Here is a 72,089-nt window from a genome sequence, read left to right as displayed (position 1 = left end):
ACCACATTCTCTTAGATTGCTCTCTACACAGTAGACCTCGCCAACTGATGCTGAGCAAAATGTTCGACCTCTGGCCTATAACTCCAAGAAGAAGTCAAATAAGGTTTCTCCTGGCAGATCACTGCTTTAGTAGCTTCCTTTTTAGCCACAATTTTACCCGAAAGGGTTCCCAACGAACCATCCTTTTGGGGAACAGACAGGGCAAAGCAGAATATCTAAGTGCACACAATCACAGCGTGACCTTACTACCCTCAACAGCTTCACCCTTGTCCTTTTAATTATCCCAGGGACTTGAAATGTTAATTTATACTGTGATGCCAATAAAGGTATTTGATTTGATTTGAAAACTGCATCTCTGATGAAATGGTTATGTTGTTTTTAAGAGATGGTTTTTATTGTTTTAGAGTTTGCAGAATTGCTTTTACTCAACTTGGAGCTTGTGTTTATTCTGTTTCATCTTGTACACCCTCTTCTATGGATTTCTGCTGTCATGCGGTTTGTAAATCTGTATACTACTACTCTACTACTACTAATAATAATCATAAAAATAAATTTAAAAAGAACTTCCTTTATTGCCATTACTTAATAATCCAAAAGTGTAGTAGCAGGTCATTACACCATGCTACAAACAAAGTAAACAATCAATAAATAACAGGAAAAAGAAATGGAGAAGCACTGGTGTAAATCAAGGCACCCATATTTCTTGAGCTGGTGTGAATGGTGAATGTTGAGCATCAAAGACTGAAGCAGTGGAAATAAAGTCCCACCAGGATCTGGGTCCTCCAATCTTCTGGAAACACACAGTTTGTGTTTGGAACTTTGGCTATTGTCTTTTTCCTAAAGTTACAATACCACAAAGATGATGATGATGATGATGATGATAGATGCATTATTATACAAATTATTATCATCAATCTTTATTATGGTCCAGAGACCCACGAATCATTACAAAGCAATACACAATTCACACAGCCTACCTCCAGGTTAGGGACGCGGGTGGCGCTGTGGGTAAAACCTCAGCGCCTAGGACTTGCCGATCGCATGGTCGGTGGTTCGAATCCCTGCGGCGGGGTGCGCTCCCGTCATTCGGTCCCAGCGTCTGCCAACCTAGCAGTTCGAAAGCACCCCCGGGTGCAAGTAGATAAATAGGGACCGCTTACCAGCGGGAAGGTAAAAACGGCGTTCCGTGTGCTGCGCTGGCTTGCCAGATGCAGCTTGTCACGCTGGCCACGTGACCCGGAAGTGTCTGCGGACAGCGCTGGCTCCCGGCCTATAGAGTGAGATGAGTGCACAACCCTAGAGTCTGGCAAGACTGGCCCGTACGGGCAGGGGTACCTTTACCTTTTACCTTTACCTCCAGGTTAAACAAGCATTTTGTTCAGAATATAGGGATCATTGGTTCTTGCAACCACCGATAAAAACTTTGCCACTGCTAATGTTCTAGCCTATGTCCGGTCTTCCAATAGGAACCTGACATAGTGAGCCTCTGATTTTCCTGGGTAAGGTACTAGCAAGGGTAGTATCAGTTCAGCCCTGGCTTGCTCATATTTTGCACAGTGCAACAAAATATGTTTTACGGAATCGATGTCTTGAGCACACGAGCAAAGTCTGTCCTGGTAGGGAACTCCTCTCAACCTGCCATCCAACACTGCAGAAGGAAAGACGTTTAGTCTGGCTTTGGTGAAAAGCCTTCGATAGTTTGGTACTGTCAGGTTTTTAATGTAAGATGTTAACTTAAAGACATGCCCATATTGTACTCCTACTGCCAGCGGACTACAGACTGTGTGTGATCGAAATTGCAAGTCAAAAGGCTTCTCGGCCTTTGGGCTAAGATCAAGTCAAGTGTAATTATTATACATATAACATCATATGCATACCATATAATGTAGATTTCCTAAAGTAGCCCACACATGTCTGCATACAAATGCTTAGGTAGACCAATCTTGATCAACCTCAAGCTGCGTGCATGAGCCCATTTTCAACTCTGGTCTCCTCCCTCCTTACTCTTCATTCTGCTTATGAGCTTCTACTGGCCTGCAGGAGACATTTCTTGGCACGTTTGTGTGCACCAGCCCAGAGTCTGAGACACCAGATGTTCCTCACGCATGCCAGAGCTTCCTACTCAATGATGTCAAAGTCACTTAAGTCACATTTACAAACATATGGAAGCTTTGAGCCATCTTTGGGGACTGTTTCATTGTAAATCAAGGCCTGTGGTGCATATCAATCTTTCATACTGTGGTGATCAATACACTGAGGAGAAGAACTAACCTTCTCGGCAAAGCCATGGGACAGCCCTTCAGATCACCTCTCAGACTTCTCTTCTCTCTGCTAAACACCTCCGACTCCCTAAACCAGGCTTCCTCAAACTCGGTCCTCCAGATGTTTTTGGCCTATAACTCCCATGATCCCTAGCTAGCAGGACCAGTGGTCAGGGATGATGGGAACTGTAGTCTCAAAACATCTGGAGGGCCAAGTTTGAGGAAGCGTAACCGAAACCATTTCTCTTAAGGCTTGGTTTCAACTTTCTGGTCACAGAACTCCAGGTGGGGTCTGACCAAGGCAGAACAGAGTAGAACAACTGTTGATGCAGCCTGGAATTGCATGGAGAGGTGTTTTGTTTGTTTTTTGCTGATACATCACCCTGTGATAATCCATCTGTTAATAATCTATTCGGAGAGAAGGCTGTTGCATTGGGGGGGGTTCTAGATTGTGGTGACGCTGTGGGTTAAACCACAGAGCCTAGGACTTGCCAATCAGAAGGTCGGCGGTTTGAATCCCCGCGATGGGGTGAGCTCCCATTGCTCTGCCCCAGCTCCTGCCAACCTAGCAGTTTGAAAGCACGTCAAAGTGCAAGTAGATAAATAGGTACTGCTCCGGCGGGAAGGTAAACAGCGTTTCCGTGCATTGCTCTGGTTCACCAGAAGCGGCTTAGTCATGCTGGCCACATGACCCGGAAGCTGTACGCCGGCTCCCTCAGCCAATAAAGCGAGATGAGTGCTGCAACCCCAGAGTCGGCCATGACTGGACCTAACGGTCAGGGGTCCCTTTACCTTTTATGCAAAGGTGAGATGTGACGAGGAGGAAGAAGGAGCCATTTGCAAACTCTACAACAGATCCGCCCTATTCCCCCCTGGCCTCACCAAATGAGATGTGCTGGATACGCAGCAGAGCAAATGCAGGCAGCACCAGCATTAGAATATTTGCAACACGGTGCCATCAGCACTTGAAATAATGTGTTTAGGCACTGGATGAATTTGTTCCAAGCAAAGGTCCATCATTCATGTCAAAGGCAGTTAGCGCATTGCACAGCCGGAATATCTATTTCCCATTAGTTTCTCAACCCCAAACTAAACACGTGTCACTGTTTTGCCATCTTTTTTGGGGGGGAAATCTACTCTGACAGCTTGGTTAACCTTCTCACTCGAGATTCTCAAAATCCCAGCTGTGAGCAGCTGCAGAGAAGGAGGCAATGCACACAACCCCCTCTGATTAAACCGAGGGCTTGGGTTGAAACAGCAGGGCTGATAAGGACTGTGGAATGGTCCATGTCTAGCGGGAGGGGAGGGCGGGATGGGGAGGGACAGGTCCTAAATCAGAGCATCCTTCTTTCCCACCCTGCCTTGATCTACTTCTCAGCAGACCCTTGAAAAGGGGCTCTGTCCTCTTCCTCCATTGCCATACCAATAGCAGCACACAGCAGAGTAAGCCAGCGGAGAGATTCCAGCCTCCAAATTGGGCAGCAGCAATGTGGTTCTGTTTGGCAAACAATTTGTGGCACGATTTGCAAAGGATTAGCGTGTTCCTGCTGCTTTTGCACCATAAGGTGTGAACTTTCTCTGCCCCCCCACCAGATGTGCACTGGAGAAACAAACTGTTGTTGGTTAGCATAGTTTTAAGCATGATAGATGCACATCTGTACTCAAAATTGTGGGATGTAAACACAGGAGCAGTCAATGACAACATTCCTAGAGTATACATGTTAAAACATGGGGGGGGGGGTGTCTGTCCAGCAAGCAGGTAAACTTCCTGGGGACGGACTTCCTCCGCATGTGACCAGAGGTGGGTGTGGCCTCACCTGTGCAGGTAATGACAAAAGCACAGGGCAGGCAGACACTCTCTCTCTCTCTGCCATCTTCCTTCGATGAGGAAACATCTAAGGATGCTCTCTTGGCTCCCAGCCAAGAGAGGAGATAAGGCCTATCTTGCTATAAGATAGATTCTAAATGTATGTAACCTTTTTAAGCTGTGCCTTCTGGGATCACATTGTGAACAGAACGTGAGTAAACTCTTTTATACTTTTATAAAGACTGTGTCGTGTCTTGTATTTTAAGAGGGAACAAAAGGGGAAATTACCAGGGTAATTATTATAGGGGTTCTAGCGAACCTGTGCAAGCGTTACCGTTGCGCACTTTATAAACTCTGCTGATATTTTGGGAACTTGTTAGCACAAGTTGGATAAGGATATAATTAGTAAATATATCCTCTCCTGCACCCCAGAACATTCCCACAAAAATGGCATAAACTGTGCTGGACGGATGAAATTATTTTCTCCCCTGTGGTGATCCTGAGAGAGATATTTGCTCTGGAGGGAACATTTCCATTGGCACCGGTTGTGTGGAACTGGCAATCATTCCACCAAGAGCAGCCACCTGGGCTCCCTGGGATTACGACAGCCCCTTTGCATTCTGTCATACAGGAACCCAAACTTTGGCATTGGAGGGTGAGACACGCCACCACAATCTCCAAGGAGTGAGGGAATCCAGGGGTTCCAGGTCTTTATCCAGGTTTGGTTTCCTTGCAATGAAGGTCAGCAGAGACTCTGGTGTCCTTAGGATATATGGTTTTATTTACACACCTATAGAACAGTACTGGAGAAGACTCTTGAGAGTCCCATGGACTGCAAGAAGATCAAACGCATCCATTCTTAAGGAAATCAGCCCTGAGTGCTCACTGGAAGGACAGATCGTGAAGCTGAGGCTCCAGTACTTTGGCCACCTCATGAGAAGAGAAGACTCCCTGGAGAAGACACTGATGCTGGGAAAGATGGAGGGCACAAGGAGAAGGGGGCGACAGAGGACGAGATGGTTGGATAGTGTTTTCGAGGTTACCAGCATGAGTTTGACCAAACTGCAGGAGGTAGTGGAAGATAGGAGTGCCTGGCGTGCTCTGGTCCATGGGGTCACGAAGAGTCGGACACGACTAAACGACTAAACAACAACAACAACAAAGAACAGTACAGCCCAGCCCACAACCCTCTGGCTTTCTTTCTCCTACCAAGCAGCTAGGTGAGCGAGGCAGGGAAGACCCATCCATTCATTCAATGAAACAGAGCAGCTCCTTTGGTTATGCTCATCATGGCACTTGACTACTGAGCCAAAGCCATTGCCTAGACAAAGGAGCTCGTTTGGCACACTTGCTCTCATACCTTCTGCCCCCACAGAAACAGGAACCCAAGAATTTGAAGGGACTCAGGGTGTCATCCAGACTGACTCCCCTAAAACACACAGCAATATTCTTTCATTATTCAGCAGCCAGTGGTGAAAAGTTTGGAAGTACTGTTCCAATGATGCAACCTTAAAGAACACACAGAGTCCAAATATGCAGGCTGCTGTGTCAAGGTACTATCATTACTGTTAGGCACACCCCAACCTCTGAGCCTGGCCCAGCACAGGCAAAAGTGCTGCCTCTATGCTTCTCCCATATCCCTGCACCACTGCCTGCAGCAGGATCTGATCCAAACTTCCATTTCAGATTGTGGCTAAGCAGATGGGAATGGCACAAGTATGGCACAAGCCGGTTCTGGGATGGTGAGGGAGAAAGCTTCTATCTACTTTCTCTACACCATGCATAACTTTGTACTCCTCTGTCATGTCCTCTCCTACACACGTCTTTCCTCCACTGTTTTGTTGTTGTTGTTTTTTGCAACCTATTGATTCTGGATTTCACCCCAAATCCCTTCATGTCTTGGGGAGTCCATGATTCTGAGGCCAGGAGATCAGCAGCAATTCATCCCAAAATACAGTATTTTTCACTCAATAAGACACACTTTTCCCCCTCCAAAAATTAAGGGGAAATGTGTGTGCGTCTTATGGAGTGAATGCAGTCTCCATGGCCTCAGCGAAAGCAACGCGAAGCCTCTGGAGCGCAAAGGGGGCACTCCCGCTGCGCTCCAGAGGCTTCGGGCGGCTATCCCTGAAGCCAGGAGAGCGAGAGGGGTTGGTGTGCACCAATCCCTCTTGCTCTCCTGGCTTCGCTTCACTGGAGAGGCGCTGCGCAGCTTTCCCCCTCTGTGCGAAACGGGAGGAGAAATGGAAGGGGCTCCGTTTCTCCTGCCGCTTCGCTGAAGGGGTGCTGCGCAGAGAGGGAGAGAATTTTTTTTCTTGTTCTCCCCCTCTAAAACTAGGTGCGTCTTATGGTTGGGTGTGTCCTATAGAGCGAAAAATATGGTAATAAACTCTGGAACAGTTGGTGGGAATTTTTGGGGAGACTCCCCTATTCCACTCTTCATTTCAGGGACGAAGTTGCATTGAGGGCAGCTCCTCTCCTCTCCACTGTCTGGGGCACTTTATATCCAGTGACCAGCCTCCTGCCCTCATCAAAACCCCTTGGATGCCTCCTAGTGCTTGACTCTGGGCTCAAGGCTGGGTTTTGTCAAGCCTCTTCCTCTCCTGCCTTCTCCCTTTTCTCCTGGACACAGAGAAGCTATTTACACAGGCAGCTTTAAAAAAGAAACAGCCTTTTGAGTTCTGCAGCAACCTCTCTTCTCAGATTAATCACACTGCATGGCATTCCATCTCCCCAATTTCCAGGGTTTCAGCGCTGACCCCTTGGTCAAAGGCAGCCCCAAAGGCAGAACCTTGCCGTGCCTGGTGCTTGTTCTGGCACCATTCAGCCCAGCATGTGTTCAACTCTTCCAGCCAAATGACCTCCTAAGGGTTTGTGTGTTGTGTTCCCAGGAACTTTTGCCATCAGCGTGAACTTAAACTGCCCTCTCTGGGATACTTTTTGTGCAAAATGAGCTCATTCTTCAGTTCAAGGAGAGGCAAGGCAGATCCCACTTGCCTCATGACACTTGTCTGGCAAACCTTCCCTTGTTATGAGGGGTTTTTTTTGGGGGGGGCAGTCTTGATGATGCCCTGAGTGACTTCCAATTCTTGGGGTCCTGCGTCTCTGGGGGTAGAAGGTATGAGAGCAAGCTTGCCAAACCAGTCCCTTTCTCCAGACAATTGCTTTGGCTGACTAGTCAAGCACCATAGGAGTTGCTCTATGTCATGGAATGAATGGGTAGGTCTCCCATCCCGACCTAACTGCTAGGTAGGAGAACAATTGCCAGAGAGGTATGTGAGAGCTGAGCTGGAGCAGGCTGGGAGCTGAATACACACAGACCTGCTTGCTCTGTGCTGGATCCAAAGCTGTGACTGATGGAGAAGCGAAATCTGCTGGGGTGTTAATGCCGTGAGCCCCACCATCCTATGTTCATGTTCTATAGGTGTGTAAATAAAACCATATATCCTAAAGACACCAGAGTCTCTGTTGACCTTCATTGCAAGGAAACCAAACCCTAAGTCATGGGTAGGCAAGCTAAGGGCCGGGGGCCAGATCTGGCCCAGTCGCCTTCTAAAGCTGGCCCATGGACAGCCCGGGAATCAGTGTGTTTTTACATGAGTAGAATGTGTCCTTTTATTTAAAATACATCTCTGGGTTATTTGTAGGGCAGAATTCGTTCTCCCCTCCCCTTCAAAATAAAGTCTGGCCCCCCACAAGGTCCAAGGGACAGTGGACCGGCCCCCTGCTGAAAAAGTTTGCTGACCCCTGATCTATTGTCTACACCAGGGGTCAGCAAACTTTTTCAGCAGGGGGCCGGTCCACTGTCCCTCAGACCTTGTGGGGGGGCCGGACTATATTTTGAAGGGGGTGAGACACATGGACTTGCCCCCCACAAGGTCTGAGGGACAGTGGACTGGCCCCCTGCTGAAAAAGTTTGCTGACCCCTGCCCTAAGTAAACACCTGGAATCCTGAGGTCTCTCATCACTCTGAGATTGTGGCCACGTGCCACAATATTGCGGCACATGAAACATTCTTTTTGCTGCAATAGACTCATATGGCTACCCCAGTGGGAATCCTATTGGCTCCTATTTGCAGAGGTCATCAAAAGCTTGCTCAGGAAGACTCTTTTGACTCCTAGACCTGCTGCTGCAGCAGCTCCCCTCCTCCCCATCTGCCTCTGTCAAGCCCTTGTTGGACAAATAGGATGTTTTGGGGCTTAGTTCATGCCTGCAAAAGAGAGCTCTTGTGTGTGGCATTCCTAATGACCAGAGTGACTCTCAAATGCCTGGTTTTAGCAGACAGCTGCTAGAACAAGGGCTGTGTTTCAAAGCCAAGCCTGCAAACCTGCAGCTGCCTCATACTCACTAAGCCTCTCAAAGAAGCTCCTTTTTATTTTATTTTTAAAAAAGTAGTCAATTGATATTTATTTAGTGCATCAAAACAGCTTTGTTGAATTGGAGTTCCATTCAACAAGCATTTAGAGACGGGGAATTTAGCATGCATGAGTCAGTGGGGGAGGGAATTAGGAGAAGCCTCACACAATCAAGGGTAATTACATTTCTCCTTCTTTGGAGAGTGACCTCTCCGTGAGTGAGTGAGTAATGCAAAAAAGAGAGGAAGAAGTCTGAGGCTTTGAACTGCTACAATCTGTATCTCAGATAGGTGGGTTTTGCCTCTGGAGGGTCTGCATGGCTCTTATAGGAAACTCAAAAGAGAGGCAGATCAGAGAACCCATCAGCTGGCAGTGACTGAATTAAGGTGGCTCACCTCTGGCTTAACTGGTTGATTTTGGTTTGATTTTATATTTGTACAGTACGTTCACATCTTATGTGCAATTTAATTGCATGGTATCAACCATAAGCAGCTGAAAGCCAACTAATAATAATAATAATTAGTTGTTATTAATAATATTAATAATAATTTATAATAATAAATTAATAATTTATAATAATAAATTAATAATAATAATAATAATAATAATAATAATAATAATAATAATTTATTTATACTCTGCCCATCTGGCTGGGTTTCCCCAGCCACTCTGGGTGGCTCCCAGCAGAATTAAAAGCACAATAAAACATCAGACATTAAAAACTTCCCTAAACAGGGCTGCCTTCAGATGTCTTCTAAATGTCAGGTAGTTGTTTATCTCTTTGACATCTGATGGGAGGGTGTTCCACAGGGCGGGCACCACTACCAAGAAGGCCCTCCGCCTGGTTCCCTGTAACTTGGCTTCTTGCAGGGAGGGAACCGCCTGAAGGCCCTTGGCGCTGGACCTCAGTGTCCAGGCAGAATGATGGGGATGGAGATGCTCTTTCAGGTATACAGGACCAAAGCCATTTAGGGCTTTAAAGGTCAGCACCAACACTCTGAAATGTGATCGGAAATGTACTGGGAGCTAATGTAGGTCTTTCAAGACCAGTGTTATGTGGTCTTGGTGGCCGCTCCCAGTCACCAGTCTAGCTGCCGCGTTCTGGATTAGTTGTAGTCTCAGGGTCACTTTCAAAGGTAACCACACGTAGAGCGCATTGCAGTAGTCCAAGCAAGAGATAACCAGAGCATGCACCACTCTACCACTCTGGTGAGACAGTCTGTGGGCAGGTAGGGTCTCAGCCTGTGTACCAGATGGAGCTGGTAGACAGCTGCCCTGGACACAGAATTAACCTGTGCCTCCATGGACAGCTGTGAGTCCAAAATGACTCCCAGGCTGCGCAACTGGTTCTTCAGGGGCACACTTACCCGATTCAGGACCAGGGAGTCCCCCACACCCACCCGCCCCCTGTCCCCCCAAAACAGTACAGTGGTACCTCGGGTTACGTACTTAATTCATTCTGGAGGTCCGTTCTTAACCTGAAACTGTTCTTAACCTGAGGTACCACTTTAGCTAATGGAGTCTCACACTGCCGCCGCACGATTTCTGTTCTCATCCTGAAGCAAAGTTCTTAACCCGAGGTACTATTTCTGGGTTAGTGGAGTCTGTAACCTGAAGTGTCTGTAACCTGAAGCGTAGGTAACCTGAGGTACCACTGTACTTCTGTCTTTTCAGAATTCAGCCTCAATCTGTTAGCCACCCTCCAAAGAGAGGTAGAGTTCAAATTGTACAAATTACCTGCAGGAAACATGTTCCAAAAAGAGCTTTTGAGTCCTCCACCTTGCTTTACTGGGCAAGTCTCACTCAGTATGCTGGCTCTGGCATGCTCTCATGGGAACTTGGCCAGCCCTGAGAGAGCATCCCGGAGCCCACACACTGAGTGGGGCTTGCCCAGTAAGCAGCCTGGAGGTGGTGATACCAGCTTAGTTGTGACCAAAGAAGTTATGTGGATGAGGCCGATGAGGTCACATGAGTGGGACCATGGGCAGGACTTTAGTTAGGGAGTGCAGAACCAAGCTACTTGTGACTTGATTGGTCAGTTGGTTAAATATTTTTATTTATTCACTTGATTTTGGGTGGCAGCTGTTCCCCCCTGGCTAGCCCCATGAGTGGGACCAAGGAAGTCATGTGGCAAGCAGGATTCAAGCACAAGAGCCCTGTCCCTTCCTGCAACTGGGATTAAGAAGCACTGCTGTCCCCAGCTGCAGACGCGGAGCAAGATGGCTCGTGGCCATTGATAGATCTCCATGAATTTGTGTATGAAGTTGTTACATTTTAATAAATATACAGTGGTACCTCGGGTTAAGAACTTAATTCGTTCTGGAGGTCCGTTCTTAACCTGAAACTGTTCTTAACCTGAGGTACCGCTTTAGCTAATGGGGCCTCCCGCTGCCGCTGCACGATTTCTGTTCTCATCCTGAAGCAAAGTTCTTAACCCGAGGTACTATTTCTGGGTTAGCAGAGTCTGTAACCTGAAGCGTCTGTAACCCAAGGTACCACTGTAACCTGTTCCGCCCTATTTTTGTGTCTTGGGCGGGGTGCTGGACCTCTTCCATTTCCCCCCTTCCTTTTATGAGTCAGCTTCCAGGGTTCAGGTCTTTGGGCTTTTGCACATTCCTTCTCCCCTTGCATATTGGTGATGCCTGCTTGTTTGGACTAATCGCTCACTCCAAAAAGGACCCTCCCCCCTTTCCATCCTTCACTCACAGCTCCATATTAACAGTACTAATAGCACTGAATCTCCATGCACTACCCATGAAAGGTGATTTGTCTTGTTTTAAATTTTTAGGAGGGTTCCTAATGAGCTGGTGTGTGCTGTGTCTATATGAAACTTCATTCCTTCTGCATTGTCAGCCCTGTGAAAGATTCAGGGCAGATGAAAGAAAGTCCTTTTTTAACCCAGTGCATAGTTAAACTTTGGAACTCGCTCCCATGGGAGGCAATGATCACCACCAACCTAAATAGCTTTGAAAGAGGGTGAGACAAATTCACAGAGGGCTGTTGATGGCTACTAGCCAGGATGGCTATGCTCAACCCTCCACAGTTAGAGCCAGTTAAGATACCAGTTCCTGGTAACCACAGGAGGAGAGAGGGCTCTTGGGCTCAGATCCTGATTGCTGTTTTCCCTTTGGGACATCCAGGGCTGTAAAGACTGCGGAGAGAATAATTGGGTGCACTCTTCCCACCTTGGATCAAATCTCTTGGGGGCCCCCCAAAAATCCAAAACAATGATGTAAGTAATGGGCCATGCAGAATGCAGGCACCCTATACAGTGGAACCTCGGGTTGCGAACGTGATCCGTGCGGAAGGCATGTTCGCAACCTGCAGCGCCACATCTGCACACGCGCATGATGCGATTTGGCACTTCTGCGCATGTGCAAAGCGTGATTTAGTGCTTCTGCACATGCACGAGCTCCGAAACCCAGAAGTAACCCCTTTGCGGTACTTCTGGGTTTCGCTGCATCCGTAACCTGAAAACGCGTAACCTGAAGCGTCTGTAACCCGAGGTACCACTGTATATAGAAATGAGCAAACCAGTGGTATGTGAGGGAGCAGGCTAGCAGGTGGGGCCCATTGCTTACATCATAGGAGCCTACACAACACAAAACACTGTTGCTGTATGTAGGTTTTATTTGATTTGTTTTTGATCTTATATTTTGGAAATGTACATCCAGGGTTTTTTCCTTTAAATTTTTTTTGGGGGGGGGCCCAAGAGAGTGGGGCCCTAAGCTATAGCTTGCTTAGCTTATAGGTAAATCCGGCACTGGATTTCAAGCAGTCGACTACCTGATCTTATTCTCTTCTTTGTGATGTGTACAGTAGGTCCTGTTGAAGGAGAGCTTTGCAGCACTCCCAGAATCAGAGAGCGGCAGCAATCTTCCTGAAGTCTGCTGTTGACTCAGTTGTGATTCATGACTCCCCATGTCTTACCTTGAATCACCCTTCCTGAGACCTGCAGCTGAATGATTGAAGGGATGGAGCAATTTCCCTTCCAGGGAAGGTTATACAACATTCCAGACTTTTCAACTTAGAAAAAAAAGGTCCCTGAGACCTGGGGAGAAGTGGGGCTTGATTGATCTGAGTCTACTATTTTGAGAATATTTTGAGAATCTGAGTGAAAACGGAGCTTCTTTCCTTTTGCCCCAAGATTCAACTCAAATCATTTCTCTCTTTCCATTAGTACCACTCTTGGAAAACTCTTGATGGTTTGAAAGCAAAGCCTGAGAGCAACTCCATTGAAGAGAGTAATTGTCACATAAGAAGTTCTAGAAATAAATAGATCTGAAGGACCATTTCTCTCCTGCCTTCAGGAACCTCTTGCTTGTGCAATTCCACTTCATTATTGGTTCCTTCAAGTTGTTTAGGAAAAGGCCTCTGTATTTTCTTATGTGATGGAGCAGAGGAGCTGGTATCTTAGTAGGAACAGATTTGGATTCTTCACCATTGACTACAGAAGATGTGAAACTTGGGCAGATCCAGTATTATCTGAAGTTGTGATAGAGACAGGGATTGGTACCTACGCGCCTACAATTTTATATTGAGGAAACATCCGGAACTTGCCAATCGGCATACAAGCAAGCAACTCACAGTCTCTTCTCCTTCTCTGTGAGAGGCAGGAATGACTCAATTTCCATCTGAGGTCAGTTTGATCAAGAGGTTGGAGCAGCTTCCCTACTAGGAAAGGTATTGGGGACTTTAGTTTAGAGAAAAGTCAAGTTGAAAGACGACACAACAGAAGTTTATAAAATGCCATGCATATGCGTGGGGGGAAATGGACTGATAAAAGTATTCCTCCCTCTCTCATAACACTCAAAGTCATGGATATCCAATGAAGCTGAATGTTGGAAGACTGGACGTGTACTAAGGTGAAAGCTTACCGGGACATAATCTATAATGAATTCAAAAAGGTGTTTAGAAATGGAAGCAGCAGGAACTTCCAACATTGGAAGAATGGCTGAGTAAGATGGTGGAATACGCAGAGTTAGCAAAGCTGACGGGCAAGATCCGGAATCAGCACGACGAACTGTTTCAAAAGGACTGGAGCACAAAAACCAGAAGCTTTTCTTCTGGGAATGATCGGTGAGGAGATTAGGAAAGAAGACCAAACCATGTTCCAGTATGCAACGGCAGCAGCCAGAATATTACTGGCACAGAACTGGAGATCATCTAAAACCCCAACTATTAGTGAGTGGCAAAGCAAGCTATTTGATTACTCAGAGTTAGCAATAATGACACAGAAGATCAGGCATCAGAGTAATAAAACTTTTATTAACGATTGGAATAAACTTGTATCATACATGGAAAAAAACTTAGGTAACATTAAAATAACAGTAGGTGAACTATAGAATCTGTGAAGTAAAGATAAAGGTTGAAAGAAGGAACTGCAAGATGGTTACTAAGGTGATATAGCTCACATCGCGGTGGAGGGAAGTCAGAGCGACGAAACGATAACCAATACTTTTGGAGAAATGTATTTATGTTTTGACCTCTTACTGTCTATATTTGTCTATTTTTCTGTGTGTTTCTTTTTTATTCTTTGGTGAATATGTGATTTTAAAAGAGTATATATTGGAAATAAAATTTAATTTTAAAAATTAAAAAAAAAAAAGGACTGGAGCACATTTATATTATATGTGAAACCCAGCCAGATAAGCAGGGTATAAATAAATTATTATTATTATTATTATTATTATTATTATTATTATTATTAAGCAATCCAATCTGGCTTCATTCAGATTGGAGTATATTCCTGGTAAGACCCCCTTTTATCCCTCCTAAAAAGGAATAAAAACATAACAGTCTTCTTCATAAGTAACAAAAAGAAGTTTACTCGTGATCAGAGCACAGTGTGGTCCCTGAAGGAAGGCTTTAGGCTTGAAGTTGCAAATAAGTAGGAGTGGATTCACCCCATATGGGTATACCCCAGCAGTCCAGGAGGCAAAAGAGTCAAAAAGAGGGAGATGGCTGCGTGGCTGGACCTTTTGTGGGGTCTGGAAGGGTCATGCCCACCTACCTGGTCACATGCAAAAGGAAAGATGCTCCAGACCAGGTGTAACAGGAAGTTCACATAGCTGTCAACTTTCCCTTATTTGGCAGGAAACTCCTTTATTCCAGCGCTGTTTCCCACTGCTATCCCGGATTGTTGATTTCCCAGATTTCAAAGGAAGCAGCTCCTCTCCTTCCCTGCTGGCCAGGGAGGCTCCTCAACTGTGTTGCTCACCAATAAGGAGTCTGAGAACGACTGGGGGATGGAGCTTGCCTGCCTTGTGTCGATCAAATCAGCTGCATTGCCTGGGGACTCGCCTTTGCTCAGAGCTTCCCAGCGGAGAGGTGATGGTGTGGTTTTCCTTGCTGCTGTATCCCTTTGCTGGGTTGCTGCGCTGTGGGAACCACCGCTTGAGGCTTCGTTTGGCTGCTGGCTGGGTTTGCTGCTCTTGGGCCTTTGGCTTGGAGGGGCTCTACTCTGTGTGTTTGTGTGTGTGTGTGTGTGTGTGTGTGTGTGTGAGAGAGAGAGAGAGAGAGAGAGAGAGAGAGAGAGAGAGAGAGAGAATGTGTCACTTAAGCTGATAGTAGGAATGCTGTAGCTTCACACACTTACCTTCACACAATGTGTAATTAACTTGAGGAATTTTTTTACCGCAGGATGTGGTGAGGTCAGTACTTTAGATTTACAAGGGAATCTGAGAGATGAATGGGAGATACGGTTTGTCAGTATTAATGGACAGCTAAATAGAAACTTAACCCCAAATCTTAGGACCAAGATTCAAATCCTGACTGGGTAACTTTGCTCAATAGCAACATTGAACCATGAGGACGAGATGGTTGGACAGTGTCCTCGAAGCTACCAGCATGAGTTTGACCAAGCTGTGGGAGGCAGTGGAAGACAGGAGTGCCTGGGACAGGTGAGGCCGCTGGTCCCTTATTTTGGCTGCTGATCCCTTATTTTCAAATCTGAAAGTTGACAGCTATGGAAGTTCAACTGGCTGAACCAACATTCCCCTGCATGTTCACCCTAGGCAAACAGGAAATGTTGTACTTGACTGCTCCAGAGGATTACATCCCACAAGCCCAAATGCTCAAAGTGTCTCGAAGTGAAAAGCCCTGATGCAAATGCCTGAAATCAGGTAGCATTTTTGCCATGCCCTTTTCAGCCACTGCTGTTGGTCCAGCCGTGTTTTGAGAGAAAGACGTCTCGCTATCATACACCTCTAAACAAAGCAGAGGACACTTGATCAAAACTCCTCCCCGCTTCCAACAAAAATTACAGTCATCAAAGAATGACAAACATCAAAAGGAACATATTTCAAAACCTGCCCTGTGAAAGAGAGAGAATCAGTGAAATGGGAGCCTGTCAGTTTCAAGGCACAAGGCTTGGATGGGAGGTGTCTGGGTTTTTTATATAAAAAAGTCCAGAATCGTTAGAAGCTGTCAAGAATAGGAAATAAAGGTGTGTATGTTGCCTTTAAACTGCATTGAAGAGATATGTATAGAGGAAACAAACGGTTCAAAGGGAATAGGATTGTTCTAACTGCTTGTAGTGGAGGGGCTGCTGCAGATGTTTTTGAAAACATAGCTTAAACCTCGCCTTCCTAAAGCTGTGAAGGTTGAAGGGAGAATAAAGTCGCTGTTGAAGAAAGGGAATAATAAGCACCCACTCCTGGAAATACAGGTGGCAAAAAAATGTCCATTTCCTTTGACATACAAAGTGCATAATGCGATCTTTCTTTAGATCACACTTAATGTAAAAATACTCAGATCATAGTATCGGTCTGCATTTTCGCAGAAGGTTAAAAGTTCCGCTTTGAATGGTGCCCTTTTGAGTTAATTCCCTATAGACAATAATTTTTTTAAAGGAGCAGTTTCTTCACAGCCTGCAGAGTTAGCGGTCATTTTCTTTGCTGAAAATTAAATTCCAGATCTCCCAGAAGCAGGAGCTAGTCCTTGTGGCCAGTCGCTTGCATTGCTGAGCAGTTCCCGCTGAACCTGGTTCCCCAGCCTCCCAGATACCGTATTTTTCGCTCCAGAAGATGCACTTGACCATAAGACGCACCTAGTTTTTTAGAGGAGGAAAACAAGAAAAAAAAATCTGAACGAAACAGTGGATGTATGATTTTGGGGGTTCATGCTGTGGCCACAGACATGTGATTTGACGGTGAGTTTGGGGTAGTCCAATGCAAAAATCCTGAGAATCCATGTGGATCCGTGTTTTATAACCACATTTTTGCACAATTGCAGCCCCACGAAACAGTGGGTGCATGGTTTTTTTGGTGCAGGCTGTAGCCATGGACATGCTATGTGATCTGATGGTGAATTTGGGGTGACCCAATGCAAAAATCCTGAGGATCCATATGCTTTTACCTCCCCCCTCCCAAGCAGCCTCCTTTATCTCTAGCGTCCCTTATCTCCCTCCCCGATTGCTTGCAGATTAGCGGCTTTGTTTCAACACCCACTTCCATCTTTAAAAAAAAAAAGCATGATCTGCTTTTTGCCCCTGGGCAATTTGGCTCCAGGGACCACACACTCGCTCCGTAGGATGCACAGACATTTCCCCTTACTTTTTAGGAAGAAAAAGTGAGTCTTATGGAGTGAAAAATACGGCAGTTAACTTATGGAACTTACTCCTCTAGAATGTATTGATGGCCACCAACTTGTTGTTGTTGTTTAGTCGTTTAGTCATGTTCCAACTCTTCGTGACCCCATGGACCAGAGCACGCCTGGCACTCCTGTCTTTCACTGCCTCCCGCAGTTTGGTCAAACTCATGCTGGTAGCTTTGAGAACACTACCCAACCATCTCGTCCTCTGTCGTCCGCTTCTCCTTGTGCCCTCCATCTTTCCCAACATCAGGGTCTTTTCCAGGGAGTCTTCTCTTCTCATGAGGTGGCCAAAGTCCTGGAGCCTCAGCCTCATGATCTGTCCTTCCAGTGAGCACTCAGGGCTGATTTCCTTCAGAATGGAGAGGTTTGATCTTCTTGCAGTCCATGGGACTCTCAAGAGTCTCCTCCAGCACCAGAATTCAAAAGCATCAATTCTTCAGCGATCAGCCTTCTTTATGGTCCAGCTCTCACCAGGATTAGACAAATTCATAGGTGAGAGGGCTGTCAATGGCTCCTAGCCATGATGGCTGTGCTCTACCTCCATAGTCAGAGGCAGAAATGCTTCTGAATATCAGTTCCTGGAAACCGCAGGAGGGGAGAGAGCTCTTAGGCTTGGATCATGCTTGCAGATGTCCCATTGGGGCACCTGGTCAGCCACTGTAAGAACAGGATGCTAGACTGGATGAGCAATTGGCTTGATCCAGCAGACTCCTCTTATTTTCTTATGCTCTTCACACCACCATCAGAGATGGGATGCAAGCTATCAGAGATACCATTGTTGACAGGCTCCAGCACACCTTGCTATTAAATTCTGCCACTTTGTAGTCCACGGTTACTTCAGCCTTGGGGAGAACATGTTGTCTTCATATCAGTGGCACTGCCATGGTCACTTGCCTGGCTCCACAGTTAAACAAACATTTAATGGTTGACACAGAACAAGTCTTCTCCACTCCAGCCTCCAAAAATCTCTTCTCTACCCAGTGCTATTTTTCTAGAAAAAGAGGTGCCAGAACTCACCATGAACACCTCCATCGTTCTCTTAGAATGGCAATGGCACCCAACAGTGTCAGGAGTCCAGGTTGCCAGCTTGATAACACAGTAAGTGTAGGTAATTAAAAAGGAGGATCATTATTCAAGATGACCCTTCTGAAGACTCTTTCCAGCATCAACAGAAGATATTGAACTTATGACTCCTACATCTCTTGTTTTGCTTCCTGTCTAGCAACCCTCCCATTCACCAGCTCTTTGGACTTAGTGGATCAGCTCCAACCTCTTCCTGGTCTGAGAGGCTGTCTCTGAATCTATTCTCTCCTATTTGTGCTTCTTGCGAGCTTTGGTTCTGTTCTAGCCTGCTTTCAGCTACTGCCTTATCAGCCGAACGGTCAAGCTCAGGAAGAGCCGAAGAGCTGAAGTCTACAGCTGCTGGCTCTCCCCTGCCTGACTAACATCTAAGCCTTTCTGTTCCTGGCTGCTTTCTGCAGTTGGCTGCAAACCTTCGCTTGGAGCTGGCTCATTCCTGACAAACGGAGAGGTGCTAGAACTGAGTTCCAGCACGTTCTGGCTGAAAAAAAGTCCTGTCTCTACCTGAGATACATGGACAACATCTTCATAATCTGGACTCATGATCAGGATGCACTTGTACAGCTTCACCAGGACTTCCAGGCGAACAAACTTTCACTCCATCATCAGCCTGAGCCTAGACCAGTCCACAGAAGAGGTTTCCTTTCTGGACGGACCTGGCAGCTACATAAGGGCACCGCCTTACACAGGAGATCCACTGACTTCTGCTCAGATTTATATACTTCCAGCTTCCACCCAGAGCAAGATCCACAACCAAGCTCAAAGATACAACCACTTTTCTTGAGACCCATCATGCAGAGACTCTGCGTTTTAAGAATTTACATCAAGCATTCCTCAAACTGCAATACCCATCCAACAAAATGAAAAGGTGGAGGGGGAAACAGCTCAACAAGGCCAGACTGGTACCTAGGAATGATCTATCATAAAGGCAGAGCTGGAAAAGAAAGTGCTGTTGATAGTTCCCAGCTGAAACCACTCAAATGTGTCAGTAATGATCAACAGCCCAATCTTGGACAATGACAGACCTTCCTCCCGCTGACCTTGGTTGGCAGCTCTGTGCTTTCTTAAAGACAGCAACAGAAAATTGTGGACCAGACCCTATAAGAAAAAAGCAGAGGTCAAATCTGTCCCCATATTCTACTTGGGCAACACCATTATAGGTCCCAATAACATCCCCCACAACATCAAGGGATAAAGGGATTTCTTTTATTTTTAAAAAATGCTGCTCTTCAGCCAAAAAAAAGGGCTCCCAGCTCAGCTTTCAAATCACTCAAAAGAAAAGGAAAAGTTAAAAAGACAAAACAGTCCTCTAGCCTACAATCTAGAAAGGAAAATGGGGAAGAAGAGAGGAGAAATTCATTCACCTGCTTCTTCCAGTGGCATCACCTACCACCATCTGCGAACAATGCCCTTCTGCATTCTGCAAAGGGCAAACAAGCCAGTCCTCAGGGAGAAGAAAAAAACGAACACAAATCTGACATCAGAAATGACAATATATCTAAAAACCAATGGAGGTTTCAAACCTTTCAACCTCCCAGGGCATCCTAGAAGTGACTACAGTGGTACCTCAGGTTACATACGCTTCAGGTTACATACACTTCAGGTTACAGACTCCGCTAACCCAGAAATATTACCTCGGGTTAAGAACTTTGCTTCAGGATGAGAACAGAAATCGTGCTCTGGCAGCGCTGCAGCAGCGGCAGGCCCCATTAGCTAAAGTGGTGCTTCAGGTTAAGAACAGTTTCAGGTTAAGTACGGACCTCCGGAACGAATTAAGTACTTAACCTGAGGTACCACTGTATTGGCTGACCATCCTGAAACCAAGGGAGACCGCAGTGGGAAATGACTGCATTGCAATGCATCAAGAGGTTCAGAATTGTCGGCTGAACGGAGACCAAGGATTCTTAGCGCATTGTTTGTTTTTATTGGCTTACTAGGGCCAGGATATCTGTTTCGTCTAATACTGCTTTCTGTGAATGTTCACTGTTAATAATGCAAATATCTGTAATCGCTTCTGACTTCAACCCTACTCCCCACCCCACCCTAAACTATGGCACGCCCTCTTAGTGTCCTGATTTTCCAGGGACAATCCATTTAAACAATAATTAAAGAATCTTGTATTGTTTTTTCCATGTATACATTCTCTAACAATATTTCTCTAACCATTTCCCATATTTCCCCCCTCCTCCCTTGGACTTCCTTCATATTCCCATTTTGTTTTATTTCCATATTACTCACCCTGCGTGTTGTTTCCCAAAAATTTTCCCAATACATATAATCTTACTTTTTGTTATATACAACTGTGTTTGTTTATTCAAACCCTGCCAGTGAGTTCAATTCTTTATGTTGTTTCTTCATATATGTTGTAAATGGTTCCCATTCTCTTTTAAAGTCTTTGTTATCCTTTTCATGTAATTTATCTGTTAATTTTGCCAGTTCTGCATATTCCATAAGTTTCCCTTGCCATTGTCCTTTTGTTGGTATTTCTTCTGTCTTTCAAGCTTGTACCAATATAATTCTTTCCGCTGTTGTTGCATACATAAATAATTTCCAATTTTCTTTTTTTAAATATTGATCTAAAATTCCTAGGAGAAATGCTTCTGGTTTCTTAACAAAAGTCTTTTTAAACATTTTTTTTCAATTCATTATATATCGTTTCCCAATCATTTCTAACCCTTTTGCATTCCCACCACATATGATAAAATGTACCATCTTTTTCTTTACATTTCCAACAGGTTTTATATCCCTTTTTATACATTTTTGCCGCTTTCTCTGGCGTAATATATCATCTATACATCATTTTCATATAATTCTCTTTCAATAAGATACAATCTGTAAATTTTAAATTCACCTTCCACAACTTTTCCCAATCTTCCATTTCTATATTATGACCTAAATCCTGAGCCCACTTTATTTGTGCTGACATTACCATTTCATCCAGCGTTTCCCCATATAACAGGATATTACAGTGGTACCTCGGGTTACATACGCTTCAGGTTACATAAGCTTCAGGTTACAGACTCCGCTAGCCCAGAAATAGTGCTTCAGGTTAAGAACTTTGCTTCAGGATGAGAACAGAAATCGTGCTCCGGCGGTGTGGCAGCAGCAGGAGGCCCCATTAGCTAAAGTGGTGCTTCAGGTTAAGAACAGTTTCAGGTTAAGAACGGACCTCCGGAACAAATTAAGTTCTTAACCCGAGGTACCACTGTATACATTTTTAAAAAGTAATTTCGTATCACTCTCAATTACTTCTTTTTGAAAGTTTGACACTGTGTAGCTGAAACTTTTCTTCTTGTCTTCCTTAAACAGTTCATTCAATTGTCTATGATATAACCAACTTTGCAATGTAGTCTCTAGTTCCTTCCAGGGACAATCCTGGAATTACAAAAGCCATCCCGGCTTCTGATCATAGCTGTCAACTTACAGATTTGAAAATAAGGGACCAGCAGCCAAAATAAGGGACCTGCAGTCTCACCTGTTCCAGGCACTCCAGTCTTCCTGTCCTCCTGCAGTCTAGTCAAACTCATGCTGGTAGCTTCGAGAACACTGTCCAACCAACTTTGTAACCAGAGGTTCATCTGAATAGAATCTGAATCACATGCACCACAAGGCCTATGCAGCCTCAACTTAAGATGGCTCCCCGGCCTGGCTTTGCACTGCAAAGTTTGCAGCAGCACGTGCAACAAAATGGCGTCCAGCATTCAAAAAAACCCTCAGCTTGCATTAACTAGCCACATACAAGGCATGCAAGCGACGCCCCCCAGTCGTTCTTAGACTTCTTATTGGGTGAGCAACACAGCCAAGCAACACAGTTGGAGCCTCCCTCCTCCCTGACCAGCAGGGAAGGAGGGAGAATAGCTGCTTCCTTTGAAATTTAAGGGACATCTTTTAAGGGACATTTAAGGGACATCTATCAATAAGGGACAGCAGCGGGACATGGTGCTGGAATAAGGGACTGTCCCTTCAAATAAGGGGCACTTGACAGCTATGCTTCTGATTTGATCCCAGAATGTCCCTATTTCCTCCGCCAGTAGAGAATGCGCCAGTGTTTCTCACAGATGTTGGGGGCTGTGGCAAGAGAGCATTTCATTGCCTCTCCATGGCCAGGGCCAGATTTAGGTTTGATGAGGCCCTAAGCTACTGAAGATAATGGGGCCCTACTAAATATGCTAAATATAGGCCTACTAAATAATAAAGATGACACAACCTTGATGGCAGAAAGTGAGGAGGAATTAAAGAACCTTTTAATGAGTGTGAAAGAGGAGAGCGCAAAATATGGTCTGAAGCTCAACATCAAAAAACCGAAGATCATGGCCACTGGTCCCATCACCTCCTGGCAAATAGAAGGGGAAGAAATGGAGGCAGTGAGAGATTTCACTTTCTTGGGCTCCATGATCACTGCAGATGGTGACAGCAGCCACGAAATTAAAAGATGCCTGCTTCTTGGGAGAAAAGCAATGACAGGCCTAGACAGCACCTTGAGAAGTAGAGACGTCACCTTGCCAACAAAGGTCCGTATAGTTAAAGCCATGGTTTTCCCAGTAGTGATGTATGGAAGTGAGAGCTGGACCATAAAGAAGGCTGATCGCCGAAGAGTTGATGCTTTTGAATTATGGTGCTGGAGAAGACTCTTGAGAGTCCCATGGACTGCAAGAAGATCAAACGCATCCATTCTTAAGGAAATCAGCCCTGAGTGCTCACTGGAAGGACAGATCGTGAAGCTGAGGCTCCAGAACTTTGGCCACCTCATGAGAAGAGAAGACTCCCTGGAGAAGACACTGATGCTGGGAAAGATGGAGGGCACAAGGAGAAGGGGGCGACAGAGGACGAGATGGTTGGATAGTGTTTTCGAGGTTACCAGCATGAGTTTGACCAAACTGCGGGAGGTAGTGGAGGACAGAGGTGCCTGGCGTGCTCTGGTCCATGGGGTCACGAAGAGTCGGACACGACTAAACGACTAAACAACAACAACAACAACAACAACAAATAATAAAGATGGATATTTTTCTAAAGTAATTTTATAATGGGATCAAAATAAATAAATTACGTATTACATGAAATCAATCAGTAGGCATAAGACTCATACCCTTAGCCCATGCTGCCTGATCAGCAGTCTACAAGCACTCTCTAATATTACACAACAGGTACAACAGCTTGAGCTACATTCAACTGCGCTGCGCTGCAGACTGAAGCTGCCTGCTACCTGTTGCCATGCAGCCAGTCCATGCAGAATGTAGGCACCCTATACAGTGGAACCTCGGGTTGCAAACGTGATCCGTGCAGGAGGCATGTTTGCAACCCGCAGCGCTGCGTCTGTGCATGTGCATGACGCGTTTTGTCACTTCTGCACATGCGCAAAGCACAATTTAGTGTTACTGCGCACGCGCGAGCGGCGAAACCTGGAAGTAACCCGTTCTGGTACTTCCGGATTTTGGTGCATCCATTAGATCAAAACGTGTAACCTGAAGCGTCTGTAACCCGAGGTACCACTGTATATAGAAATGAGCAAACCAGTGATATTTGAGGGAGCAGGCTAGCAGGCGGGGCCCATTACTTACATCATAGGAGCCTACACAACACAAAACACTGTTGCTGTATGTAGGTTTTATTTTATTTGTTTTTGATCTTATATTTTGGAAATGTACATCCAGTTTTTCCCCCTTAATTTTTTGGGGGGCCCTCCCGAAGAGTAGGGCTATAGCTTGTTTAGCTTATGCGTAAATCTGGCACTGTTCATGGCAGCTGCTGCCAGTCTCCTTCTGTGGGCAGCACACAGTGGCTGCTGCAGGTTGGGCAAGGAGAAGGAAGGGCTGCCGCCGGACGGCTCTGAGGGGCAAGCAGAGAGCAGGGGTGCCCTGGGAGGGAAAAAAGGAGGAGCAGAGCGGAGCGCAAGGAGTCCTGTTTTTTTTAATATACAAAACAATACTCTGTGTGTCACATCTAATATTAAAGGTAAAGGTAAAGGTACCCCTGCCCGTATGGGCCAGTCGTGTCCGACTCGAGGGTTGCATGCTCATCTCGCTCAAGAGGCCGGGGGCCAGCGCTGTCCGGAGACACTTCCGGGTCACGTGGCCAGCGTGACGAAGCTGCAACTGGCGAGCCAGCACCAGCACCGCACACGGAAACGCCGTTTACCTTCCCGCTATAAAGCGGTACCTGTTTATCTACTTGCACTTAGGGGTGCTTTCGAACTGCTAGGTGGGCAGGAGCTGGGACTGAACAACGGGAGCTCACCCCGCCGTGAGGATTCGAACTGCCGACCATACGATCGGCAAGTCCTAGGCACTGAGGTTTTACCAACAGTGCCACCCGCGTCCCTCACATCTAATATTGCCCCTTTCTAAAATTTGTTTACTGGTGTGTGCTTTTCTTTTTGTAACTCTACCAAAGAAGAAAATGAAATAGAGATTAAGGGGTTTTCTTGGGACAGTGGAGGTCCTGTTGGTGTCGTGGTGGTGGCCCTCGCCCGTCTCCTGATAGGAAATGAGGGGGGCCAAGAAGGGTCAGTTGCGGGAGAGTGAGAAATGTCACTATTTCCATCTTAGGAATGTTGGAGTAGCACCCTGGCAGAGACACATGCCCAACTGGCATGTTCCCTCCCTCCATGTTGATCGTTCGGGAGCTTCAAAAGCTTTCTTCTGCCCAAACATCACAGCGACCGATGCCAATCGACACCGGCACACTTAGGGATCCGTAGAGTTTGCGCATCATGAGTAGCAGACGTCAGCAACTCAGCATTTTGGCTAATCTACTTTATTTACATATAAACACACACAGAGCACTGCAATGTGGCTCCCTCTCTCTCTAGCATCAGACAGCAAAGAGAAAAAGGACAAAGGACAATAGTCCCACTTCACGGAACACAGTAACACAAACATACTGTCTCCGTCACTTCCCACTCTGCGGAATGAAAACATACACCATCATGTGATAGACAACAATCCCATGACTGCAATCATGGAGCAGGAATTCTAACACTGCTATGGGTATATGTACCTGTAACTCATGCTAACACTTCACACATCTGACGAAGAGACTTGTAGCCCCCCCCACAAGCTCATGCCATAATAAAATTGTTAGTTTTTAAGGCGGCATGAGGTTCATCCTTCTAGAAAATAAAAGAGTCTGAATGAATTATGTTTTATAGAAAGAAAGTGTTAAGAAGCTTCCTTCTGTCACATTAGATCCTTTGCCGTCTCGTTTCTCAGGCTTTCTCGAAATCTAAGGCCATAAGAATGGTAATAGAAGAGGAAAGCATTTTGCGGGCCCAGGGAATCATGTTTAGAGCAGGCCTGCGCCCAGACCCAGCAAATGCTCAGGAATGGATAGAATCACAGAATCACAGAGTTAAGAGGGACTCCAAGAGTCATTTAGTCCAACCCCCTGCAATGCAGGAATCTGAACATTCCCCCATCCAATTTGAAACTGCTTGGCTTTTCAAATGTGCTAGCAGTGACTCTATTAGTTTGGGTCCCACCCTCTGGAGCAGCAGAAAATAAGTTTGCTCCATCTTCCATGGGACAGCCCTTCAAATACTTGAAGATGGCTCTCAAATCTCCTGACCATCTTTCCTTCTCCAGGCTAAACAGACCCAGCTCCCTCAACCGTTCCTCTGCTAAGACTTGCTTTCCAGACCAGGTCACTGGAAAAGTTTTTTGCCTGGTAGAAGAACAGTTCCTGTCTTCCAATCTCTGCATGTGAAGTTAACGGAAGGGCTAAATATGGAAACTAGGGCAGCTTAGTTCTTTCTTGCCAAGCAGACCCCAGACCCACATTACAGCAAAACCTCCATGAGTCCAGGTCAAGGCAAGGTGACCCAGAAAGACGGCAGCATCCCTTAGGTCTTTCTGGGAGGTCCAAGGTAGAATCTACAAACATATAAAAACCACTGTGAAAATGCTTTTCAAAAAAAGCGGTTTTTTAAAAAAAAAAATTGAATTTGCCATAGCTCACCACTGCCATCTAGTGTCACGTTTGTATGTTGCACTTTAAAACACACTTAAAACGTTTTATTTGCAGCTGTATAGCTGAGTCCCAAGTGAGCCTGTGCAGTAGACAACCTGCAGCCAAAGGGGAAGGGAAAGGTTGAGTCTGGAATGCCTACTCTCAGCTCAGCCATCCTGAGTCTCTTGCCTGCCTGCCCGCCCCCTCCATTCCAGACTCCTTGGCTGGGCTTGTCTGCCTGCATTTGTCATCTGTATTAGTTTTTAATCTCCCCATCAGTGTAGCTCGCCGGAGTTCAGAATGAGATGACTGGGGAAGTTTAATTGCACCGCCTTCGACGGCCCTCGTAACACCGGATTCAATAAAAGTTTATGAAAAAGATAATAATCGCAAAGGGTTTTATAGTCCTGGATAGAACAAAGGTACCGTTGCAACGAACAAGGTGGCTCTTTTTCAGCCTTGTATAATCCCTGCTTCAATTTGATTAAACAAGGAAACTGGGGGGGGGGGGGAGAGAGAGAAAGTCTAACACCAAGAGGGTCGGGTGGGCAAGCATGCCGTTCCTTTTGCCATACGTAAGCAATAAGTGGCCTTTTGCTGCCTCCTTCCCTCTCTGTGTGATCTCCTTGACAGGAAGATGAATTGGACTTAGGTGGGCAAGAAAGTAATGTTTATTTCGCACAGGAAATATACTGAACTGCGGCAGGAGTGGGCCAGGGGAGCTAGCTGGGGAGTCAGCAGAAGGGAGGACAACCTGAAGATGAGGCTTATGTCTCCAGTATCCTCTCTCCCACTGCATGTTCTCCTCCAAGAAGCATCACCTACATTTGGAACTGATAGGCAGGAAGCTGAATCACAGAGCTGGGAGAGGGACTGGGTTGATTTATTTATTTTTAGACCCCTGACAATTAGGTCCAGTCGTGGCCGACTCTGGGGTTGCGGCACTTATCTCACTTTATTGGCCGAGGGAGCCGGCGTGCAGCTCCCGGGTCATGTGGCCAGCATGACTAAGCCGTTTCTGGCAAACCAGAGCAGCGCACGGAAATGCCATTTACCTTCCTGCCGGAGCGGTACCTATTTATCTACTTGCACTTTGATGTGCTTTCAAACTGCTAGGTGGGCAGGAGCAGGGATCGAGCAACGGGAGCTCACCCTGTCGTGGGGATTCGAACCGCCGACCTTCTGGTCGGCAAGTCCTAGGCTCTGTGGTTTAACCCACAGCGCCACCCACGACCCACTGGGCAGCTAGGTGTCTTCTAGTTCACATAAGAGGAGCTGTCTGGATCAGGCCAAAGGCCATCTAGGTCTAGGTTTTACATACCGTCCTGATTCTACCAACATTCAGATTTGTTGGATGAGGTCTGGTGTAATGACAGAGGGAGAAATGTTTTTCTCCGTCCACGTTCTCCATGCCTTGCATCAATATATAAACGTCTATCATGTCACCTGTCACTCATCTTTTCTCTAAACTAAAAATCCCCCCAAACTGCAAACTTTCTTCATAAGGGAGCCACTCCGCGCGCCCCCCTTCGCATCCTCTTCTCAATGCAATTTCAGCGTTACTCCTATCAGACAGTCACCCTTAAATCTTAAGAACGCCCAAGGAAGCCTGTCCTGCTGCTGAGCTGCTCTTACTTTTAGGACATCTTTCTCCCAAATCAGCTTCCCTGAACTCTCTGCCCATCGATTCTAGGGATCACCCACACTTAACGTTTGCCCTATGCTTTCTAGGCTATGGCTGAACACTTTTTTTTCGCCTCACGATAACCTGCTCTTTGATACGGAATCGGAACAAAAGGCAATTTGAGTTTTTTGCAGATTGCCATTTGCTCCGATTCAGCGGTAAAGAGCGAGTTTTCACAGGGAAATCACTGGGGAGGGGAACAGTGGCGTCACAACGGGAGGGCAGTGCACCCTGGGTGCCATGTTGTGGGGGGTGACAAGAAGGCACCCTGCGGGGGCTTGCGGGGGTGCAAGCAGCCATCATGTCGCCGTAGCCGCATGCGGACGATCCGCCGTTCGTGGCTGCAGCCTTGAGCTGAGGATCCCGGTGTGGGCGGCAAACCGCCATGTACAGCGCATGTGTGGCATCACACGCAGGCAATCCGTAGTAGCTGAAGTTGGGTGCAGGGCAGGGAGCCGGGTGAAGTCAGGAACAGGCTTGCAAGCAGGGAGCCAGGGCGGGTCAGGAGCTCGGGCAGAAAAGCAGGACAGGGTTCAGGCAGGAACTAGCAACCAACAACGTTGCTCCCACAACATGGGACTGGGGCTGGCCGGCTTTTATCTGGCATAGGGCGGCCCCGATCCTCTGGTGACTCACGCCTCCTGGCCTGGAGGCGAGCACTCCTCCTGCGGGAACTTAGTTCCCTCCGCCTCTCTGCCCTGAGCCTCTGCAGCTCAGGAGAGGCTGGAGGGTTACTGGACCCAGAGGCAACCTCAGCTTCCTCTGACGGGGCTGAGAGTGGAGCAGGCAATGAGTCCTCCATCACCTCAGGAGCCAGAGAAGGCTCAGCTGGTGCCTGCACCTGAGGATTCAGCACAGGTGAGGACCCTTCAGGCTCATGCCCCAACCCCGGCTCAGCTGGTTCTGGAGGCGGGGAATCCTGTGCAGGCTGGGATCCCTCAGGTTCAGCATCCGAGTCCGAATCCCAGGCCATCACACACGGAGCCTGCAGGCGCCCAAGCCAGCATGTCACTCCCAGGAGAGATGCGTGGCTTAGGCGCACTGCAAGCCCCGCAGTGAGTGCCGCCTGGCATTTTGTCACCCCCCCCCCAGTTGTGACACCTAGGGCAGTCTGCCGCCACTGCACCCCCCTTCCTCCACCCCCAGGGAGTCCCTTCCGGCTGTACAATTCTATGAGTCAACGGAGGGTTCTAAGCAGAGCTTGGCTGTCAGGGGTTATTTAGATGTGATTCCTGCATTCCATGGCACCCGTGGGAGTCCAAACTCTAGGACAAGCACGTTCCTTTGTTCTCAGACCTGCAACTCTGGATAAAGCTCCCTGCTGGAGTGCTGCCAGGTGGACGTGGTGCCCACTGCAAGGCAGCAGCTGGCACCTTCCCTAATGGGAGCTGAAGAGGCCTGTGTGGTGGAGCCAAACATTTTGGCCTGCCAAAGGCTTTCAAAGGGCTGGCTCTTTCATCCAGCCAGGCAAGGGAGCAGGAGGTGTAGCAGCTGCTACTCAAGAGAAGTGCAGCTGAGGATTCTGTGGAACTAGGCAGGTCCTGGGTACCCTCAGAAAAAAAGAGCAGTCCTACTTTGTGCCTTGCCAACAAAGGTCTGTATAGTTAAAGCCATGGTTTTCCCAGTCGTGATGCTGATCGCCAAAGAATTGATGCTTCTGAATTATGGTGCTGGAGGAGACTCTTGAGAGTCCCATGGACTGCAAGAAGATCAAATCTCTCCATTCTGAAGGAAATCAGCCCTGAGTGCTCACTGGAAGGACAGATCCTGAAGCTGAGGCTCCAAGACTTTGGCCACCTCATGAGAAGAGAAGACTCCCTGGAAAAGACCCTGATGTTGGGAAAGATGGAGGGCACAAGAAGAAGGGGACGACAGAGGACGAGATGGTTGGACAGTGTTCTCGAAGCTACAAACATGAGTCTGACCAAACTGCAGGAGGCAGTGGAAGACAGGAGTGCCTGGCGTGCTCTGGTCCATGGGGTCACGAAGAGTCGGACACGACTAAACAACTAAACAACAACAACTTCGTGTCTTGTTTTCGCTGAGTGCTGCTGGTGGTCTTTCATTCCGCAAAAGGAGATGCTGCCATCTGGGCCAGGACCAGGACTTAGAAGGGAGCTGTGTCTCTTTCTGTCTCTCCCTGGTGTGGGCTTAGCTCTTAAGGGGCACCTGTAGGCTAGGGCTGCAGAACTGAGTGACAGCAACTGATTGACAGGTGGGCATGGGGGTTTTTTTTGGGGGGGGAATGGTCCAGTGGGTACAACTGGACCCTCTAGTGGCTCAGGTTTGGCCTGTGGACTGGAGGTTCTCCACCTCTGTTTCAGAATATGAATGGATTTGATACGACAGGATTCAAGAAAAGTTGCCAGATGAACAATACCCAGCCTGGTGAGAACACACTAAATCAGGGGTAGGCAACCTAAGGCCCGTGGGCCAGATGCAGCCCAATTGCCTTCTTAATCCGGCCTACAGATGGTCCATGAATCTGTGTGTTTTTACATGAGTAGAATGTGTCCTTTTATTTAAAATGTACCTCTGGGTTATTTGTGGGGCCTGCCTGGTGTTTTTTACATGAGTAGACTGTGTGCTTTTATTTAAAATGCATCTCTTGGTTATTTGTGGGGGAATAGGAATTTGTTCATTCTCCCCCTGAAAAAAAAATATAGTCTGGCCCACCACATGGTCTGAGGGACAGTGGACCGGCCCATGGCTGAAAAAGGTTGCTGACCCCTGGACTAAACGATGCAGAGAAGGAGCTGCAGCCCAAGATAGGAAAAGGGGTGATAAGGGAACAGCTAGCTACTTTGAATGAATTCAGATCTTCAGGGCCTGATGAGCTACACCCAAGGCTACTAAAGGAGCTTGCAGATGATGATGATGATGATGATGATGATGATGATGATGATGATGATTTATTATTTATACCACACCGATCTGGCTGGGTTTCCTCAGCCACTCTGGGCGGCTCTCAACATCATCATCATCATCATCATCATCATCATCATCATGATGCAATAAAACATCAAACATTAAAAACTTCCCTAAACAGGGCTGCCTTCGGATATCATCTCAGAGCCTCTGTCTATAATCTTTGAGATTCCTGGACAACATGTGAGTTCCCTGCAGACTGGAAGGAACTGGGAGCACTTAGCAAAGGATGTTGTGATTAGTAAGAACCAGTATGGGTTTCTCAAATTAAGTTATGCCAGGTGAATCTGACCTAAACTTTAGGAAGAACTTTCTGATGGTAAGAGCTGCTTGACAGTGGAATGGACTCCCCCAGAAGGTGGGCGGGGGGCTCTCCTTCAATGGAAGTTTGTAAGCAGAGATCTGTCAGGATTCTTTAGCTGGGATTCCTGCATTGGACTCTTGGGTTCCCTCCCAACTCTGTAGCCCTTGCATTGTGAGTTGCTTTGGGCAACATTTCAGTGGGAAAGCATCAAACAATTTGGAGGCCCCCCCCCCACCGTCACCAGCAAGCATAAGGCCCCCCCTTCCTCCTTTGCCCCTCCCCCACTGCTCCCTTCTATTTCCTCCACAGCCTTCTCTGAAAATCTGCAACGGGTTGACACTGATCCTTAACCAAAAGCTTTTCCAACCTCAAAGATAAGAGAAGTGATTAGTGGCTTTCAAAGGAACAACACAGCCAGGGGAGAAAGATGAATGGACGTTTGATTGAAACTCTGTTAATTCCCAGTGTGGCGATTTTGTGGTGGGAGGGGGTGGGAGGTGTGGATCCCAAGCTTTGTGCCTGCAAAACAGCCCCTGCTTCTTCTCCGGTTAAATTTAGCATTGCAGCCAAGCTGAGTGCTGGCCATTTCCGTGCCTGCTGCGCCGTGCATCTAAATGCCATCCTTGGACACAATTACTCACAAATCTGACTGTCTGAAATTGTTCAAGTGCTTCTTGGGGGATGGGGTGGGGTGGGGAACAACAGCAACCGGAGCTTCAGAAGGACAAGGCAGAGAGGGAGAGGGGCTGACTGGTGGAGCTCTAGGGATAGAGAGGTTTGCGGAGAACAAATTTGCTGATCTGCAAATTGCCTGGGGCACAGAGGAAACTTGGAAGGGTTTGGATAGAGACCTTGCAAATCGAGAGGGAGCCACAAAGGCAAGGTCCTGATCTTGAAAGGGTCACCTTCAGCTGTCTCTTTTGGATATGACCAGAGATGGGAGAGGGTCCCCCTGCCTGGTGGGAAAGAAAGAATTGAAAGAATTGTACAGTTGGAAGCAGTGGCATAGCATGGGTTGTCAGCACCGGGGGCAAGGCAAGTAATTTGTGCCCCCTAACCCTCGCTCTCTCTCCGCACGGCACGGCACGCCTGGCACACCCCCCCTCCACAGTGGGCGGCGACCCGGCGGCTCGGATCGGATTCGCACTGCAGAGAGAGAGAGAGAGAGCGCCAGGTAGGGGCAGAGAGCTGCGAGTGCGAGCGCCCCCCCCATGTTGCGCCCGGTGAGGCCGGCCCCCCCTGCACCCCCCACGCTACGCCACTGGTTGGAAGGGACTCAAAGTACAGTGGTACCTCGGGTTACAGACGCTTCAGGTTACAGACTCCACTAACCCAGAAATAGTACCTCGGGTTAAGAACTTTGCTTCAGGATGAGAACAAAAATCGCGCATCGGCGACACAGCGGCAGTGGGAGGCCCCATTAGCTAAAGTGGTATCTCAGGTTAAGAACAGTTTCAGGTTAAGAACGGACCTCCAGAACGAATTAAGTTCTTAACCTGAAGTACCACTGTATCATCTAGTCCAGGGGCCAGCAAACCTTTTCAGCAGGGGGCCGGTCCACTGTCCCTCAGACCTTGTGGGGGGCCGGACTATATTTTGAAGGGGGGGAAATGAACCAATTTCTATTCCCCACAAATAACCCAGAGATGCATTTTAAATAAAAGGACACATTCTACTCATGTACAAACAGGATGATTCCCGGACCTTCCGTGGGCCGGATTGAGAAGGTGATTGGGCCGCATCCGGCCCACGGGCCTTAGGTTGCCTACCCATGATCTAGTCCAACTCCTTTCAATGCAGGAAACAGGGCTGAAGAATCCGTAACAGAAGGCCATCCAAACTCTGCTTACATACCTCTAACAAAGCAGGGTCCACCGCCTTCTGAATGTGTCTGTTCCATTGTTGAATGGCTCTCACACTCAGAAAGTTCTTCCTAATGTTTAGTCAGAATCTCCTTTAGTGTTATTTGAATCTGTTGGTCTTCCGCTCTGGAGCAGCTAACAGGAAACAAGATTGCTCCATCGTGCGCGTGACAGCCCTTCAGGTAGTTGAAGATGACTCTCATATCCCCTTTCAGTCTTCTCTTCTCCAGGCTAAACATACCCAGCTCCTTTAACCGTTCCACATAAGGCTTGGTTTGCAGACCCTTGATCTTCTTGGTCGCCCTCCTCTACAGCCTTCCAGCTTGCCAATATCCTTCTTTAATTGTGGCTCCCAGAACTGGACACAAGACGGCAGGTGGGGTCTGACTAAGGCAGAATGTTGTTGTTGTTTAGTCATTTAGTCATGTCCAACTCTTCATGGCCCCATGGACCAGAGCACTCTCCCAAAGTCTGGTCAAACTCATGCTGGTAGCTTCAAGAACACTGTCCAACCATCTCGACCTCTGTCGTCCCCTTCTCCTTGTGCCCTCCATCTTTCCCAACATCAGGGTCTTTTCCAGGGAGTCTTCTCTTCTCATGAGGTGGCCAAAGTATTGGAGTCTCGGCTTCAGGATCTGTCCTTCCAGTGAGCACTCAGGGCTGATTTCCTTCAGAATGGAGAGGTTTGATCTTCTTGCAGTCCATGGGACTCTCAAGAGTCTCCTCCAGCACCATAATTCAAAAGCATCAATTCTTTGGCGATCAGCCTTCTTTATGGTCCAGCTCTCACTTCCATACATCACTATTGGGAAAACCATAGCTTGAACTATACGGACCTTTGTTGGCAAGGTGATGTCTCTGCTTTTTAAGATGCTGTCTAGGTTTGTCATTGCTTTTCTCCCAAGGCAGAACAGAATGGTCCTATTACTTCTGTTGATCTGGACACTCAACTTCTGTTGATGCAGCCTAAAATAGTATCAGCAGAAAGGCAGGTGCCTGGCCATGTGGGGCTGCTCATATCTTTGAATTATCCTCCACAACAGAAAGGACTTTGTAACTTTCCCCACAAAGAGACCTTAACATCCTTAGCACTCAGCTCTAGAATAGGACAAATCTGTCCATTCTCATTTATCATTTCCCCCTAGTTTTAAGGCTGTTTTGACACATTTGAGCAACAGTTTGCAATTTTTAAAAAATAATCCTGGTGAAAATTCATCATCATTTCCATTTGCATTGCTCCTAATGCAGAACATTTTACTTGACTCTGTGCATTTCTATTACATTATCAACCTCACAGTCATTACACGCTTTACCCAAATATGCACACATCTGTATGCGTTTATTTTTTATCGGAGGCATCACAAAATTCAGAGAAGTGTGAATTTCAAAAGCAAGCTCTGCCTCAGTTCACAGAGTTAAGAAGCACAAATGATATCAGTTGGCATGAAAACAGAGTTTCCCCCAATCCCTCCCCCCAGGTCTAACACATAACAGAGTCAAACGGTTAGCTGTATTGAGGTTTAAATTAAGGGTGTCACCTTGAATTTCTGAGAAGCCAGCTGGGATACAACAGGGCCTAGTGAGACTATCATATCACCACCTCCAGCCGTGGAAACAGGCCTGAACACCCTTGTGGATACACAGGTGCAAGCCCATGCCGATGGATCTGGTATGGTACCATGGCATGGTAAAAAGGAGGTAGAGAAAAGTTTTTCTCCCCCTCTCATAACTTTAGAACTTGTCGAAATCCAATGAAGTTGAGTATTGGAAGTTTTTTCTTTACGCAGCACAGAGTTAAACTATTCCCTTCCTTGGGAGGCAGGAATAGCTACCGACTTGGCTTTAAAAGAGGATTAGAAGAGTGATTGAAGGGAAAGTGAAACTACTGAAGGCCGCATACAGCAGAGAATGGGAGACGAAAGATGAAGAGGTAAAATCAGTTATGATTAGATGGGCACAAGATGTAGGGCACAACATTATGATGGAAGATTGGGTTATATTATGGAAAACTGACTTAAAATTTACAGATTGTTCCCTATTGAAGGAGAATTACATGAAGATGATGTACAGGTGGTACACAACACCAGTGCAGTTAGGGAAAATGTATAAAACTAGTTCCAATATATGTTGGAAGTGTAAGGAAAAGGAGGGGACATTTTATCATATGTGGTGGGATTGTAGGGTACAGTGGTGCCTCGCAAGACGAATGCCTTGCAAGACTAAAAACTCGCTAGACGAAAGGGTTTTCCGTTTTTTGAGTCGTTCAGCAAGACAAATTTCCCTATGGGCTTGCTTCGCAAGTTCTTGCAAGTTCTTGCGAGTTTGTTTCCTTTTTCTTAAAGCCGCTAAGCCGTTAATAGCCGCTAAGCCGTTAATAGCCGCTAAGCCGCTAAGCCGCTAATAGCCGCTAAGCCGTTAATAGGCGCTAGGCCGCTAAGCCGCTAAGCCGTTAATAGCCGCTAAGCCGCTAATAGCCGCTAAGCCGCTAATAGCCGTGCTTCGCAAGACGAAAAAACCGCAAGACGGAGAGACTCGCGGAACGGATTAATTTCGTCTTGCGAGGCACCACTGTAATTAAAAAAATTTGGGAAATGATTTACAACAAATTGAAGAAAATGTTCCATTTAACATTTGTTTAAAAAAACCGAGGCATTTTTGTTGGGGATTGTAGGGAAAGACCTGCCAAAAAAGTTGAAAAACATCTTCATGTATGCGACAAAGGCCGTGAGAGTTCTGGTAGCACAAGGATGGAAGACTGAAGAAACCCCAACTAAAGAATCATGCCAAGAAAAATTGATGGACTATGCAGAACTGGCAAAACTGACATATAAGCTATGGGACAAGGATAACTGTGACTTTAAGGATGAATGGGAACCCTTTACAAAGTATCTGAAGACACAACAAAGCGAACTGGACTCCTTGGCAAGTTTTGAATAAACATTCACAAACTTTTTATTGATAATAATCAGCTAAATAGTTTGAGGATCTATACAACTTTGTAACATGCAGAAAACAGCATTCTTAGAGAAACCAAAGACTGGAACTGAGGGAAGTTGGGGGTGGGTTGGGGGCGGGGGGTTGTGGGGGGGAGGGAGGGAAAATGGGGGGGGGGGAAACAAGGATGATATGTTTTTGGATAATATGTCTTGTTATAACTTTGAATAATAAAAAAAGAGAGGATTAGACAAACCATATGGGATGCCGCACATGCGCAGTCCGTACGGGCTGCACCACCCCGGGTGCCAGTGAGGGTTCCTCCGCCACTGATTGGAGCTACAGCTGGTCAAGCAACCAGACTCAGCTGTGTGCTCCTTTGGGGCTGGAGGGGGGTCTCCAGTGGGGTGTCAGAGGCCCCTGCCAAGGAGGCCCTCTGTGCACTGCAGCAGTTTGATCTGTGAATTGGATGAGGCCGTGAAGAAGAGCTAATGCCCTTAAGGAGAGGTGAAAAATCATCTTGACCAGCGGAAACAAGATCAAATCCACAGAGATCAAAGTCAGTGCCTGCATTTGGGTGCCAAAGAAGGAAAATCAAAGGCATGGCATAGGATGGCAGAGACCTGACTTGGCAGCAGGGCACGAAGGAAGGATCAAAAGCCAAATGTTGAGCCAGCAGGGCTGCTTTTGAAAGGCCAATGCAATCTCAGGTGGCATCACCAGAAGCAGGGAGTGTGCAGGTTGCAGGGAGCTCCACACCCTTCTTCTCCTTACAGGTGCCAAATATATACAGGAACAGGAACACTCAGGGCAAAGAAATAGCTGGAAAAGATGGGGAGTCTCATCCCACAACATTTTAGTGATGGCATCAAGTTTAAGACCCTAACATGGATTTTTGTACAGGGTCAGCAAACCTTTTCAGCAGGGGGCTGGTCCACTGTCCCTCAGACCTTGTGGGGGGCCGGACTATATTTTTTTTGCGGGGGGGGGGGGAATGAATGAATTCCTATGCCCCACAAATAACCCAGAGATGCATTTTAAATAAAAGGACACATTCGACTCATGTAAAAACATGCTGATTCCCAGACCATCTGCAGGCAGGATTGAGAAGGCGATTGGGCCGCATCTGGCCCCTGGGCCTTAGGTTGCCTACCCATGTTATACAGTGGTACCTTGGGTTACAGACACTTCAGGTTACAGACTCCGCTAACCCAGAAATAGTACCTCGGGTTAAGAACTTTGCTTCAGGAAGAGAACAGAAATCGCACAGCAGCGGCACGGCAGCAGCAGGAGGCCCCATTAGCTAAAGTGGTGCTTCAGGTTAAGAACAGTTTCAGGTTAAGAACGGACCTCCAGAACAAATTAAGTTCTTAACCTGAGGTACCACTGTATGGTGTTTGGGGGAGCCCTGTTGCCAGAAGGTACCACTGTATGCTTCTACAGCAGGCGCTCTACTTTACCAGTGCTACTACTGGCTGTACTCCAATGAACACTCAAATGAGCACACATAGAAGAGATCTCTCTCTGTGTGTGTCCCTCTCTCTCTGTGGGTGGGCGGGGGGAAGAGAGAGCGGATTTCTTAGATTCACAGTCCAGTTTAAAAGGAAGAAAGGGAATTGAGTAAACAAGGCAGTCGTGATTTCCCCCCCTTTCCGTTCCCCTACATACTCAGTCCATAATGGCAACAATCTTTTCTTTGCTGGCATCTGTGAACAGGAGTTTAATAAACAATGTCTAATCCCAGCTTCCAGATCCAGGTTTTAGGATTTACGTGGCTGCCGCAGAATGAAAGAAAAGTCATTTGAGACCTCTGAGTTTGGCCTCGTTGTCACCTAATCAGCACAGCTTGGCAGACAGTCCAGCTTCTTTCTCATATAACACGCAACAGCGACATATAATATTTTCCTACACACTAAGGGCTGCACCTTTCAAAGTCTTCCGTGAAGAGGGGGGCATGGACAGCGCAAGGTCTGCCCTCACTTGCTCTGATTCCAAAAGACCATAAGAAGAGCCGGCTGCATCAGCCCAGTGGGAGCCCATCAAGTCCAGCATCCTGTTCTCATAGTGCACAGCCAGCAAGCAGGATTCGAACACAGGAGCCCTCTCCTCTTCTGAGGTTTCCAGCAACTGGTATTCAACTGTGGAGACAGAGTATGACCATCCTGGCTAGTACCCATTGATAGCCTTGGCCTTCTTCATAAATTTGTCCAATCCACTTTTAAAGCCCCCTAAGTTGTTGGACATCGCTGTTTCCTGTGGGAGGGAGTTCCACAGATTATGTGCTGCATGAAGCCTTTTTGCCGGAGCTGCCTGTCTATATTATACTTCTGAATGCCAGCTGGTGGGAGAGGCTGCTCTTGTGCTTGAATCCTGTTTGCTGGTTTCCCACTGGGGCCTCTGCCTGACCACTGTGCAAACAGGATTCTGGACCAGCAGGCGCTTCTTATGTCCTTCTCCCACTTTGGTTCCATTTTCCTCCTCGCGTGGTCTGATGCCTCATCCCACGAAGCTTTCATTCTAATGATGGAAATATTTTGGAAGTTGAGGGAAGGTTTTTAGACCATAATGACTTCCCGTCCCACAAAGCCCTTCGCAATTACACAACAGGCAATAATTCAGTAGGTTTTCTTTCTTTTTTCTTTTAGCTACAAGATTAGAGCAGAGCATATATTCATTTTTGTATATATGTTTTTGGCATATATTTGGTTTTTTGTATAAATGTGCAATTAATTGTTACTGTTCTGAATTTTATTGTGTTGTTATTTCCCAATTTATTTATTGGGAGGAGTGCAGAGAGAAGAAACACCATGGTGTATCTGCAGCAATGCAACCGGACGTCTTCATTATAATTATAATTATAATTATAATTATAATTATAATAATTTATTTGTATCCCGCCCATCTGGCTGGGTTTCCCCAGCCACTCTGGGCAGCTTCCAACAGAATATTAAAATACAACAGTCCATCAAACATTAAAAGTTTCCCTAAACAGGGCTGCCTTCAGATGTCTTCTAAATGTCAGGTAGTTGTTTATCTCTTTGACATCTGGTGGGAAGGCGTTCCACAGGGCGGATGCCACTACCGAGAAGGCCCTCTGCCTGGTTCCCTGTAACTTGGCTTCTCGCAGCAAGGGAACCGCCAGAAGGCCCTTGGAGCTGGATCTCAGTGTCTGGGCAGACCGATAGCCCCACTTGCAATAAAACACATCTCTCCTGAATCCATCTCTACAGCTAAAGCAGACGCTGTAACTTTCCAATAGTTTGACCATCACCCCAAAGGCACACTCTTCCATTGTCTCCCAAGACATGCCAGCAACAACAATTATTTACCTTCCTGGGCTTTGCAAACTGCTATTCTGAATAATGCTTTTGATAGGGTAGAGTGGGGGGCACTGGGGGTGAATTTATGGAACCAAGCAAGTGGGGGCCCTAAAGAAGTTTATGAACCATGATGGCAAATGAGCTGCTGGTCAGGGAAATGGAACAGACCACAGTTGTTTCCAATCTAATCTGCTGCCCAGAGTATAGTTACCAGGTGTCCCCATTTCCCAGGGACAGTCCCTGGATTTACAAATCTGTCCCTGGACAAAATCCGTCCCCAGAATGTCCCCAGATTTCATTTAATGTCTCCTGATGTATATTTTAAGTGTTGTAGATTTATTAGTAGAGAATGTATGTTGTGTGATTGGTTCAACGGCACAAGACACATCATATGGGGACTTCTGGCGAGGCAAAATGGCGGGCACCATGGCACCGAGCAGCTCCTGAAGCCAGCCAGAGCCAACTGCGCTACCCGGCTGGCTCTGGGCTGCTGAGACTGCCACTGCCGCCGCCATTGCCAAGGGGTAACTGGGGACGCCCAGCGAGTCAACTGGGGGAACCGCTGACCTCTCCCCTGTCACCCAAATCAAGCCAGGAGTGAGAGCACCTGGCCACCTGGCCACCTGCCCAGCGGCACTCCAGGGCCAGTAAAAACGCAGGGAGAAGGAGGGAAGGAGAAGGAAGAGAGAGAAAGAGGAAGGAGAAAAAAAAGAGGGGAGCCCCGACCTTGCCACGCTGCTGCCGCCGCTGCCACTGAGGAAGAGAGGTAGGAGAGCACTGGAAGGGCAAGGACATGTGGCCGAGCCCAGACCTGACACAAGCCTACTCCATGGCAGATAGCACTCCAAGAGATCAGGCTAGGGCCCAGAGGAAGGCTGCACAACAGAGGAGACCCAGAAGAGATTACTTCTTAAATTTTATAAAAAATGATTTTAAAAATATAACTTTTTTTCCTTTTTTTTTAAAAAAAGGTGTCCCCAGATTCTTTGAAAAAAATCTGGTAACCTTAGCCCAGAGATGGGACACTCCATTCATGAGCTTTTCTGGGGTAGGAGTTTGATCTTTGGGAATTAAACGCTACCTGCCCCCCATCAACATACTCCATCTGCTCCAAGAGGATCTTTTTCTAAGACCAATGGTTCGCAGTCAGAGCATCAGAACAGGAAGTGATTCAGGACTAGCATCGGTGACCCCTGGGGTCATGGAGTGGTCCCTTGAACTGGGATGGGGGGCCATGTATCTTGTGGGGGGCACATGTCTGGGACCTGACATCCTCTGGGCTTCTGCTTTGCCATGAAATGTTTGACTGTTTGTTCAAGGAGAATCAGCAAGAAGCCCCTTGTGTATAAAAGTGACCGGATGTCACCAGGAGCAGAATTAATTGCTAGAAAATTGCAAATGATGACATGGCAATCAGCCGCGCTATTCTGGGACAGGAGTTTGATCTCTTGGAAATTGGCAAGCAGCTGTTTGACATCCCCCTCTGTGGATTTGTTTTGATGTTGCTCTCAGACTTCAAAGAGGAAGGGGAATCAGATGAATGGAGACTCCCTTAGCAGGCAAGAACATTGTTGGGTTCCAGATTAAAACATGGGCGAAAAGGGGCTGCTACTTTCATGCTACACCCCAGCAACTTTCAACACCCTGGTGGTCTTCCAGATGTTTGCACCCAAACTCCCACCAGTCCCACCGTCATCTGACTGTGTCGTCTGCGACTGATGGGATCTGCTTTCTGAGCATCCAGAAGGATCTTCTCCACATGATGCAGATAGATCCAGGATTAATCAAAGCTATTGCAAAGAGCTTTTGGAAATTATACCCAACTGTGCACCTTCTTACCTTTTCTTGTGGTGATAGAGATCTTAAGTTGTGTTCTAAGCTGTATATCACCCATTTCCCTATTCAGGAAAGTTCACAGGCAAACAGGTTGTTACGAGTTTTGGGGGTGTTGTCCTTGGGTCCCTTCTAATTCTAGGGGTCTTGTGCCCAAGGAAGGGCTAGAATCTCTATTTCTAAACTAGACAGACAAGTTTCTTTGTAAAACGATAAGCTTAGCTGGCTACTTCAATGTCCTCACAGCATCCCCAAATAATGACCCAGGTTGCAAGAGCTAACACTAAGTGATGGGTGGCTAATGGGTGGGCCTGTCCTCCACCCTCCTCACCTGAGGGGTTAGGTAGGAGAACAAGAGCCAGAGTGGCGTGTGAGAGTTGAGCTGGAAGCAGGGGGGAAGCTGGAGACACAGAGACCTGCTTCCTCTGTGCTGGACCCAAAACTGTGACTGAAGGAGATGCAAGATCTGCTGGGGTTTTAACGCTGTGAGTCGCTCCATCTTATGCTCAGTGTGCATGTGTAAATAAAACCACATATCCTAAAATATACCACAGGCTCCATTGACCTTCATTCCAAGGAAATTAAACTGCACCACTGGATTCTCTTGCCGCTCACATATTGGGATGGAGTGTAACCCTACTTACGTTGCAACGTGGCCTGGAGATTGCAAGATGAGGATGACTACATTTTAGACAGATGTATCTTTTTAGACGGATGTATTTTTGGGCGCAAAAACCAGAGATATCACCTTGCCAACAAAGGTCCGTATAGTTAAAGCTATGGTTTACCCAGTAGTGATGTATGGAAGTGAGAGCTGGACCATAAAGAAGGCTGATCGCTGAAGAATTGATGCTTTTGAATTATGGTGCTGGAGGAGATTCTTGAGAGTCCCATGGACTGCAAGAAGACCAAACCTCTCCATTCTGAAGGAAATCAGCCCTGAGTGCTCACTGGAAGGACAGATCCTAAAGCTGAGGCTCCAATACTTTGGCCACCTCATGAGAAGAGAAGACTCCCTGGAAAAGACCCTGATGTTGGGGAAGATTGAAGGCACAAGGAGAAGGGGATGACAGAGGACGAGATGGTTGGACAGTGTTCTTGAAGCTACCAGCATGAGTTTGACCAAACTGCGGGAGGCAGTGGAAGACAGGAGTGGCTGGCGTGCTTTGGTCCATGGGGTCACGAAGAGTCAGACATGACTAAACGACTAAACAACAACAAATCAGTTCTGTATGAAATTAACTTTATGAAATCCGCAACTCAAATGAGGGTGTCCTTGGGGTGTCCTTTTTTAAAGTTTACCCCATTAGGATAGTGATATTAACAAGGCCCCTCCCCAAGTTGAAGTGCCACCCCCTGCCCCCTAAAAGCCTCCAGTTGTTCTGTTGACTCACTCCCCCCCCCCAAAAAAAAATATAAATATATCCTTCAGATTTTTGTTCTTAAAAGTGAAACCAGGCAGGTTGTAAGGAAAACAGTTTCATTGGGAGTTGAAGAGGAGAGGTCGTTTTGAGGGACAGTTCTGGTTTTTAAGCAGGGGAAATTATTCTCGCAAGCTCCCCCAATCTGCGAGTGGTGAGAGACTCCAGGGGTTGCATGCATTTAGAAGGCTTGGTTTCCTTAGAATGAACGTCAGCAGAGACTGTGGTGTCTTTAGGATATATGGTTTTAATTACATACAGCTACAACTTCAGCATATGGGGACGCGGGTGGCGCTGTGGGTAAAAGCCTCAGCACCTAGGGCTTGTCGATCAAAAGGTCGGCGGTTCGAATCCCCGCGGCGGGGTGCGCTCCCGTTGTTCGGTCCCAGCGCCTGCCAACCTAGCAGTTCGAAAGCACCCCCGGGTGCAAGTAGATAAATAGGGACCGCTTACTAGCGGGAAGGTAAACGGCGTTTCCGTGTGCGGCTCTGGCTCACCAGAGCAGCGATGTCACGCTGGCCACGTGACCCGGAAGTGTCTGCGGACAGTGCTGGCCCCCGGCCTCTTGAGTGAGATGGGCGCACAACCCTAGAGTCTGTCAAGACTGGCCCGTACGGGCAGGGGTACCTTTACCTTTACCTTTACAACTTCAGCATAGGATGGAAGGGCTCACAGCAGTAACAGATTTCACTTCTCCGTTAGGCACAGCTTTGGAGCACAAAGCAAGCAGGTCTCTGTATCTCCTCCTTCCAGACTGATCCCAGGTCAGCTCTCACACGTACCATCCGGGCTCTTGTTCTCCTACCTAGCAAATAGGTGAGGGTGGGGTAGTATCAGCGCCACGCTCTAACCAAATGAGCTAAGTAGTTGGAAGATGTAGCAAGCTTGTTTGCTGCTGAACCAATGGGTTCACATTGCGTGACAGGAGATTCTGACTAGACATTAGAAAGAACTTTCTGACAGCAAGAGGCATTTGAGTGTGGAACAGACTCCCTCAGAAGGTAATAGACTCTCCTGTGCTGAAGGTTTCTAAACAGAGTTCCGATGGCCATATTTCGGGGCTTCTTTGTGATTTTGTAGGGGGTTGGGCTAGATGACCCCGGGGGGGGTACCTTCCAACATTTCGGCGATTCAGTGAGGCTAGGTGGCAATGTCCAGTCTCTGTGGAGTCACGCTTAGCTAGAGAGCCTTTGCCTGCCTGACTCCAATTCTTTTTATCATCTTGGCAATGTCCCGAAGTCAAACGCTCCCATTATAGCTCAAGAGAGAGGGGAGTGAGGGGAGGGGCAGGCCATCACAAAACGGGCAGCGGGGAAAACGCCGGCTCCTTTCATCTGTATAATAGCCTGGTGTTCTGACAAGAAGCTTCTGTTCCTGTAACCTGGAAAGCTTTTAAGCGCCACGGAAAAGCAGGCAATTATGGGTTAGGGTGAGGTGCACCCGATTGGATGTTGTTACAAATCACTCATTGTCATCGGAGGCGTTTTGGAAAAGAGGCCGCCGGGGAATGATTGCCGTTTAGCAGAAGAGACAATTTTGTTTTATTTTTGGTGGTTTGTTTAGAGTGCTTGATGAGCACATGCAGATTAGGGAGAGAAAGCGGAGAGCACAATCCTCCTGACTCTCTGCTAGCAGGCTCTCCACTTGCGGAGGAACAGGCTGAAAGATGCTTCCCTCTTCTGGCGAGGTCAAGGGGCACATCTCTCCACACTCAGCCACCAGCACCTCCAGGTTTTCCAGACCACAAGTTGTTGTTATTCCGCAGGGCTGTGCCCAAATGACTTTGGCCATCTTTAGCGAAGGAGGCGGCTGTCGTTCCAAGCAATTCCACCTGCCTCCCAACCGCCCATTAAGTTCGCGTGCCAAAAATGCCAACTCCTTTGGCTAAGAGCAAATGTTATCGGATGTTTGTTTCATCCGAGTTGACAACGCTGTAGTAGTTCCTAAAACAAATCCAACACAAATTGCTTTTACAACAAATGACCTTTTTGGAATTTAGTCCTGAATGTACTCACGAGAAGGCTCTGCTATATATCCTACCTAATTTATTGTCCCCTGAAATGGTCCCTTGATTGCCACCCCGGTGTTGACATGTATTGTGGTGTAGTAAGAAGGTCAGACTTGGACCCTGGAGAGACCAGGGTTCAAATCCTCCCAGTCAGCCATGAAGCTCACTGGGTGGTCACTGCCCCTCAGCCTCACCTACCTCACAGAAAAAGAAGAGGAGTTTGGATTTGATATCCTGCTTTATCACTACCCGAAGGAGTCTCAAAGCGGCTAACATTCTCCTTTCCCTTCCTCCCCCACAACAAACACTCTGTGAGGTGAGTGGGGCTGAGAGACTTCAGAGAAGTGTGACTGGCCCAAGGTCACCCAGCAGCTGCATGTGGAGGAGCGGGGACGCGAACCTGGTTCACCAGATTACGAGTCTACTGCTCTTAACCACTATACCACACTGGCTCTCTACATCAGGGTTGTTGCAGGGATTAAATGAGGAGGGAAACCATGCATGCCATAGGAAGGAAGGAAGGAAGGAAGGAAGGAAGGAAGGAAGGAAGGAAGGAAGGAAGGATCTCTGAACATCTACCCCAGAGCCTCCATTGCCAACCAGGTGTCCTCCAGCTGTTTTGGACTTCTACCAGGACAGCCCCTGTTGATGGGGCAAAACATCTGGAGAGGACTAAATAGGCACAGAACCAGCAGCAACCATACCTCCTACAGGAGGAGGCACATGGCAACCAAATCTTCCTCGGGTGAGAGATGTCTGCTTCCTTCTTTGGATGTTTTGCTGGAATCACAAAAACTCAAGACAGCCTTTTGTGCATCCCATTTCAAAGCACACAGCTCCATCCTCAAGGGCAGCGGTTTCCAAAGTGGGCAGTGGGGTTACTTAAAGGACCATTAGGTCCACTCGTGGCCAACTCTGGGGTTGCGGCGCCCATCTCGCTTTATTGGCCGAGGGAGCCGGCATACAGCTTCTGGGTCACGTGGCCAGCATGACTAAGCCACTTCTGGCGAACCAGAGCAGCGCACGGAAATGCCGTTTACCTTCCCGCCGGAGTGGTACCTATTTATCTACTTGCACTTTGACGTGCTTTCAAACTGCAAGGTTGGCAGGAGCAGGGACTGAGCAACGGGAGCTCACCCCGCCGCGGGGATTCGAACCGCCAACCTTCTGATCGGCAAGTCCTAGGCTCTGTGGTTTAACTCACAGCGCCACCCGCGTCCCACAGTGGGGTTACTGGGGGGGGGGGTGCTAAGAGGCAAGGGGGCAACAGGGGGCAACAGGAGATATAAATGACTATCAGACTTTGCTGGTATCACTGGATCAAGCCCATCCATTTTGTTGAATTAAACTAAATAGTGTTAACTGGGTTTTGAATAAATTTTGGGGGGAATGGCTCATGGGCTCATGGAGCTTTCCCTGTTTGGCTTGCCATCTGTGGGGACCAGCAGTTAACTGAGAGGAGCTCTGTGGTCCTTGCCTACTGCTCCACTCCATTAATAGAATTATACTTTTTTTCGAAAGTACACCCAAGGGTCATCTAGCTCAAACCCCCCCCCCCACACACACACACAATGCAGGAAACACAAGGAAATAATCCCTGACATTCTTAGGCTGCAGGCAAGGATTGGATGCAGGCAAGCTCTTCTCTCTGCCTCTGCCCCACATCTGCGATGGAAGCTGATGAGTGGCACTCATACATCCAAATGCTCATTCACGAAGAGATGCTGGAGAGGATTTAGATGGAGACTCTGCAATTAACAGGTTGACACTGAAATCAATAGGCAGCTCTATCCAGGCATCATCCCAGGAACTCAGCACACAGCTGGGGGGGGGGGGAGGAAAGCTCTGCAAGTTCAGAAAAGCAAACCCAGGAGAGATGGCAGAGAGTGTGCTAATGAAATTGGCTGGAGTTAAAAGAGTGATCAGCCGCTGATCCCAGCCCTCTCCTGCTGGACCGCCTGGGGAGCGCTGCAGGCTTAGGCAGCTGCTGCCCAGGGTCCCTGGCAGGGGTAGGGGGTCCACTCATCTCCAACTTTGAATGTTAACCTACTTAATTTGTACTTTCCCAAAGCTATACATGAACTGAAAGGCAGCTCGCCTTTGAAATTCTCACGCCCCTGACTTTTATAATGCAATTCTCCAGGCAAACTATATTTTTATATATTATTAGTTTTTTAACATATCATTTCCAACACTCATATAACATAACTTCTTATCTTATACAATATTTTTGACTTCCGTCAACACCTCTGATGATTTTCCGTTCTTTATCACTTATTCTGTATTTCTTAATTTCTCTGTTACTTTTAATTATCCTAAACTAATAATTCTCCTTGTAATATTTCAAACAGTCCACCTTACAAAGCTTCTTGCAATCCTACAAGCGTAATCTGTTCATTACTATTACTCATCAAATAGTTCATCTATTTACTCCAGTCTTCTAAGAATCTCTGGTCCCGCAGGTTTCGAATCCTTCCTGTTAATTTATCTAATGCTGCATAGTCCAGCTCCAGGCAAAATATAAGTACAAAAACACACATATTGGTGTGCAAGAAAATTCATATTGTGGGCTTGGGGGTCAGTCTGGATGATGCCCTGAGTACCTTCCAGTTCTTGGGATTTTGTATCTATGAGGGTTCCTTCCAGCAACTCCTGCAGCCAAGTTGGTTCCAAATTGATTGCTCTGCTTTCCTTTGGACCACATCAAGGGGGGCGGTCGTCATCTAGGCAGACCAGGATCTCAATGTACAATGCCCAGGCTTGCACCCAGGAGAGGTCATGTTGGTGCTTCAAATGCAGCAAAAACAACACAGGAGGCAGAAGTTGATGTTGTATCCCGCTGCTGGTTTCATTCTGGTACAGGTCCCTGGCCAGGTAACACTGAGCCTGATGGGAGTTGTAGAGAGCCAGTGTGGTGTAGTGGTTAAGAGCGGTAGTCTCGTAATCTGGGGAACCGGGTTCGCGTCTCCGCTCCTCCACATGCAGCTGCTGGGTGACCTTGGGCCAGTCACACTTCTTTGAAGTCTCTCAGCCCCACTCACCTCACAGAGTGTTTGTTGTGGGGGAGGAAGGGAAAGGAGAATGTGAGCCACTTTGAGGCTCCTTAGGGTAGTGATAAAGCGGGATATCAAATCCAAACTCCTCCTCTTCTTCTTCAAACACTGGGGGAGTTGAGCCAGCCACTCCAGGGAGTTATGTAGGTCTGATCCAAAAAGAATCTCAAAGAGGAAGGGCAGTGGCCTGCTAATGTCTTTACTGCCCTTTTCCAAGGAGCTCAGAGCAGTGGCCAAGGTACCTTCTCCCTCTTTTCATCCTCAAAACAAGCCTGAGACGTAGGCATGGCTGTTAAGGCCACCAGGTGAGCTGGATGGTGAGCGGGGATTTGAAGTCAGGTCTCTCGTCCCTGGTCCAGCACTCTGACCACTGTGCGACACTACCCTAGACCCCTGTCCCCGGCCTCATCTTCCCCCAAGAGACAACTGATTTGAATGCCATGAATGGATGCCAAATGGCACAGCAACAGAACCATGGAACGATTGGACCTCTTTGTCATGACTGGAACACCTATGTAGCCAGTCTATGTAACCCAGCGTGCAACAGTTGTGCAAAAAGGCAAATTTCATGTTAGGAATCATTAGGAAAGAATTTGGAAACAAAACTGCTGATACAATAAGGCAATATAATACAAATCTATGGCATGACCACCTTTAGAATACTGTACAGTCATACCTCGGGTTAAATACGCTTTGAGTTGAGCGCATTCGAGTTGCACTCCTCGCCAACCCGGAAGTAATGGAGCGTGTTACTTCTGGGTTTCGCCGCTTGCGCATGCACAGGCGCTCAAAATGATCACGCGCATGCGCAGAAGCGGCGAAAAGCGACACGTCGCAAGTTACATTTATCTCTAGATGCGAACGGGGCTCTGGAACGGGATCCCATTCAAATGGGATGCATGCCCTGTGTCACATGATTGATTGTGCAGGGCAGGGCTTACGAGCCCCCCCAAAAATATTTTATTCAAGTTGGCACCCCTGCAAGGAAGAGAGGCCTATTGATGGCTACTAGCCATGATTGCTCTGCTCTGCCTCCATGGCTGAAGACAACAATGCTTCTGAACACCAATTGCTGGAAACTATGGGAGGGGAGGGGTGTCTTTAGTGTTCAAATCCTGCTTGCTGGTTTTCTGTTTGGGGGCATCTGGTCGGCCACGGGATGCTGGACTAGGTGGACCCCTTTGGTCTGATGCAGCAGGCTCTTTTTCTCAGGGAAGTTGAAGTAACCCATTAGTACTGTCAGGAGTTCAGCCTACACTCAAGTAGGACCCTGGTAGAGACACATGCCCGATTGGCATGTTCTCTCCCTCCTGGTTGTTCGTTCGGGACCTTCAAAAGCTTTCTTCTGCCTGAACATCACAGCAACTGATGCCAACCGACACCGGCACACTTAGGGATCCTCAGAGTTTGTGCAACTTGCATGACGGACCTCAGCAACTCAGCATTTTGGCTAATCTACTTTATTTACATATAAACACACACGGAGCACTGCAACATGGCTCCCTCTCTCTCTAGCATCAGACAGCAAAGAGAAAAAGGACAAAGGACAATAGTCCTACTTCACGGAACACAGTAACACAAACATCCTGTCTCCATCACTTCCCACTCTGTGGAGTCAAAACATGTGATAGACAACAATCCCATGACTTCAATAATGGAGCAGGAATTCTAACAAGTACAACATTCTCTTTTGGACTCCTTCCCTTGATCTGATTCTTCATCTGAAGATCTCCCTGAGAGTTTTGATCAGAGAGAAAATGACACACACCCTGTTTCAGGCTCCCTCTGGCACCCCGTATCAACATCCATAACAATTCTGTCCTTTTTGGGATTTCTGATCCCCAAAGATCATCTAGTCCAGGCATATCCAAAGCCCATTTTGGGGGGCCTAATCCAGTCTGCTGGTTAGTTTAATCTGGCCCCTGTGGCAGTTTATTTCCTGGGGTAAAATCCAAAAAAACCCTCAACTTCAATCAATCCTAAAATAAGCTCAACAACTTCAATCCTTTGAAAATCCCAACAACTTTGAGGTAAAATCATTAAAAAGTCAACAACTTCAACCCTAAAAAAAGGTCAACAACTTTGGTCGGCCCTCACGGCCCTTCACTTCCTCAAATCTGGCCCTCTTTGCTCTCTTTGAAAAAAGTTTGGACACCTCTGCACCTCCTGTGCAATGAAGGAATCACACATACAGGATCCCTAACTGACCTCCATTTAAAAAACTCCAATGAAGGGGAGTCCATTACCTTTGAAGGTTGTCTGTCCCACTGTTGAAGAGCTCTTACCGTCAGAAAGTTCCTTCCCAGTGTTTAGTTTGAATCTCCTTTCTGGTACATCCTTTCCTGTCCTTCCTAAAAAGCTTCTATCCAGAGATAACTGTGTTCCACTGGTTCCCTTCGCTCCACCAGGTCTCCATGATGCCCTCTCTATCAAAGCCATCCTCACCCATCCTTGCTTGGAGGCTCCTTGGTGTCTCCTGGCGCCAGAATAGACCCAGGAGCACCTAGCCCAAAGTCCAGGACTCTTACGAAGATGACCTATTTTGTCAGAATCTGTCCCTAATTAATTCTAATGGAACTAAACTGTTTGTTATTCATTTTGGGAGAGGGTGGAGGCAGGGGACTCAGCCTCTAAATTAATTCCACTTTATTGTTAATGAAACCTACAGGCTAAAGTGCGGTGCAGGAAAACAACTCCTCAGAGAGGGAGAGTGAAGGAGAGAGACAGGCAGGCCCCGTCTCTCTCTCTCTCTCTCTCTCTGCTCAGGTTATTTCCAGCTCGCCTTAATGTGCTCAAAAGCCACAGTGATGTTGCAGAAAGCCTCAGCCATAGGGAACTTAATTAAACTTTACTTATGAGAGTTAAATATTCATTATTGGGCTTCAATTACTGGCTTTGCTGTTTCTCCCCTTTGCTTATTTTTCATTTGCATGATGGCTAATTAGTCTGATTGCTCTTCCTAGCTCAGAACCCTGGCAATTACAGTATTTGTGCAGCTCTGAGACCCTGCCTGGAACCAGGTCCCCACTGGCTGGGGGTCCAGCAAGAGAGTGGGAGGGCAGGGTGCCCCCATGTGGTGGTCGACGAGGCAAGCAGACCCAGGCTGCAAATACCAGTCTTGTGCCCCTCCACCTCTGCCTTCCGGAGCCTCTAGCTAAAGCACCTCAGAGTGAGGTGCAGCTGGGTTGCTGTGACGCTTCTCTCTGCAGCTTGGTGGCTAACAGTTGCAGGGGTTGGACTAGATGACCCTTGGGGTTCCTTCCTTCTATTTATGACCTTTCAAGGGTACATAGGATTGGAACCCTTGCTCAGGTTCATGCTACCCTTTCCATAGAGGCGCAGGTTACAGCAACAGCCAAGGCGACATTTTTCCACCTTCGCCGCATCAAGCAGTTGGTCCCTTACCTTTCCTGCCCCAACCTGGCCACTGTGATCCATGCGACGGTCACCTCCAGGCTTGACTACTGTAATTCGCTCTACGTGGGGCTGCCCTTGAAGCTGTCCCAGAAACTCCAGCGGGTGCAGAATGCTGCAGCGAAGCTCCTCATGGGGTCTTTGCCATGGGAGCATATTCACCCAGTGCTTTTCCAGCTGCACTGGCTCCCGGTGGAGTACAGGGTCAGATTTAAGGTGCTGCTTTTGACCTTTAAAGCCCTTCACAGCCTAGGACCCTCATACCTACGGGACCGCCTCTCCTGGTATGCCCCACGGAGAGCCTCAAGGTCCATAAATAGCAACACCCTAGTGGTCCCAGGCCCTAAGGAAGTTAGATTAGCTTCAACCAGAGCCAGGGCCTTTTCAACACTGGCTCCGGCCTGGTGGAACACTCTGCCTCATGAGACCAGGGCCCTGCGGGATCTGATTTCTTTCCGCAGGACCTGTAAGACAGAGTTGTTCCGCCTGGCCTTTGGCTTAGAATCAGTTTGACTCCCTCCCCCTCTTTCTTTTTCCTTTCTCCTCCTGTGAAGAGGCTGCATCCTAATGTTTTAATGTTGTATCTTAATCTTTTAAATTGTATTTTAATCAACTTGTTTTTATTATTGCTTGTTAGCCACCCTGAGCCCGGTCTTGGCTGGGGAATCATAGAATCATAGAGTTGGAAGAGACCACAAGGGCCATCGAGTCCAACCCCCTGCCAAGCAGGAAACACCATCAGAGCACTCCTGACATATGGTTGTCAAGCCTCTGCTTAAAGACCTCCAAAGACGGAGACTCCACCACACTCCTTGGCAGCAAATTCCACTGTCGAACAACTCTTACTGTCAGGAAGTTCTTCCTAATGTTTAGGTGGAATCTTCTTTCTTGTAGTTTGGATCCATTGCTCCCTGTCCGCTTCTCTGGAGCAGCAGAAAACAACCTTTCTCCCTCCTCTATGTGACATCCTTTTATATATTTGAACATGGCTATCATATCACCCCTTAACCTCCTCTTCTCCAGGCTAAACATGCCCAGCTCCCTTAGCCGTTCCTCATAAGGCATCGTTTCCAGGCCTTTGACCATTTTGGTTGCCCTCTTCTGGACACGTTCCAGTTTGTCAGTGTCCTTCTTGAACTGTGGTGCCCAGAACTGGACACAGTACTCCAGGTGAGGTCTGACCAGAGCAGAATACAGTGGCACTATTACTTCCCTTGATCTAGATGCTATACTCCTATTGATGCAGCCCAGAATTGCATTGGCTTTTTTAGCTGCCGCGTCACACTGTTGGGGAGGGCGGGTATAAATAAAAATTTATTATTATTATTATTACCCATCACGGATCTGGCCAGCTTCATTCTTGGTTTAGTGGCTGCCCTGTATGTATCTTCTTTAACTGCTGCAAAGCTTGTTTTCCCTATCCCATTTGTTACACTTCCAGGGGTTCAAAATGTAAGCATTATACTTTGGAACTCCCCGCCAGTTGATATCAGGCCTTCACTGCTCTCATTTTGTCACCTCCTTTAAAATATTTCTGATTAAACAAGCCTACTCACAGTTGTTTAGAAACTTGGTGTGAGTTTTTAATCTATTTTAGTCCACTGTTATCGTAACTTTTTTGAAAGGCGTGGCCCTGACCGACTCCATAAAAGACCCGAGTCATGCAGCCATTTTCTCAGCCGCAGTCTACTCTTCTTGTCTTGCCTCAGAAGTTGTCTTGATTCTTGCTTGTCTTGAGCTGCCATGCTGCTCTCCTGCAGCCATTTTGTATTCTCTTAATGTAATTTTGCTGTCTGCTAGCTCTCAGCCAGCAGCACATGAGTTCAGTCTCCATATCAGATGAACTCACAGTTTCTTTGCGCAACTACCAAGCAAAGCCCGCCTTTCAGGGATCAAATCGTGAACTGAAATGTGAGCACACTTTTTGTTACTTTGCTCAGAAAGACTCTTGTGTCTTTATTCTTTTAAGAGGGATCAAAAGGGGACACCAGGAATAATCTTAACTCAGAGATTCAAACAAATCTGCAAACAAGCTTCCAGCTATATTGAGGGGAATTTGCTCTGCTACATCACTCACTAGCATGAGTGAAGGAAAGATAATACTTATTCAATACAGTGGTACCTCGGGTTACAGACGCTTCAGGTTACAGACTCCGCTAACCCGGAAGTAGTACCTCAGGTTAAGAACTTTACCTCAGGATGAGAACAGAAATCGCCGGCCGCCAGCGTGGCGGCAGTGGGAGGCCCCATTAGCTAAAGTGGTACCTCAGGTTAAGAACGGACATCCAGAATGAATTAAGTTCTTAACCCGAGGTACCACTGTATATCCTTTCTTATGGTCCTTAACATTCCCACACATTGTACTAAAAAAATCTGTTGCTTTATCTTTTCTGTAAGCCGCCATGAGGTTGTTTTCTTACAACCAAGTAGCTGGAGGGCTGAGTCTAAGGTGTGACCAGGATGAAAAATCAGAATTGTAGATCTAGAAGGGTGAACTAGAGAACCCATGGAGTCCGTTCCAGCTCTACAATTCTGTATGATTCCATACGTTTAACAAAGCTTGTAGTAAGTTTCTCTACAAACAGCAGGAGACAGAGGGCTCTGTTAAGGGCTCCTTTCTTCTCGCAACCAGCAGCACCCTGCCCTACTTGGGGTCAGTGCCTGCCTGAGAAGGTCCTAGCCGCTGGACTTCCCTCTGACCTCTACTATTCATAAACTCGAATCTGGCAGTCGCTGTGTCACAAAGGCATCGGAAGAGTGTCACAGAGAGTTTTGAAGTCAAGGGTTGAATGACAGATGATGCCTAAAACATTTAAGTTTGACCTTCTGTTGGGCCCCCGGGCCAAAGGCTCCTTCCTGCCAGCCTCCCTCTTCCTGCTGGCCTAAATGGCCGTCAAGGCTGCCCTTTGTTTCCCCTCCAACACCCAACATCCTGGTGTCGTTTCAACCACTGTGTCAATTTCACAGGCAGAGGCTTAGATGTTCTGAGCCAAAGCCTTGTGCTGGCGGTGGGGGGTGTCCTTCCATGGGAGGAAGCTGGCCCACACAGTCCGTCGGCCAGGAAGGGTTGAAAGGGAAGCCTCTGATTCAACGGCTGATGCAGACGTAAACTGACAGCGATGCCACAGAATCATAGAATTGTACAGTTGGAAGGGACCCCGAGGGTCATTCAACCCTCTGCAATGCAGCAATCACAGCCCAAGAATCCCTGGCAGGTGGCCATCCAAGCTCTGCTTCAAAACCTCCAGTGAAGGAGAGCCCACCACATTCTAAGGGAGTCCTCTCCACTGTCAAACAGCTCTTACTGCCACGGGCGATCCAAGTCCCGGCTGGGGACGTCAGGACCGGGGGCAAGATGGCGGGGTGGGAGCAGGAACGGGAGTCCAGAAGCCAGGAGTCAGGAAGCCAAGAGTCTGAGGGTCAGAAAGCCAGGAGTCACGAAGTCAGGGGTCCGAGGGTCAGGAAGCAAGGAGTCACGAAGTCAAGGGGCCGAGGATCAAGAAGCAAGGAGTCATGAAGTCAAGGGTCCGAGGGTCAGGAAGCAACGAGTCATGAAGTCAAGGGTCCAAGAAGCAAGGAGTCACGAAGTCAGGGGTCCGAGGGTCAGGAAGCAAGGAGTCACGAAGTCAGGGGTCCGAGGGTCAGGAAGCAAGGAGTCACGAAGTCAGGGGTCCAAGAAGCAAGGAGCCAAACGCAGCAAGGCAGGAAACGTGTTGCTGTGGCAACCAGCCAAAGGGAAATGCTGACCTTATATCCCTTCCCGGCTCTTGCCACCAGGTGCTGTGAGTTACCAATCGGCCTCACCTGTGTGGCCATGCCTTGCCTCTTCAGAACAAACTTAGGAAGGCCCCAGTCCTGCAAAGTCCTGCTGGTCACAGGCCCTGGCTCCTGCACGCACTCCTGACACTTACCATCAGAAGGTTCTTCCCAAGGTTTAGTCAGAATCACCTTCCTTGCCATTTGGATCCATTGCTTCTCCCCTCTGGAGCCGCAGAAGACAAGTTTGCTCCATCTTCCATCTGACAGCCCTTCAGATATTTGAAGGTGGCTATCCCATCACCTCTCGGCCTTCTCTTTCCAGAGTAAATATACCTGACTTCCTCAACCGTTCCTCACAAGGCTTGGTTTCCAGACGCTTGATCTTCTGTTGGTCTTTCTCCTCTGCACATTTTCCAGTTTCTCAATACCCTTCTTAAACTCGGGTGCCCAGAACTGGACACAGACCAATGCAAAAAAACTTCTGGACACTCCGCTTCTGTTGATGCAGCCCAGAATTGCAGTAGATTTTTGTTTTTCTTTTGCTGCTGCTGCGCATTGTTGTTGGCATCTGTCTGTCTCACGAGACACACAGTTTATTCGTGTTTATTTCTAAATTGGTCCCCCATACTTGGGCATTGCATGTGGCTGCCTCCCTGCTGCAGGGAAGACTCTCTTCCAGCAGAGATTCATCAGGCATCCTCGTGTTTGATTTCCAGATCGTTTGAAGGCTGGATTTGTGCCAACAGGCCTGTGCAGCTGTTTAAATCTGTCTTGATTAGCCAGCCACTGTAAAAATTTTGTTTCTAATATTTTGCTGTTTTTAATGTGGATGCCTTATTGTCTGCATATTGCTTTGCACCACCCAGATGGTCTATCTATGAGATGGTGGTATGCAAACACTCTTATAAATACATAAAGTGGAACCTCTATTATTGTGGTTTCAAACAACCTCAAAGTGCCTCGGGAGAGCAAGCCCAGCTCCGGCCAAAGTTGCTCTTTCACAGTTTCCTATCAGTAAAGAAAATGGTCAGCAGCACTGACCTGTCAAAAGGCAACCATTTGGCGGAAAGGCCTGGGGAGAACTAGGAATTTGAAGCTGCGAGAGGCTGGCATGTGCTGAAGAATCTGCCCGCTTGCACCCTTCCTTTGCAGACTTTAAAGGGGAACATGGAACTGAGAGAGGCAGCTTAGGAAAAGATGCCTCGATTTCGCTTTGCAAGGAAGGCAAAAGCAGCCTTGTGGCACAGGGCTTGCAAGCAAGGGGAAAAGAGGAGGGGGGAGAAAAGGGGGAGGGAGGGGGAACTGTCTCCTCATTCCACAGCACCCCCTCCTTCTCCCTCAAACGCACAACACACACACGCACGCACACACAATGGTGCCCATATGCATGGTGGCGATAAGGCAACTTTGCAAGTGCTCCAATTCATCACTCCGCCCCAGATGGAATTTGTAATTTATTTCTGCAGCATATGTTGTGTTTTGAGGATGATGCAACATTAGAGCTGGGAGATTGTGAATGAGATGCAGCCTGAAATGAACGTGCCCAGAGCCACAATCGAGCGCTGGGACCTTTCCTTCCATCACTTGCCCTGGAGGGAAAACTTGAGCTCAAGGAGAGCAGCAAAGTTAAGCGACAAGTGCAGGGGCAGGAGGAGTCCAAGTGGTCAAAAGTGCCCAGGGGCCACAGCTCAACCCCAGCAGGAGGGAATGCCTCATTTGGCCATGCAGACAAGGCTGCTACAGTTTGGAAGAAAATTAAGGGTTTAACCATACCTACCTTTTGCCTTAGGGACGCGGGTGGTGTTGTGGGTTAAACCACGGAGGCTAGGACTTGCCGATCAGAAGGTTGGTGGTTTGAATCCCCATGACGGAGTGAGCTCCCGTTGCTGGGTCCCTGCTCCTGCCAACCTAGCAGTTCAAAAGCACGTCAAAGTGCAAGTAGATAAATAGGTACCGCTCCGGCGGGAAGGTAAACGGTGTTTCTGTTCGCTGCTCTGGTTCGCCAGAAGTGGCTTAGTCCTGCTGGCCACATGACCCGGAAGCTGTACGCCGGCTCCCTCGGCCAGTAAAGTGAGATGAGCGCCGCAACCCCAGAGTCGGCCACGACTGGACCTAATGGTCAGGGCTCCCTTTGCCTTTGCCTTTGCCTGTTATGTACTAAGCTTGGATCCTAGAACAATAGGCAAGTAGGATCCTAGAATGCAACAACTGATTGGTTTGCAGGTAAAGACCAATCAGGCTCCAGGAGGAAGTTAATCAGCCTCTTAGGCTGGTAGGATCCTAGAATGCAACAACTGATTGGTCTGCAGGAAAAGACCAATCAGGCTCCAGGAGGGAAGCAGAGCCAGCCAATCAGACAGGACTCATTGTGTAAATAATGTATATAAAAGCCTGAGGTTTGGGGGGCAATTCAATCACTGTTTTACAAGCTGCAATAAAGGGCATGAAATCAGTACAGGACTCTGAGTATATTTCGGCTCCTTCTCCAGAGTCTTCATATCTGTGGTCTTTGTAGCTAAGTAGATATTGTTCTTCTTGTTGGTTGGCTTTAGATGAGGAGGAGAGGTTATTTTATTTATTAATTATCCTTTCTCTTTTCCTCGCTTATGTGAGAATGTAAATATCTGTTTCAGCAGAGTTAATATCACCACCATGCGAAGCTTTGCTCTAGAAGCTATTAGGACAAGGTTGCGCGACCTTCTAGAACAATTGCAATATGCAAGGATGCGATAGGCAGTCTTGGATTTTCTCCTTACTTTTTATGTTTTCCTCTTAACAAAGAAATCACTCTCAGGCTGTTGAGCAAACAGGAAAACTACAAGGTTTACTCACTGATCAACGTCTTGCCAGGATTCTACAGTTGCAGGGATGAAGATCAGGCAGGCAATAATCCTTAAAAGGACCTACACAAGTCCATAAAAGGTAAAGGACCCCTGACAGTTAAGTCCAGTCAGGAACGACTCTGGAGTTGCAGATTTCATCTCACTTTACTGGCCGAGGGAGCCGACATTTGTCCACCAACAGTTTTTCCGGGTCATGTGGCCAGCATGACTAAGCCGCTTCTGGCGAACCAGAGCAGCGCACGGAAATGCCGTTTACCTTCCCGCCGAAGTGGTACCTATTTATCTACTTGCACTTTTATGTGCTTTCGAACTGCTAGGTTGGCAGGAGCAGGGACCAAGCAACGGGAGCTCACCCCGTCGCGGGGATTGAACCGTCGACCTTCCGATCGGCAAGCCCTAGGCTCAGTGGTTTAACCCACAGCGCCACCCGCGTCCCTCACACAAGTCCATAGTCTAGTTCAAAATTGTGTATGCTCTCTGGGGGAGAGCTCACAGACATCCTACCCCATTGTAGGTAAAAAAAAGGGTGTGAGTGACAGGATAGAAGACGCAGGAATTAACTCATTGCCTTTTCCCCACCACCAGGTTTTGGTGGTATAATGTCATAAAAAGGTAAAGGTACCCCTGCCCGTACGGGCCAGTCGTGTCCGACTCTAGGGTTGTGCACCCATCTCACTCTAGAGGCCGGGGGCCAGCGCTCTCCAGAGACACTTCCGGGTCACGTGGCCAGCGTGACGAAGCTGCTCTGGCGAGCCAGCACCAGCGCAGCACACGGAAACGCCGTTTACCTTCCCGCTATTACGCGGTACCTATTTATCTACTTGCACTTAGGGGTGCTTTCGAACTGCCAGGTGGGCAGGAGCTGGGACTGAAAGATGGGAGCTCACCCCGTTGCGGGGATTCGAACCGCCGACCATGCGATCGGCAAGTCCTAGGCACTGAGGTTTTACCCACAGCGCCACCCGCGTCCCAATAACGTCATAGAGTCCCCTTTGTGCAGGTTCTGAAGCTCCATAGGTGCCATCGCCCCTATTTTTGTCTAGCCATCATGCATTTGTGATGCTGGCTGCACATCCTCCCACACTTCCTTCTTGCAATTTAGAGTTATTTATTTATTTCATAAAATTTATACACTGCTTGTGCACTGTCTCAGGGAGGGAGACTTGGGGCAGTTGGGAGGTGATGCAGACCAAGGTCCATGAGAAATACACAGCTCCCCCCTCCTCTTCCCCCCACCCTGCCACCAATGACAGCTCTTCCTCACTTGCAGCCACCAACTCCTCTCCCCTGCCCTCCTCCCTTTTGGCCCCCTTTCCCTCCCACATTCCATGGTATTTTTTTGTTTTTGCCTCAAACATCCTGGGCTGGTCCTGGTTGATGGCAAAAAAGTCAAACTGATTACAGTGGTACCTCGGGTTAAGAACTTAATTCGTTCCGGAGGTCCGTACTTAACCTGAAACTGTTCTTAACCTGAAGCACCACTTTAGCTAATGGGGCCTCCCACTGCCGTTGCCTCGCCGGAGCACGATTTTTGTTCTCATCCTGAAGCAAAGTACTTAACCTGAGGTACTATTTCTGGGTTAGCGGAGTCCGTAACCTGAAGCGTATGTAACCTGAAGCATCTGTAACCCGAGGTACCACTGTAATATGAATGCAATAGACGCTGCTTGAAAGTACTTGATATTCTCTTATATACAACATTGACATTATTAATATATATTTTACATTCTATTGCACACTGTTACTTAAAGGTAGATGGGCTCTTGGCCTCATTCTTATGGCCTTATGCATTTTGGTTAAATTTTATTAAAAGAAGAGGTGTAATGCAGCTGTACCCTGACCTCCAGAGTTGCTTTTCCCAACTCCTCCAAACAACAATATCATTGCTTTGCTTTAACCAGAGCCTATTGAATCCTTATCCAAATGAATTTCAAAAGAGCATTTCCATTGGGCCTGCAATGTGGTCTTCACATCATCTACAAATAATATGCTCACATCTCTGTTTTGATATAGAGGCCTTTGTCACACATTCCTTTCCTGTGCTTTCCCCAGGTACGGTCCATGATTTAAAGCTCCATGTTTGAGCATGGAGTCTGTTTTTTTTGCTTCAGAGCTTTCCCACGAAGCCTCAGGAGCAGGGACCGAGCAATGGGAGTTCACCCCGTGGCAGGGATTCGAACCGCCGACCTTCGGATCAGCAAGTCCTAGGCTCTGTGGCTCAACCCACAGTGCCATCCGCATCCCTAGGAGCCCTCCCTGTATCACTTGTATCAAAAGAGTCAGCCAACTTCAAACCAAAGTCTCTGGCCTCCCTCAGCCTCAGAGGGCTGTGGCCTTCTTGCCGCTCTGCTTGTGGGCTTCTGACTGGCCCCAGGGCCCCTGGACAGGATGCTAGGCTAGCTTCATCTAGCTGGGGCTCTTCACCTGCTCCTGAAACTCTGCCTTGCTCCCCGCCTGCACTGTCCTGATTGATTTCAGTTGCTCCCTCCCCACTCAGTTATCAAAGGGGCTATTGGAGGCCAGCTGCCTGGACACCCAGCCTTTGGAAAGAGCTTCTCTGCTTTCTCCGTGCCCAGAGCCTTGGCTCAGGCTGCAACGGCTGCCTTGGAGGTATATCAATAAGAAGCAATCAGGAGTGGCTGTAACAATGCCAATCGATACATAATTGCATCAGGACCACTCTATTACTCGTCTGGGTGACAAGCAAGGAGCCTGTTTAATTTGAACAATTGTTTTATCGTGTCACCAGGACCCGGACCAGGAGGGCAACTTTCACACGGCAAATAAGGCAGGATGGCCCAGCGGGGAAAAAGAATGGATAGAGACAGGAATTGAACATGGGCGTCTCCCAGTACGTTTCTGAGCATAATTCAAAGTGTCGGTGCTGACTTTAAAGCCCTAAATGGCCTCTGCCCAGTATATACCTAAAGGAGCATCTCCAACCCCATCCAATGCTCCAGCACGATTACTGGCAGGAGCGAGCAATACCTTGTTGGCGTACAATACCTGCACTGGTTGCTGATTTGCTACCAGGACAAGTTCCAGGTGTTAGTATATAAAGCCCTTAACAACTTGTGACCTAGGAGACAACCTTATCCAATATACGCCCACTCAAATGCTTCGATTGGCGGAACCGGCACTACTGAGGGTGCCACATCCCGGCCTTGTAAGAACTTGACCTTTTACTGCTGCACCTATACTTTGGAACTCCCTGCCTATTGATATCAGGCAGGTTCCTTCGCTCTCCTCTTTTGGGCACCAGCTAAAAACGTTTTTGCTTAGACAAGCCTACCCGGATGTATTGAAAGCTGAGACGAGTTTTAATCTGTTTTTAGGATGCTGCTGTTTTAACTTTTCAAAAGTATTAAAAGTACAGTGGCACCTTGGGTTAAGTACTTAATTCATTCTGGAGGTCTGTTCTTACCCTGAAATTGTTCTTAACCTGAAGCACCACTTTAGCCGCCGGCGGAGAACAATTTCTGTCCTCATCCTGAAGCAAAGTTCTTAACCTGAAGCACTATTTCTGGGTTAGCGGAGTCTGTAACCAGAAGCGTATGTAACCTGAATCGTATGTAACCCGAGGTACCACTGTATTGTTATTCGTTCTTCTTGATAATGCCGCTGCTGCTGTTTTCTTGTAAGATGCCTTTGAGGTTTGTTCAAGCACTCCATGTTTCAGTTTGCAATATGAAACAAAAAGAAAAGAAAAAGTCTTCACCGGTCCCTCGCCAGAAAGGGACTGAGGCTTGATCCAGACTTCCATTTGTGGTGCCTCCTGTGAGATGAAGCTGATGAAGACTATTACGAAACAGTGGTATCATTCCGGAGACACTGTCCTTTTGAAACTTTTGAGACGTCTTCTGTTGAAACTTTTGAAAGACTATTGTGGGACTGTCCTTATACATCTGTTTTGAACACAAGGCTTGATGGTCCTCACTACCACTCTGTTATATTGTACATATGAATTTTTATTGGCTTACTCCTACAATTTGAATGATATCATTATTCTATTATATATTTTCTACTAAATTATTATTATTATTATTATTATTATTATTATTATTATTATTATTATTTATACCCCGCTCTCCCCAGCCAGAGCTCATGGCGAGTAACACCAGTAAAATTACAGTTAAAACATAATAGGAAAAAACCCCAATTTAAAATGCAGGTTAAAATGCAATTTAAAATGCAGCCACATCAAAACCGTAAGGGGAGGGAAACATAAGGGTCAGATTGAGTCCAAACCAAAGGCCAGGCAGAACAGCTCTGTCCTGCAAGCCCTGTGGAAAGATGTCAAGTCCCGCAGGGCCCTAGTCTCTTGTGACAGGCATTGCACCAAGTCGGGGCCAGTGCTGAAAAGGCCCTGGCCCTAGTTGAGACCAATCTAACCACCTTGTGACCTGGGACCTCCAAAGTGTTGTCATTTGTGGACCTTAAGGTCCTCCGCGGGGCATACCAGGAGAGGCAGTCCCGTAGGTACGAGGGTCCTAGGCCGCATAGGGCTTTAAAGGTCAAAACCAGCACCTTAAACCTGACCCTGTACTCCACCGGGAGCCTACATGTTGTGTTTGTATTGTTGTGATTGGTTCTTATTGCAACACAGGGGTTTGTTTTTGTTTCCTGTGAGATGGAGCAGCTCGTCCCTTGACGTCTCTTGGTTTGGGCAGAAGATCCTCTGTGTGTGTGTTGTTCGCAAGGACCATAGCTCAGAGACAGAGCATCTTGTGTAAAATCCCATAGAGCTGCTGTCAGTCCGTGTAGACAATACTGAGCTACATGGACCATGGTCCGAGTCAGTGTAACCTCCCCCCCCCCCCACAGACGCCATCTCTGGCCACGAAGAGGAGGGCAGCATGGCGTGGGCACAGCTGCTGGCCCCCGCAGGCTGCGAAGGGCCATAAAAACCCCCAAGTATGAAATTAGCTTGACTCTGTAACTGAGCTACATCAGGCTGGCTGTCAGGAAATCAATAGCGCACCGTAATTATGTCCATAAACATGCTGGAGAAGCAGAATGAGTCAAAGGGAATGGAAGCGGGAGGGAGGGGCTCCCGGCCAAAGATAACTCAGAGAAGCATAGAATTGCAGAGCTGGGAGGGGTCCCCAAGGGACATCTAGTCTAACCTCCAGCCGCTCACATGCCACTGAGCCAGGTCCAATCTCCTACGTTATTTGGGTCCAGGATACGGGAGAGACCACCTGATACCTTACATTCCTATCCACCCACTGAGGTTGTCGAGGGAGTGGGTATTTGTGGTTCCCCGTCGCTCAGGCACCCGGCTCCTAATTTCCAGCATCCATGTATTCAAATTCTGTGGATCTCCCTCCCGTCTGAGATGAGGAAGGCCTCCTTCTTGTTGAACATCTGTCCCCTTTTGAATTTATTTATTTTCCAGCAGGCATTTTCAGTATGTTTTCCTGATTCTGTGGTTAATTGCAACTGATTGCATCTCTATTGTAGCCCTTTTCAAAGCTCATTGTACACCACTTAGAAATGGCAGTGCTAAACATTGTGTGTGTGTGTGTGTGTGTGTGTGTGTGTGTGTGTGTGTGTAGTTAAGAGACACAGTCGCATGTGTGTTTGAGCATCATTTGGAGGGATTCCATGAAGGAGTTGAAATGAGTGGAGCAAGAGTGTGCTGTGGGTAGTGAAGCCTGATGTGCAAAGGAAACTCTTTTGAAAACAGAGGGGTAGTGAAATATACTCAGAATCGAGTGTGAATTTCATGCTGTTTATTCAGCTCATGGTAGCAATGAATGAAACTTTCCCCAAAACGTCTAGCTATATACAGTGGTACCTCGGGTTACATACGCTTCAGGTTACATACGCTTCAGGTTACAGACTCCACTAACCCAGAAATATTACCTCGGGTTAAGAACTTTGCTTCAGGATGAGAACAGAAATTGTGCTCTGGCGGCGCTGCAGCAGCGGGAGGCCCCATTAGCTAAAGTGGTGCTTCAGGTTAAGAACAGTTTCAGGTTAAGAATGGACCTCCGGAACGAATTAAGTAGTTAACCCGAGGTACCACTGTTCTTAACCTGAAGCACCACTTTAGCTAATGGGGCCTCCCGCTGATGCTGTGCCGCCGGAGCACGATTTCTGTTCTCATCCTGAAGCAAAGTTCTTAACCTGAAGCACTGTTTCTGGGTTAGCGGAGTCTGTAACCTCAAGCGTGTGTAACCTGAAGTGTATGTAACCCAAGGTACCGCTGTATACATTATTTACACAATGGGCCCGCATGATTGGCTAATTCCGGGCTGCTCCTGTAGGCCAGTGTTTCCCAACCGGTGTTCCGCGGCACACTACTGTGCCGCGAGACGTTGCCTGGTGTGCCGTGGGAGGGAGGCGGGCGAGTCGCACGGCGTCTCGGCATCGGGCGGCAGCGAGCCCAGGAAGCGGCCCAGCTGGCCGGGGTCGCCCGCCTGCAGCAGCACCTCGCACCCGGACGAGACCTGCTCCGCCGAGAAGCGGGCGAGCGCGGAGGATCGGGCGCGGCGGAGGCCAGCCCCGCGCTTGGAGAGGACGCAGCAGCCGTCGCCAAACCCGATCCTCCTCCTCCTGCTCCACCGCCGTCCTCTGGCTCTCGGCCGGGAGGAGCCTGCGGCGACGGGGCGGGCGCCGAAGTTGGCAGAAGTTGGCGCGCCTCCTCGGCAGCGCCTTCGTCCTCCTCCTCCTGCCTCTGCTCTCCTCCGGCGGCGGGGGCGCGCCGCCCTCCCCGGCCGGGGGGCTCGGCGGGGCCCGCGGGGAAGGAGGCCATGTTCGCGGCGCGCGGGATCGCGGCCCCCCTCGCCCGCCTCCGGCCCGCTCCCCTCCCCCTGCGCGCTGCCCTAGCCGTGCGGGTCTCCTCCCCCTGCGCCGCCGTCCCCTTTCCACATCCTAGGAGCCGCGGTCCGCCTACCGCCCCCGGGCCGCGGCGCGGCTCCCAGCCCGGGCTGGCCTCCGCCTCCTGGGACGCGCGCCCACCCCCGCGGCCCCCCAAACTTCGGAGCAACTCTCCAGACGCTTCTCCCCCGCCTCGGTCTCCCTCCTTTCCACTTCTCTTCCCCCCTTCCTTCCCTCTTTCTTTCTCTTTCTCTCCCACCCGCCTTTCCTTCTATTAACTTTCCTTTCCCCTCCCTTCGTCCTTCCTACTTTTACTCCTGGGCTCCTCCCCCCTTTGCGCAGCCACAAATCAATCTCTCTCTCTTTTTTCCCCTCTCTCTCTTCTTTGCTCAGACGCAAAAAAGCGCCGCTTTTTGGAAATCCGGACTGCTGTCCCCGCTGAAACGATACTTTAAAAAAGGAAGAACCCACTGGCTCTTATTTCTGTTTAAAGCAGTAGATCCCGAACTCTTTTGGCCCACTGCCCCCTTGGTTCCACATCCCCCAGTGTCCCCTATGCTTACTCTATAGAAAGCATTACAGGGGTTAACGCGGCTCGCTAAGGAAGATATTAATAGAATTCTGCATTTGGGGGGAGACCCTAACAGTCATCTACCATTACCTTCTATGCTGTTACTATTTTTTTATTTTTTTTTACATAAGTAAAAAGTGACCTTTCCCCATCTGGCATGGTGGTGTGCCTCGAGATTTTTTTCATGACACAAGTGTGCCTTTGCCCAAAAAAGGTTGGGAAACACTGCTGTAGGCCAATCAGGTTGTGGATTCACCTCCTCCAGAAGCCTGATTGGCTGCTCCTGCAGGCCAATCAGGTCGCTGATTCACTTCCATCTGGACCTGGATTGGGTAGCTCCTGCGGACCAATCAGACTGCTGCATTCTGGATCCTATTGTTCTAGGATTCAGCTCAGTCCATAACAGGTGGTGAGCCTGTTGGGACCACACACCCCATATTGCTGGACTCCTGGAGCTGATGGGACTTCTCTACATCACGGAGGCATCTCATCTGCCACGAACCACAGGCAAATCTGTGACCTGGTCAGCAGCCTGATTCCCTCCCACCTACTGTGTCCCCAGAAGAAAAACCTTAATTTCACACACGCGCTCATGGGGTCAGAAGTGGCAGTGAAAGAGGAGGAAAGAAGCCTTGGGGTCATAGGGGATAGCTCAATGGAGATGTCGGCCCCGTGGTGGTGGTGGTGGGGCATGAAAAAGGCAAATTCCATGCTAGGGATCATTAGGAAAGGAATTGAAAACGGCCGATAACAGAATGCTGCTATACAAATCTGTGGCTCGTTCGAAATACTGTGTACAGCATCTTTGGTTTGAAAAGGCATTACTCTGGAATTTCCTGCTAAAATCTACGATGGCGAAGTTAGAATCATAGTATTGTAGAGTTGGAAGGTGTGTGGTTTTTCAGCCAAAAAACACAATATAACATTTATCATATAAAAGGAAAAAGGAAACCCCCTCTCCCCATTACTTCCCTCAACTTCCCCTTCTGGATCTTTAAATATTTACTACTTCAGCTTAATCGTTATCTTGTTTTTATCATCTTATATCTGAATACCCGTAAATTCCTATAATTTTTGTAGGGAATGTAAAAAGGTGAAATGCTTCTGGGAGATGATATATAATGAGTTGGAAAAAATGTTGAAATATACATTTATAAAGAAGCATTTCTATTGGGCATTGTGGGGAATGATATAAATAGAAAGGAATGTAAGTTCTTTTTATATGCAATAACAGCAGCAAGAATATTACTGGCCCAAAAATGGAAGCAAGAAGAGTCGATTGAAGAATGGAGGATGAAGTTAATGGACTATGCAGAATTAGATAAACTAACAGGAAGGATTCGAAACCGGCGAGACCAGAAATTCACGGAAGACTGGAGTTAATTTACAGACTATTTGAAAAGTAATTGTGAAGAACAGACGACGTTTGTAGGGTTGCAAGAAGTTTTGTGAGGAGTATTATTAGAAGTATTGTAAAAATGGACAAGGGGGAGGATGATTTGTTAAGAAATGCCTAAGAAGTGGTTAAAACGGTGGATCATCAGAGGTGCTGATGGAAGTTCAAAAAGATTGTATAAGTGATATGTTTTGTGGTACATTTTATAATTTATAGGTTAAAATTAATAAAAAATATTATAAAAAAATTAATTCCTATAATTTTTGTACCAAACTTTCTTTCATAATTACATCTTACACTCAATTACATTCCACATGATTGTTTCTTGACCTTTAAACTTGTTTTCTTACTTGTACGTGCTTAATCAAACCCTGCTAGGGAGTCCATTTCTTTACAGTATTTCTGTCAATACAACATAAAAGGTTCCCAGTCTTTTAAACAAAATCTTCATTGTCGTTGTTTCTGATTCTTTCACCATTTCTGCATATTCCATAAGTTTGACATGCCATTCTTCTTTCGTTGGTATCTTGTCATCTTTCCATTTTTGAGCTAGGAGAATCCTAGCCGCTGTTGTTGCATACATAAACACCTTCTTCCGCTCCTTTGGTAAGTCCTATCCTATTACAGTGGTACCTCTGGTTAAGTACTTAATTCGTTCCGGAGGTCCATTCTTAACCTGAAACTGTGCTTAACCTGAAGCACCACTTTAGCTAATGGGGCCTCCTACTGCTGCCGTGCCGCCGGAGCACGATTTCTGTTCTCATCCTGAAGCAAAGTTCTTAAGCCGAGGTACTATTTCTGGGTTAGCGGAATCTGTAACCTGAAGCGTATGTAACCTGAAGCATATGTAACTCGAGGTACCACTGTACACCTAACAGAAATGCTTCTGGTTTTTTTAACAAAAGTTATTTTAAACATCTTCTTCAATTCATTATATATCATTTCCCAAAAGTTTTTGATTGCTTTACAATCCCACCACATATGATAAAACGTACCTTCTTTTTCTTTACACTTCCAGCACTTATTGGAACTAGTTCTATACATTTTTGCAAGTTCAGCAGGAGTTAAATGCCATCAATACATCATTTTCATATAGTTCTCTTTCAAAGTTGTACAAGCAGTAAATTTTAAAACTATTTTCCATAATTTCCTCCAGTCTTTCATTTGAATATTGTGTCCTAATTCTTGTGCCCATTTAATCATAACACGTTTAACCTCTTTGTTATGTTGAATAGGATCCAAATTGCAGCAGTCTGATTGGTCCTAGAGCAATAGGATTCAGAATGCAGCAGTCTGATTGGTCCACAGGAGCCACCCAATCCAACTCCGGGTGGAAGTGAATCCGCAACCTGATTGGCCTACAGGAGAATCCCGGAATTAGCCAATCACGTGGGGCCCATTGTGTAAATAATGTACATAAAGCAGACATTTCGGGGAAACTTCCATTCCTCCTCGCCACTATGAGCTGAATAAAGACCATGAAATCCACTCTCGACTCAGAGTATATTTCACTCTTCATCATCAATTTCCCATTCTTGACCATCTAGCTTCTGTTTAAAAGCCCCCCCAATGAAGGGGAGTCCACTGCCCTTTTTGTTCCAAAGCTGGGTCCTCTGGACTATAAAGGTAAAGGTACCCCTGCCCGTACGGGCCAGTCTTGCCAGACTCTAGGGTTGTGCGCTTATCTCACTCTATAGGCCGGGAGCCAGCGCTGTCTGGAGACACTTCCGGGTCACGTGGCCAGCGTGACAAAGCTGCATCTGGCGAGCCAGCGCAGCACACGGAACGCTGTTTACCTTCCCGCTGGTAAGCGGTCCCTATTTATCTACTTGCACCAGGGGGTGCTTTCGAACTGCTAGGTTGGCAGGTGCTGGGACCGAATGACGGGAGCGCACCCCGCCGCGGGGATTCGAACCACCGACCTGACGATCGGCAAGCCCTAGGCACTGAGGTTTTACCCACAGCGCCACCCGCGTTCCCCTCTGGACTATAGGAATATCTCTCTCTCTCTCTCTCTCTCTCTCTCTCTCTCTCTCTCTCTCTCTTCTGGAGGGAGGAAGGAGACCTTGTCTGTGCGGTTTAGGACCCCCTCCTCTGAAAAGCTGAACTTCCTAGAGACTTATGTCCAGTGGTAGCCATTTTGTGGGGGCGGGAATCAGGCCCTGGCACAAAACGGGACACCCCCCTACCCCGATCCATCACAGTACCAGCTATGGAAGCAGCCCCAGCCTGGCTCCTGCCCCGTCACGTTAAGCAGAGACAATTCTATTCCCCCCAGAAACTGCCTGGTTGTCATTACCCATTAGCAGCGCTTAGAAGATGCCTCAAAATATTGGAGCTGACGTTCGTTGGCATTAATATCGCCATTAATATTAATATCTCCTGGAACACTGGAGTCTTGTTAATAGCATTTCTTGCCGCCTTTGCAATCTGTTTCCCAGCTGCACATTCGGAGACCTCAGACCAGAAGCTGTTTTCTAAAGATATTTTTAAATTAACAGTTTATTGATCACCCAGTAAAATGGAGCCTGGCTGAGCCACTGGTTCCCTCCGTATCCAACAGTGGAGGTTAGAGAAAATGCACCGCGAGGAAGGAGGTTTGGCGATGCAGGCAGACAGTTGTGTTTGGTAAAATGCCCTTCTCGAAAACATATCTCATAAACTAAAAGTATCTCAAGGGTAGAGCTCAGGCATGCTTTTATACAAATACGCCCGTGAGGCCCGTGGTTTCTCTGTGCCACCAAGTAAATGCAACTATCTGGCTCATTTAAAACCATAAGGTAAAGGTAAAGGGATCCCTGACCGTTAGGTCCAGTCGTGGACGACTCTTTAAAACCATATAGAACTTTTATTTTCAATATCTATGGAACTCACAGGTGGAGAATACTTTTATTTTTTTTAATAAATCTTTATTATCTGTGAAGGGGATGGGTGGTGGTTTTTTGCCCCCAAACTGCACTAGAACTTTGGTCCTTCCTGACTGTGATACTTTACAGTAATAATAATAATTATTATTTCTACCCCGCTCATCTGGCTGGGTTTCCCCAGCCACTCTGGGCGGCTTCCAGCAAAAGATTAAAAATACATTAAAACATCGGTCATTAAAAACTTCCCTAAACAGGGCTGCCTTCAGATGTCATATAGTTGTTTATTTCTTTGATATCTGATAGGAGGGCGTTCCACAGGGCGGGAGCCACTACCGAGAAGGCTCTCTGTTATGCTTTGACAGGAGCCAGCCAGTAGTAAATCACACCATGCACATCAGAGTTAACTACATTAGCAAGAACAGGGTCTGCACAGATTTGGCGGGTGGCGCTGTGGGTAAAAGCCTCAGCGCCTAGGGCTTGCCGATTGAAAGGTCGGCAGTTTGAATCCCCGCGGCGGGGTGCGCTCCCGTTGCTCGGTCCCAGCGCCTGCCAACCTAGCAGTTCGAAAGCACCCCCGGGTGCAAGTAGATAAATAGGGACCGCTTACTGGCGGGAAGGTAAACGGTGTTTCCGTGTGCGGCTCTGGCTCGCCAGATGCAGCTTTGTCACGCTGGCCACGTGACCCGGAAGTGTCTCCGGACAGCGCTGGCCCCTGGCCTCTTAAGTGAGATGGGCGCACAACCCCAGAGTCTGTCAAGACTGGCCCGTACAGGCAGGGGTACCTTTACCTTTACCTTTACAGACCTAATGAGCACAGGAACTCCCCACCCCCATCCCATAGGTCTTGCCTCCATGGGTCAGTTGCCAAGATTAAAGGTCCCAGCCTCCTTGCAGCCATCTGTGTCTCCGCCTCTCCAGGATTTCCCCCAAGCAATCGGAGACTGGGCCTGTGTGCAGCCAACCTCTCCCCCACCTTTTCACGCCTCTCTTGGTTCTGAGAGACCATCAGGGAGGGGAGCTTGTCCCAGAAGGAGGGGAAGACATCAGCCTGACTCATCTCTGCTTCTTGGCCTCTGTGATGGCCTGGGATTCGGACTCAGATGCTGAACCTGAGGGATCCCAGCCTGCACAGGATTCCCTGCCTCCAGAACCAGCTGAGCTGGGGCTGGGGCCTGAGCCTGAAGGGTCCTCACCTGTGCTGGATTCAGCTGAGTCTGCTCTGGCTCCTGAGGTGAGGGAGGACCCATTGCCTGCAGGTGCTCCACTCTCAGCCCCGTCAGAGGAAGCCGAGGTTGCCTCTGGGTCCAGTAACTCTCCAGCCTCTCCTGAGCTGCAGAGGCTCAGGGCAGAGAGGCGGAGGGAACTAGGTTCTTTCAGGAGGAGTACTCGCCCCCAGGCCAGGAGAGGTGAGTCACCAGAGGATCGGGGCTGCCCTATGCCTCAGGGCAGATAAAAGCCGGCCAGCCCCAGTCCCAAGTTGCCGGAGCAACATTGTTGGTTGCTAGTTCCTGCCTGAACCCTGTCCTGCTTTCCTGCCAGAGCTCCTGACCCACCCTGGCTCCCTGCTTGCAAACCTGTTCCTGACTTCACCCGACTCCCTGCCCTGCACCCAGCTTCAGCTACTATGGACTGCCTCCACGTTGCACCTTTGACTACAGACAGGACTTGGACCTCGCCTCTCGGGTAACCCACGGGACCAGCACAGCCTCACTCCTGCCACCCTCCTGATTCAGCTTCTGCCTCTGATTCTGGACTTCTCTCTGCACCGACTCTCCGAGCTCACTAGCCCCCATTACCACTTCAGCTTCTGACACCTCCTCCTCCCAGTCTTCTTCCTCTGAACACTCACCATCATCCCACCAGCACTCCCTAGCCTCTGAGCCTTCTTCTCTTGGGTGCTCTCCAGCTGGTTCCTCCCACCATTATGTACTGAAGTTCTCACCCTAGGCCAGCAGGGGGATACTGTAGATAGTTTTCACTCAGGTATGCAAATAAGGGGTTGAAAGTGACGTTCAGTGATTGGATAGTTACAGAAAGTGGTTACTGTTGCGTTGTACTGGAGCTCTATATAAGCAGGCTGGCTGAACCCTTCCGTTCAGTTCTGTTCTGGCCTGTGAATAAACAAGAGCTGTTTGAAGAATCGCTGTGTCGTCTGATATGTTCACCCACAACTGAACAATTCCTCAGCACCCAACCAGTCTATGACATTCCAGCTGGGACCTCTCCACCGCCCCTGCCCCGGGCCACGCATTTGCAGCTCCCTCCATAGGAGATTCTCTGCTAAATTTGCAACTCTTTGCCCAGTCTCACTGAGATGCTCCTGCACACAAATCCTGCATCATCTCTTAGGCTCCCAGCACCCCCCGCAATCTCACTGCCGCTTTTCCTGGACACATCAAAGAGTTCCTCACTGTTATTATTATTTACATAATTACCACCACTATTGTGCCTTCCACCTTCAAAGCACTTTATGATGAAGTGCTAATCCTCTGCTTAATTAATTTGCTGGCATTCATTGTAAGGGGAGGGGGGCTGGCGTGTGGAGCTCTGGTGGTCAAATGAGCAACCAATCCTTGTCCAGTGCACTTGACCAGCTGCGTCTTGTATTGGGAGGTGTTTTGGGAGATAACGCAACAGAGAGGAGCCCTTAACTGTCGCGCAATTCCTAACCTAGAGGTTCCCCTGTCAGACATGCTCACCCGCTCATAGCCAGCAAGGGCATAGGGCAGCCTTTCTCAACCTGTGGGTCTCCAGATGTTGTTGAACTACAACTCCCATCACCCCTAGCTAGGAAGGCCAGAGCTCAGGGATGATGGGAGTTGTAGTCCAACAGCATCTGGGGACCCACAGGTTGAGAACCGTTGGCATAGGGTCTCTGCCCCCCTCCACTAGACTGCTGGCATTGGTTGCCTTGGGAGAAACCCCAAAGGCCAAACAGTCATGGGTTGTTGAGGCTGTGTTACGAGGTGTGCGCCTGAATGTCTAGCACTTATGTGCGCTCCCACAAACACTCCCAATATCAAGC

Source organism: Podarcis muralis, chromosome 7 (genome assembly GCF_964188315.1).
Source record: "Podarcis muralis chromosome 7, rPodMur119.hap1.1, whole genome shotgun sequence".
In the NCBI taxonomy this organism is placed as follows: Eukaryota; Metazoa; Chordata; class Lepidosauria; order Squamata; family Lacertidae; genus Podarcis; species Podarcis muralis.
The sequence above is the reverse complement of the archived record's forward strand: the minus strand, read 5'-3'. Positions refer to the sequence as shown.